Source organism: Chiloscyllium plagiosum, chromosome 1 (genome assembly GCF_004010195.1).
Source record: "Chiloscyllium plagiosum isolate BGI_BamShark_2017 chromosome 1, ASM401019v2, whole genome shotgun sequence".
Lineage (NCBI taxonomy): Eukaryota > Metazoa > Chordata > Chondrichthyes > Orectolobiformes > Hemiscylliidae > Chiloscyllium > Chiloscyllium plagiosum.
In genome coordinates, this window is record NC_057710.1 from 76968560 (window position 1) to 77040648 (window position 72089).

Sequence of the window (72089 nt, forward strand, 5' to 3'; positions counted from 1 at the left end):
TGATGACATTCCAATTTCTTGCCACCACAATGGTTCTCTGTACCATGATAGTGTTGTCAATTCAATCATAGGCCCCACTCTCATCCGCAAAGCTTACAAGAACGTTGCAACTGCTTGACAAAAGGGGCTGAGTTTCCTCAAATGTAACCCCAGGATCCCCACATCTGTATTCACATCCTTTCCCTGATCACAGACCAGTTTTGAATTATGTAATTTGAATGGTGTGACCACACTGTGAAGCATAGTGTTCAGGTAACCTTCCCCACTGATCTACAATTTCTGCAACTCAAACTCCTCTTAATTCAGTTCTGACATTCCTCAAACTGCAAATTTTTTTTTTAAAAGAATACATTCGCTCTGGATCAGACTGGTGGCCAGCCTCTTCCATATGTTGCAGCAACAGAAACATCACTGAGCCTGTCATCACTGTTGTTTTGAATCAATTTATAAATTAATTATTCTAAATTCCCTGTTCTTTTCCTTTTATTGTAAAATTGTGTTTTTTAAATCACCAGTATGAAGATTAAATTCAACCAGCTTTTTAAAAGAAAAACAATGGTGACGTAAACATGAGTACCGTATTTTTATTACAAAGACTAGAAATATTCACCTACCCTACTCATCAATTAGTTGCTTTCTCTACTGTGATGTGATGTCACTCCACTGCTGATCAGCCTGTTGATCCACACGCTTTCCTTATTTCTCTGAAGAGTTTACCTGAGTCTGCAGTAAACTTTAGTTAAACACCCCCTTTGCACCGAATTGCTACTTTGAACCGTATTTCTAACAGTACTCTCATTTGGCCTTCATGTCACTCTGCTGAAGTCTCCTCCACACTACATTTAAAACAATATTATGAAGCATCTTCACAATAATATAAGTTGTAAATATCTTGTAGAAAGTGAATGTCAAATGTGGTTTGATAGATTTGGTGGGAATACTTTATGTCATTGTCAGCCCGCAGCACTTTAAGGCTATTCTTGGGTTACTTTTCCTATTCAGTGCTGAGGCCTACATTAGCAGCTGTGCTTTGATTCCTTCTGTTGTTAGCAAATATTAACAAGGCATGAGTGGTCAGGGATTCACCAGCAATACTTCACCACATACATCATCTTGACATAAAAGTGTTAAAACATTATGTCAGATACCAGTGCAAGCAACCCACATGATGGCTGTACCAGGATTGTTAATTATGTAAATATGATTGGTGAATATAGCAGGTCAATGATGTCTCCACCAAAAGGATTTCCCTCAGAAGGTTCCTGAGGAAGAGAGCAGAATTTTATTGCATGAGAAGCAGTGAATGGATTATGAATAACATGCTTTAATATAGATGATGGTAAGAATATTGGTTAGATATTGAATCTCTTTACAAAACTACATCAGCAAAAATAAAGGAATGAATTGGATGTGTAATTATTGATGACTACATAAAATGCTTCAATTTATCTGAAGAGTTTTGAATTAAATTGATTACATTATGACAGAAGCAAAGCTATAATGGTAGAAATAATTATCATGCTAATCAACTTACAAAATTGATTGAGTTTTCTTCCCAGCTTCTGGGATGTGGGGGTGAACAGCAGTAACTCTTGCAACAGTCCTGAGATTTCTTTTTGACTAATTAGGGAGAGGTTCTTCAATTTCTAATTTCCATGTACATTCCTAAATCCTGTTAATTACATAAAATACAGATTTTGGACTAATTTAACCTTTATTCAGTCTACTACGGTTGGTTAGTTGTATTGTTGCCATAAACTTTCTCGTAAAGAAACCCAACAACTTATTGTAGCCTAGGCACACAATGTTTCCTGCTTAAGAATATACAGGAGCATATGATGGATACATTTGATATTTTTTGCTTCTTAGTGTTGTACTGTGGTAAAATGCTGATAGTTAAACCTGTACTATGGGTGCCTATTCTCACATTACATAAGATTTTGAATTTCAGCTCATCAATGTGACTTTGCTCATACCAATTGCCTTCACTCAGCAAAACCAACAAGGTCCAAGCAGTAAAATTAAGGTCAGTTTTTAAAAACCCATTTATTTTTTCTACATTCTTTCATGGAATGTGGGTATCACCGACAAGGCCAGCAACTGCTATTCATCCCTGATTGCCCTTGATCTGCCATTTAGGTAAGAGTCAACCATGTTTTTGGGTCTGGAATCACATGTAGGCCAGACCAGGTAAAGACATTAGCGAAATCAATGGATTTTTATAACAATCAATTATGGTTTTACAATCATCATTACTGATACTAGGAAGCTACTGACCAGTTAATATATCTCATTTCAAGAAAATACTAGAATCGATTATTAAAGAGGTTATAGCAAGGCACTTGGAAAATCTCAATGTAATCAGGCAGTGTCAATATAGTTTGTAAAAGGGATATCATATTTGACCAATTTATTAGAATCCATTGAGGAAGTAAGCAAATGAATAAAGGGGAACCTGTACATTTGGTCTGTTTGGATCTTCGGGCATTGAACAAGTTCCACAACAAAAGTTACTACACATGGTTATTGTTAGCTTATTATTCCTCTCTCCATGCAACCAGGAGGCAGTAAGCAAGCATAAATGGGTGAGCAACATGTGAAGGTGGGTGGGATTCGTGGGAGGGAGTGGTTATTTGGGTTCGTATGTTGGAGTTTAGAAGAATAAGAGCTGATCTATTGAAACATAGGATCCTGACGGCACTGACATTGTGGAGGCCGATAGGATGTTTTCCCTTATGGCAGAGACAAGAGCTAGGTGCCACAGTTTAGAAACAAGAAGTTGTCCTTTTAAGACAGATAAGAAGGATTTTATTTTCAAAGACACATGAGTCTGTGGAGTTGTTTTGCATAAACAACTGTGGAGGCAAGGCTAGATAGATTCTTGACTAAAAAGGTAGTAAAAGGATATCGGGTACACAGAATTGTGGCGTTAAGACCTGTTCTAGTGAAGTAACAATGTAGAAACGCTTCCTTAAGAAATATCTCAATCATTTACAGCAAAGTAAAAGCAGAAAGGATGCATTTCTCTTTACTGTTGTGCTGGAGCATGTTACCACCTATACAGTAATTAATGAGCATGAAGGACAATGCATACTTCAATTAATTACTGTATCACCCAGGAAATTAGGTATTCAAACAATGGAAGTTGGGATGTGTAGTTATAATGAAAAATGATCTGTTGCAACACAAGATATTCATAGTGTCTATATAGGCATTCTGGCACAGTTTACATTAAATATTTTAGTGAGCAAAATTAGGGTGCATGGTATTGGGGGCAAAGTACTGACTTGGATTGAAAATTGGTTGGCTGACAGGAAACAAAGAGTAGTGATAAACGGCTCCCTTTCGGAATGGTAGGCAGTGACCAGTGGGGTACCACAGGGATCAGTGCTGGGACTGCAGCTTCTATATCATTAATATATATTAATGATATAGAAGATGGTATTAATAATAACATTAGCAAATTTGCTGATGATAAAAGCTGGGTGACGGTGAAATGTGAGGAGGATGTTAGGAGATTACAGGGTGACCTGGACAGGTTAGGTGAGTGGACAGATGCAGTTTAATGTGGATAAATGTATGGTTATCCACTTTGGTGCCAACAACAGGAAGGCAGATTACTACCTAAATGGAGTCAAGTTAGATAAAGGGGCAGTACAAAGAGATCTGGGTGTTTTTGTACACCAGTCAATGAAGGCAAGCATGCAGGTACAGCAGGTAGTGAAGAAAGCTAATAGTATGCTGGCCTTCATAACAAGAGGGATTGAGTATAGAAGCAAAGACATTCTTCTGCAGCTGTACAGAGCCCTGGTGAGACTCCACCTGGAATATTGTGTGCCGTTCTGGTCTCCAAATTTGAGGAAAAACATTCTGGCTATTGAGGGAGTGCAGCGTAGGTTCACGAGGTCAATTCCTGGAATGGTGGGACTATGTTATGTTGAAAGATTGGAACGACTGGACTTGTATACCCTTGAGTTTAGAAGACTGAGAGGGGATCTGATTGGACACTCTGGAAGCAGGAAACATGTTTCCACTGATGGGCGAGTCCCGAACCAGAGGACACAGCTTAAAAATAAGGGGTAGGCCATAGAGGTGAGGAGAAACTTCTTCACCCAGAGAGTGGTGGGTGTGTGGAATGCTCTGCCCCAGAAGGCAGTGGAGGCCCAGTCTCTGATTCATTTAAGAAAGAGTTGGATAGAGCTCTCAAAGATAGTGGAATCAAGGGTTATGGAGATAAGGCAGGAACAGGATACTGATTGGGGATGATCAGCCATGATCATAATGAATGGTGGTGCAGGCTTGAAGGGCAGAATGGCCGACTCCTGCACTTATTGTCTAATGCAGGCTTCACATCTAAATGTAGGTTTGGTATACTTTAAAAATTTGGTATTGCTGCAATATTCTTAGTCAATTAAATACTAGACATGAAACAGGAGAGATATGTCTGTAATCTAAACTCCAATTGTGACTTACTACAGTTACAATGTTCAAATTAAAGACAGGGTTTCCCATTAAGTTTCAGTTCTTGACATTCTGCAGAATTTTAAGTTTTATAAGTAGCTGCCAATTCTTAGTTTGATATGTTTAGAGTTTTTATTTTGCATTGCAAGATAAAATATTATTGATTGTTATAAAACATAATTAAACAGCATTATCCCATAAATATTGCAACTGTAAAGATAAAAGGCAATAAATGATTGGACTAACAACTAAATTGTCACACATTGATCTTGTTAAAGATGGGGAGACAATCATTCAATTTTTATTAGCAAATATTTAAATCATGAAGACAGATTTGCATTATACATTTACTTTAAAAACTGGAGCAAATCTCACTCTAAGTTCACAGCCTTTTCAAAGGGCATTAAATAACTGCTTGAAAAAAAAAAGAGTATCATTAAAACATAGATGGTTAACAGGCAAGTGGAATTAGACTATGTGGCTTGTGAAGAAAAGCACCATTAAAATCTTAATGGAATAGATTATGTTTCTGATTTACAGCATTTTTTTTACACTTCTAATCTTTTATTTCACCTTATTAAAAACAATTTAAGATCCAATAATAGATAGTTAGTAAAATAAAGAGAGTATGGCTGATTAGGGACCAAAATGGGAATTGCACGTTGAGGTTAAGGGTATGGTCAAGGTACTAAATAAGTACTTTGCATCTGTCTTTACGAAAGATGTTGCTGCTGGAATTATGTTGAAAAAGGAGGTAGATAAGATACAGGATGGTGCTGCTGACTTGCTGCCCTTCAATTGACCAACAGCCCTGGGTGGTTAGACAGCCATCTTTAAAAGGCTAGCAGTCTCATCGAATGACTTGGCTTGACTCCCATGAAATGTGTTTGTGTCTCAAAAAGAGTAAGGCAGCTTTCTGGCCCGCCACTGGCACCCATAATATAGGCCCATATAAGTGTCTTTAACTTTACTTACACATCTTCAGAATAAAATACAGCATTGACAGTTACAAAGCTAACTGAATAATAGAAAACATTGGTGGTGTCTTTTTTTAATTCAGAGAATGGTATACAGTGGGATTCCCCAGGGATCAATATTAGGACCATTACAAGTCTTGATGTATATTAATGATCTGAACTTGGGTGTATAGGGCACAATCTCAAAATTTGCAGATACCAAATTTATGCAAGTATTATGGTATGTCAGGAAGAGGATAACAGGCTTCAGAAGGATACGGGCTAGAACTGTGTTCCCCAACACCCTGATGGACTTGCGGTAGATTAAACATTGCAGAAAAGTGATATTTTGGTAGAAATAAAGGGAAATGGCAATACAAATTAATGGCTGAAATTCTAATGAGAGTGCAACAGCAGAGGGATGTGAGGCATATTGTTCAATAAGGCAATATAGAATCCTCAGCTTTATAAACAGAAATAGAATACAAAAGCAAGAAAGTAATGGAGAACCTCTGTACAACGCTGGTTTGGCTTCAACTGGAGTATTGTGTACAAATGAATTGTCAGAGGAAGTGGTAGATGAAGAACGGTTACAACATTTAAAAGATATTTGGACAGGTACATGAATCGGAAAGGGCGAGGGGGATATGGGCCAAACGCAGGCATATGGGACTAGTTTGGTTTGGGAAACTTGGTTGGCATAGACGAGTTGGACTTAAGAGTCTGTTCCATACTGTACAACTCTATTGACTCTATGTAAAGGCATTGATGAGAGGGCAAAAATGATTTAAAGAAACATCAAAAATAGTAATAAGCCAACCAACATCTTGAGACTACTCCGTCATTCAATATGATCATGGCTGCTCATCCAACTCCGTACCCTTTTCCCATTTGGTACCCTTATACTTTGATCCCTTCAGCCCTAAGAACTATATCTAACTCCTTGAAGCCATTCAATATTTTGGCCTCAACCGCTTTCTATGGCAGAGTGTTCCACAAGTTTAATAGTCTCTCAGTGAAGAAATTTCTCCTCATCTCAGTCCTAAATAGCATAGTGTACTCTTAAATTGTGACCTATGGGTTCTGAACTCACTGGTCATTGGAAATATTCATCTTGTGTTTACCATATTTAGTCCTTTTGCACTAGTGAACAGCTGCAATTCTGTAGAAGGTGCAACAACAAAATGTAATTGCTTCTGCAGATGAGAAACTTCAATCACATGAGCAAGTTCTGCGAGGTAGGACTGTTCTCCTCAGAGGGTTAACAGGTTATAGAATAGGTGTGATCAAGATCATGAGGGGTCTGGGTAGAATAGATAGGGACAGCGTCTATTGGTGGAAGAAAAAGAATGAAAGGACACAGATTTAAAGTGGTTGGCATATTAATCAGAGGTGATGTGAGGATAGACTTTTTCGTGCAATGAGGAATGTCCCAAGTGCATGGTGAAAGCAGATTCAATCTTGGCTTTCAAAAGGAAATTGGAAAATTATTCATAGAGGAAATAATTTATAAAACTCTGAAGAAAAAGACAGGACAGTAGGTTTTGCTGAAATATTCTTGCAGAGGGCTGACACATACACGACCTGCCAAATTAGCCTCCTGTGTTGTAACCATTTTATGATTCATTCTATAACTTCCTTTTTTTGAGGAACAGGTAGAGGATGTGAAGGAATATGGTGACAAGAGAAGCAATGTATTCATGTTAGCATAGTCAATGGAAAATTACCAGCTGAAAACTATAAAAACCATTTTAGCTCATCTCAACAATATCCAGGATATTAGTTAATAGAATGCCCAAGATGCATTAAACATTTGTAGATATCTCCTAGATTCTGAATAAAGTGCAAATAAGTTGAGATAACTAATACATTAACACTCTTAATTTAAATTATTTTCAGTAATTGATTTTCATAATTTGTCATCATTGTCCAAATGCAATTCTGAGAGTCACACTTTCAATGAGCACAATGCTAATCTGTTGCTGTAATAATTCACATTTGTACAGTAACATTAATGCAAGCTTAAAAACCAAATGTTTATATTCCAATGACAACTGAAATTTTTTCTTCATATCTATTAACCTACATATATTATAGAAACTAGTTTAATTAATTCTGCAAACATATTATACACACTGTAAAATAAATTGTACAATCTTCCTCCAAACGGTAAACATTCTCAAATCTTCTTAATCGTCTGTTAACTATGAATTACAGTCCAATGTTCCTGTCTGTTTTGTGTAAGCCGTGGCATTCAAAATTGATAAATACTTGCTCCTGGCATCCAGCATCTTTGGGATTTCTGATGTATGTATTCCCTGTTTGAGCAAAAATTATGAAAACACAATACAAAAATTGGTAGATGTGCTTAGAACAATATTAAAATCAGTAGGCCATGCAACAGTGCTAATTTAAGCAGGACAATGGTTAGGGTACTAAAGCAAGAGAAAAATATATTGTCAGACTATCTCATACGATCATAATTCATCATTTCATGCTGAAATTTAATTTGATTTCATATATCTATAAAATGTGATTTTTAGGTTGTAAATCAATAATGTCATCCTGATACCAAATAAAATTGGAGAATTTAAATAATTTTGCATCTCTACAAGGACATTTTAAACTTGATGATTGTGTGGGTGCTAAATGTAATAATCAATAAAGAAAGCTTACCACTGCACATCATGAGTGATCTTCATTGCTGCCACTGAATGATCGGGTTCGGATCTGGTTCCTCAACTGTTCTATTAGCTCTGGATTCTCTTCCTGCATCTGCTGTGCAAACTGCTGTCCTCTAGACAAAACAGATAAGAAGTTAACCAAGGTAAGTCCTTTTAGAGTCAGAGTTGTACAGCATTGAAACAGACCTTCGCTCCAACTGTTCATGTCGACTAGATATCCAAAATAAATCTAGTCTCACTAACCAACATTTGGCCCATATCCCTCTAAACCCTTCTTATTCATATAGCCATCCAGATGCATACACAATTTTGAAACATTTCTGCTGATAGAATTGTAGGATGGTGCTATTAAGAAAATAAAATATGCAAAAGGAAGATGCATCGACCCCCTGGGGAATGAGGCTGGGAAAATAATGGGGAACAAGGAAATGGCAGAGGAGTTGAATGTGTACCTTGCATCAGTCTTCGTGGTTCAAGACATGATCAACAAATTCAAAATTACTGAATAATCTTAAGGGTAAAAGGGGGAGAGGAAATAAATACAATAATTCCTAGAGAAAAAAGTACTAAGGAAACTAATGGAGCTAAAGGCCATTAAGTATCCTTGATAGATTGCATCTAGGATATTTTTTTTAAAAAGTTGTGGCAAAACAAACTAATAGTAATCCTTCAAGAATTATGAGCAACTTCAATTTTGCTTAGGTTACTTCATGGCTCACTTAATTAAAAGATGCTTAGATGTCAACTCTCCACTTCTGTCTTGCATTTCTACTAAGGGTTATCATGAGGACTGGAGTCGGGTGGCCTTTCTTGAAATTTGAGCACAATATTCAAGAGTTTGATGCATTAAGCTACCTAAAAGGAACTAGTCATAGAAAAATATAATTTTGGCATGGAAGAGTAAGGTAATTTGAGGTCACAGGAAAGAGCTGGGCAAGGTGAAAAATAAAGGAGAAACAAGGCTGGTTTCATTGAAAAGCTGCAGCTGTTGCCTTAAGATAGGAAAAGAATTGCTTAAAACAAAATGTTGGAAGCATTTAACTGTGAAACTGTCATAGCTGCCTGTCTTCCGTTTCCAATGCAAAACTGACTTGTGCAGCTACATAAAACAGACTGCAAATTCACTTCTTTCATGGAATGCAGACATTCTAGCAAGGAAACGTATACTGTCCATACCCAAATTATCTTTAAGTTGTTGGTGAGCAGCTTTATTGAACTGCTGCAGTCTGTGTCGTGAATTTATTTCCAAAGTGCTATCAGAAAGGGAGTTCCAGAATTTTAATCCAGTATGAAAGAAGGAACAGTGATATATAATCAAGTCAAGATGTCAGATGATTTTGAGGGAATTGTGCAGGCAGTGGTGTTCCCACAGATCTGCTATCTTTGTCCTTCCAGATAGTAGGTGGCAAGGACTTGGAAGGTGCTGTCAAAGGTTATTGGTGAGTTGCTTCAATGCATCTTATCAATTGTACTTCAGCAACTTCTACTGGTGGTAGAGAGAGTAAATGTTTAAGGTGGTGAATGAGGTATTGATCAAACAAATTGCTTCACCTAAAATTCCTTAAATATTCTTGCAACAGCACTCAATCTGACAAGATTTGATGAAAGGTAGGCTAATATTTTTTGGAGTTTAGATTTCAAAATAGTGGCATTTGGATGTTGGTAATGTTTGTCAAGACTTTGTGAAACAGTGACCTAATCTAGCATTGTTGAGAAAGCATATAGATATGACCCCCGGAATGTCAATGGAAAATATTTATATTGTGATAGTTTATGACAGAGTAAAATACGAAAAGTTGTTATCTTGTTTTCAGTTCAGAATAATCAATGATTTTAGTTTAGAAAAACACAGACACAAAGTGTATAGGTCAGTTCACAGGAGACCAGATTGAGTTCAGAAATTTAATACTTCTGTCCTAGAAAGGAATCTTTCAGAGTAGTTGAACAAGTAAGTTACTCAGCAGAAGTTTAGTTTGTCCCGTTTGCAAAAGATGGTTTTGGTTAGAAATTTGCAGGTCATTAGAAATTGGGATAGTTTAAATCCTCAGTTTTATGGGTGTTCACAAAAGATTCCACTGTCACAGCAAAGAAACTAGGGAGATTCAATTAAAGGTGTGATTTAGAGGTAATTTCTCTGCATTTCATTTGATGGTGTTGGGAAATAGGTTGAAAGGTTTGTTTCGCTGTGTCTTTTAATATTTTTTAATCTGTTCTCTATCTGCATAGCTTAGTTATATTTTATTCCTTCTGTGTAATAAAATTTATTACTAAAGAACTCCACTCTTGTGTGTGACTATATTTCAGTGACATCCCAGCTGTGCAGCTTATGGGTGTGAAAAAGGGTTGAAGAGACATCCATAAACTACACAGTGTCTGATTTGTACTTTTAACTACAGTATTAACACAATCAGTCCAGCTGCCTTTCTGGTCAACACTAGCCTTAGTGATAGTGGACAATTCGGTTAATCAGATAAGGCCCCACAAACACTTCCATGTTCAATGACGGGGCCCAACATACAAAATAAACAAGATTGAAGCATTTTTAAGCCAGCTCTGCCTCCTGAAGCATCCAATCAACATACAAAATAAACAAGATTGAAGCATTTTTAAGCCAGCTCTGCCTCCTGAAGCATCCAATATCCCAGAAGCTAATCTTTTGTATCTTTAGCAGTGTTGCTTCTTTATTTGCTCTCACCAGGGGAGGCAATGGCCTAGTGGTATTATCGATGGACTGTTATTCCAGAGACCCAGGTAAAGTCCTAGGGACCTAGGTTCAAATCCTGCCATGGCAGATAGTGGAATTTGAATTCAATAATTATAAAAAAAAAGTTTGGAATTAAGAGCCTAACAATGCTATGAATCCATTGTCGAATGTTGGAAAAACTAATCTGGTTCACTAACGTCCTTTAGGGAAGGAAACTGCCCATTTTTACTTGGTCTGGTCTACATCTGACTCCAGACTCTCAGTGTTGTGGTTGACTCTTCACTGGCCTCTGGGAATTAGGGATGAGCAATAAATGCTACCTAATCAATTATGCCCTCATTTTGTGAATTAATTTAAAAATATCTAATTCTGACGATGTGCTGGCTGATGTGATCTCAGTTCTATTTTCTGTTGATTGTGTTTTCTCATTCACTGCTGAAGGTGATACATCCCAAGTCAGGAACCAGCTTTTTGACAACTTTTGTTGTTGTGTGGGAAGTTCCAAGAACCAGGAGACCAGACTACCACTGAGCAAGGGAAATGTCAGCACAAGAGAATGCCTCAAACTCCTGGCATTGGTGCTGCATCCTGTAAATCTCCAGGCTTTTCAATATTCTTCTCCCTCTTCACAGTCTTATTAAATATTATTTTCTATCTCAGTGGTCAGGTGATAAAAAAAATCCAAAGATCTAATTCTCTCCAATTTAAGAACTTCCTCCTCCCTTCCTCAGTAACCCTTCCATATTTATAAACTGCTCCTCAACAAGTGCTGCTCACCCTCCATGCTGCTGATGTTACTTTATCAACAACCAATGACAGAATTCCCCCCTCTCGTTTCCTGCTTGAGCCCCAATCTCCCAACGTCTACTACTTATACATTCCATTTCTCCATGTAACTCAAATTTCCAATCTCCTTTACTCTGAGCTTTGAACCCACCTTTCCCATTTCTTCCTGTTACTGTATTCAAAGTTTCCAATTTCAAACCTCCACCGCTAATGTCAAGATCATATCATTTCAGTCTCCATCCTGAGCATCAACAACCATGCCACCTGACTGTCTAGGCTCAAAATGATCATTCCCTATACAGCTAAGACTTTCTGTATCAGTGATCAGGGGATATCTTGAACCAGGGATGCATTGAGGTGGGAAATCCAATAAGATTATCACCATATAAATAATCTAAAATAATCTGATGATTCATTCCCCATTTTGCAAAATTATAATAAGTTCTAGTAGAGTTTGCAGCTGTCATGAAATGCAAAATAATTCAATCTTCAAGGTAATGTAGCAACTCTGCCAAAAATGTCGGACAATTTTTTTGTGTTCATTTCTGACTCGCACCTGCAAGTTTTCAGTTGCAAATTGTTTCTAATTTACGAGTGTCCCTGATTTCAAGGAGCAAATTGTATCTACTACAGTGCAAATTATTTGGGACTGTCACTAACTGTTCGTATTTTGGAGATGCCAATTTTGGGGGGATTTTATTCAGGTTCAATACGGATTTTTCTAGATATTTCTTTACTGTACTTGCAGGAAACATGGGTACATTCAAGTACTCATTTGTTGGTGGCCAAATAGCAGAATGCACCAATCAAAAATCTGAGCAGCATTTGTATCTGTGCATTTTAAAAGCACTTTAAGAGATTCAAAACTGTCATTAGGTGTTTGCTGGTTACATTGTGCAAACAGTCTTGAGGCTCTTAAGTTATAGTTCTTTAGTTTATATTTTTTCAGTTACTGGATTAAAAAAACTATTGTAACTCAACAGCAGAAATACTTTACCCCAGTTGTTAATTCTCACAAATACCTTACATGAAAACTCAATATTCTGTACCATAATTTATGAAAAATAGTAATCAAATTGTATATTGTCAAAGTTGCAAATACTCACGCTTGTATAAGGCTGCCCATATCTGTCAGACCCCCTACTCCTGCTGCAGGACCACTAATTGCATTAGACATCATTCCTGACATTCTGGTCATAATATAGAGATAAAATTGAAAAATATTCAATTTAAAAAGCATATTTTATGCAAATTTGTGAAAAATGCAAAATACGACAACTTACAGTTGTTGTAATTGGGGGTTCTGCATCAAGCTTGCAGCCTAGAAAAAAATTATACAGTCATAAAAAGCAGCAATCTTCAAGTATGAGCTGAGTGTTTAGAAGGCATAATAAATTTTGAGAAATCAGTCTTTTTCATAAACCAATTTCTGTCCTAAAATCTCCTTTGGAATAGCACAGTAAAGGAAAAAAAATGTTTCTTAAGAGGTTAGCTCACTAATTACATTCAAGACTGAGATAGACATTTTTCATCAGTAAGGGAATCCAGGGTTATGGAAAAAGACAAAAAAAGTGGATTTGAGGGTCATCAGATCAGCCATGGTCACACTGAATGACCAAGCAGACTTGGGGTGGCTTAATGGTTTACTTCTGCTTCTACAGCTTATGACCTTAAATACTTTATTCCATAGGTAACTCCGGGCTAGAAAGCTAGGCAATGAAGTTCATCTCAAAATTATACAAGATCAAAACTGCAATTTTCAAAACAATTTTTGTAGCCACAGTATTTATTACATAGCTAGTTTAGTTAAGTTGTTGGTCAATGGTAACCTCAGGATTTCGATAGTGGGGTTGGGGGGGGTGGGGGGGGGAGTGCGTTCAGTGATGGTAATGCTACTGAACGGAAAAAGCTGATGATACAATGCTCTCTCATTAGAGATGGTCATTGACTGGCACTTGTGAGATGTAAATGATACTTGTCACTTTTTAGCACAAGCCTGATTAACCAGGTCCTGCTGCACATGGATATGGTCTGCTTCAGTGACTAAGAATCGCAACTGTTACTCAATGTTATGCAATAAGCACTGAGCATTCCCACTTCTGACCTTATTACTGGGCAGTGTTAAGGTTGGGGGGGGGGGGGGGGGGGCGGTGGTGCGAAACATTGTGAAGGGTGTAATTGATAAAGTAGCTGAAGATGATTGGGCAGAGAGCACTGCCCAGAGGAACTCTTGCAGTGATGTCCTTGGGCTGAGAGAATTAAACTTCAGCAAGCAGAAGCATCATGCTTTGTGCAATGTGTCACACTTACAGACATTCCCATTGACTGCAGTTTTATGAGAGCTCCTTAATATCATACTCAGTCAAATGTTGCCTTGATGTCAAGGACTGTCAGTCTCACCCACCTCTGCAGTTCAGCTGTTTTGTTCATGTTTAAACCATTAGGTCAGAAGCTGATTGGCCATACAGAATCCAAATTAATACCAGCAAGCAGGTCATTCCTTTTTAAGTGCCTTTTGATCGTACTGTCGAAAACCACATCATTTTGTTAATGATTGAGAGGGTGGTTGTTGAGTGGAATTTGTCTGCTTTTTATGCACAGACATACTTGTACAATTTTCCACATCATTGGGTAAATGCCAGAATCCTATCCATAATTTGGCAGGATAGCAGAGCTTAGATCTGATCCGTTAGTTGTGTGATTACTTAGCCTTTTTTATTACATGCAGCTTCCACTGTTTGGCCTGTAAGTAGCCTTATATTGTTAGCTTGTATCCTCCAGAATTTAGAAAGTTAGGGGTTGATCTGTTCAAAGTAGTCAAGATAGTAACAGAAAAACACAGGCTACAAGAAGGTAAATCATTTCCACTGATTGGGAATTCTACAACTTGGTTGGGTGGGAGTGGGAGTGGGGGTGGGGGGGGTGGTGCATAGTCTGAAAATTAGGGCCACACTATGTTAGGAGGCACTTGGTAGATGTTGAGAACTTTCTTCCACAAATGGCAGTGGATGTTGGATCAGTTGTTAATTTTAAGCGAGATAAGTAATACCTTTGCTTAAAAAAAAAAGAGCGGCACTCCAAAAGCTAGCGCTTCCAAATAAACCTGTTGGACTATAACCTGGTGTTGTGTGATTTTTAACTTTGTACACCCCAGTCCAACACCGACACCTCCAAAATATGGAATTAAGCCACAGATCTATCATAATCTCATTGAATGATGGAACAGATTTGAGGAGTTCCTATCGACACCAAATTAATCTTTCCAGTGTACATTCTATGCTCTTGTCACCTTCAACCCTCAACATGGAATAGTACTGATTCATTAGCCACAGGATGACTTGTAAATTGTATCAGCAGGTGGTTTCCTTGCCCATGTTTGACCTGGCGCTAGAGGATTACATTAAACTTTCCCTCTGTATTTAAACCTTTTCTTGACTATCCTCTCCCTATGACTATAACCTCATGCAGTTCAACAACACTTATCATTCCTTCAACTCTCACCTCTTGAATATTCTCCACTCCTTTTACTTCACCACTGAAGAATTTACTTCCAATCATTTATCTCCCATAGGCCTCAATTCCTTTCCCAATTATTATATCTCCCAGCTTTCTTCATATTTAACACTTTTCTTAAAACCCATCTATTCAATTATCCTTTTGATAATCCATTCTAATATTCCCTCTGCCCCAAAATCTATTCTTATGTGTAAAGTGTCTTGGAGCATTTCCTAGATTAAAGGTGATATACAAATACAAGTGGTTGTTGTTCTCTCCCCAAGGGACTGGTGATAAAAAAAATCCAAATTGAAGAGGAAAAAGAAGGAAAGGAAAGTCAAGTCAACTCTCTCTTTTCATTTTTCCTTTAAAAAGCAAACAAATCTTCCAAGCTACCAAATATCATCATATGAATTAGATCCATAATTAATATTGTCCACTGTGGTATGGGTACGTTTTGCAGTAACCTTACTTTAATTATACTTACCATACTTACAAAACTTGGATTATTCAGTAAACTTGCTAAATCAAATCCCAAACCAGCGCCTGTCTGTAGATACAGAAATCACTTATAATCACATTCGTATTAACAATTATAAATTATACAAACAATAGGTAATCGAGTTCTAGACAATACCAAAAATAGAAATAAATTATGAACAAATAGTGCAATAACATGTTTGGCTTCTACAGTCATAGTTAAATTGATATTTAGCAACTACAATAGTTCATATTAAATGCTACTTTAAGTTGTCACCATTTCATTATTATATTGTTTGTTGACATGATCCTGACCTATTACATAATAGAAGCATTGTCATTGTGAAGTAGCTGAATACTTTTGTTGACTTGGAATAGCTAAAGATTTAGTCTTAAATTATTTCTTTCAATAATAAGGTTTAAAGATTTTATTTTAGGATTGCATCTTTAACTGAAAGTAAAGTGAAAGGGGTAACATGGTCGGTTTCTGACAGCAGGCTTAGTTGAGGTGGCTGTTAACGATTCAAGGATTGCTTGGATTTGCAGAAAAACATCTTTAAATTTAGTCATGCAACGTGAGCACTGATGGCTAGGCTGAAATTTAATGCTCAGTCTTAACTGCCCTTGAGAGGTTGGTAATGAGCTGCCTTCTTGAACTACTGCAAACCATGGTTTAAGGTGTTCACATTTGAGGACCAAATTCAGTACTATATAGCTACAGTTAAATTGCTAGCTATCAAAGTTGTAATAAAATATTGAGTGTGTAATGTTGTAATGAGTTATGTTTTTGTTGTGAATAGCTAGTTCATAATTCATATGTTTTAGAATATAATTTTCAGAAATTGAAGTGTTAAATGGAAACAATTGGTTGGGGAACTAGTTTGGTTCATGTATATGCAAATAAAAGGTTTGGGTTGATTCATAGCTTCTATTTATCTTACACATGATCAAGAGTTCACAGTCATAGAGTAATAGAGATGTACAGCACAGGAACAGACCCTTCGGTCCAACTTGTCCATGCTGACCAGATATCCCAACCCAATTTCGTCCCACCTGCCAACACCCGGCCCATATCCCTCCAAACCCTTCCTATTCATATACCCATCCAGATGCCTTTTAAATGTTGCAATTGTACGAGCCTCCACCACTTCCTCTGGCAGCTCATTCCATACACATACCACGCTGTGTGTGGAAAAAGTTGCCCCTTAGGTCTCTTTTATATCTTTCCCCTCTCACCCTAAATTTATATCCTCTAGTTCTGGACTCCCCCACCCCAGGGAAAAGACTTTGCCTATTTATCCTAGCCATGCCCCTCATGATTTTATAAACCTTTATAAAGGTCACCCCTCAGCCTCTGACGCTCCAGGAAAAACAGTCCGAGCATATTCAGCCTCTCCCTATAGCTCAAATCCTCCAACCCTGGCAAGTCTTTTCTAAACCCTTTCAAGTTTCACAACATCCTTCTAATAGGAAGGAGACCAGAATTGCATGCAATATTCCAACAGTGGCCTAACCAATGTCCTGTACAGCCGCAACATGACCTCCTAACTCTCGTACTCAACACTCTGACCAATAAAGGAAAGCATACCAAATATCTTCTTCATTATCCTATCTACCTGCAACTCCATTTTCAAGGAGCTATGAACCTGCATTCCAAAGTCTCTTTGTTCAGCAACACTCCCTAGGACCTTACCATTAAGTGTATAAGTCCTGCTAAAATTTGCTTTCCCAAAATGCAGCACCTCACATTTATCTAAATTAAACTCCATCTGCCACTTCTCAGCCTATTGGCCCATCTGGTCAAGATCCCGTTGTCCTCTGAGGTAAACTTCTTCACTGTCCACTACACCTCCAATTTTGGTGTCATCTGCATACTTACTATCTATACCTCTTATGCTCACATTCAAATCATTTATATAAAATGATGAAAAGTAGAGGACCCAGGACTGGTTCTTGTGGCACTCCACTGGTAACGGGCCTTCAGCCTGAAAAACAACCCTGCACCAGTTTCAGCCAGTTCTGGATCCAAATGACTAGTTCTACCTGTAATCCATTAGATCCAACTTTGCTAACCTTCTCCCATGGGGAATCTTGACGAACGCCTTACTGAAGTCCATATAGATCATAGCTACTGCTCTGCCCTCATCAATCCTCTTTGTTACTTCTTCAAAAGAATTCAATCAAGTTTGTGAGACACGATTTCCCACGCACAAAGTCATGTTGACTATCCCGAATCAGTCCTTGCCTTTCCAAATACATGTACATACAGTCCCTCAGGATTCCTTTCAGCAACTTACCCACCACCAATGTCAGGTTCACTGGTCTATAGTTCCCTGGCTTGTCGTTACCACCTTTCTTAAACAGTGGCACCATGTTAGCCAACCTCCAGTCTTCTGGCACCTCACCTGCGACTATCGCTGATACAAATATCTCAGTAAGAGGCCCAGCAATCACTTCCCTAGCTTCCCACAGAGTTCTCGGGTACACCTGATCAGGTCCTGGGGATTTATCCACTTTTATGCATTTCAAGACATCCAGCAATTCCTCCTCTATCCTTTCCCATCACTATTTTAAAACTAAGAAAATTATGGTTGCTGGCCCGAAAGTGCTCCCCCACTGACACCTCAGTCACCTGCCCTGCCTTATTTCCCAAGAGTAGGTCAGGTTTTGCACCTTCTCTAGTAAGTACATTCACATACTGAATCAGGAAAGTTTCTTGTACACACTTAACAAATTTTTCACCATCTAAACCCTTAACACTATGGCAGTCCCAGTCTATGTTTGGAAAGTTAAAATCCCCTACCATAACCACTCTATTATTCTTACAGATAACTAAGATGTCATAGAGTCATAGAGATGTACAACATGGAAACAGACCCTTAGGTCCAACCCATCCATGCCGACCAGATATCCCAACCCAATCTAGTCCCACCTGCCAGCACACAGCCCATATCCCTCCAAACCCTTCCTATTCATATACCCATCCAAATGCCTCTTAAATGTTGCAATTGTACCAGCCACCACCACATCCTCAGGCAGCTCATTCCATACACGTACAACCCTCTGCGTGAAAAAGTTGCCCCTCGGGTCTCTTTAATATCTTTCTCTTCTCATCCTAAACCTATGCCCTCTAGTTCTGGACACCAGGGAAAAGACTGTGTCTATTTATTCTATCCATGCCCCTCATAATTTTGTAAACCTTTATAAGGTCACCCCTCAGACTCCGACGCTCCAGGGAAAACAGCCCCAGCATATTCAGTCTCTCCCTGTAGCTCAGATCCTCCAACCCTGGCAACATCCTTGTAAATCTTTTCTGAAGCCTTTCAAGTTTCACAACATCTTTCCAATAGGAAGGAGACCAGAATTGCATGCAATATTCCAACAGTGGCCTAACCAATGTCCTGCACAGCCGCAACATGACCGCCCAACTCCTGTACTCAATACTCTGACCAATAAAGGAAAGCATACCAAACGCCTTCTTCACTATCCTGTCGACCTGCACTCCAAGGTCTCTTTGTTCAGCAACAGTCCCTAGGACCTTACCATTAAGTGTATAAGTCCTGCTAAGATTTGCTTTCCCAAAATGCAACACTTTGCATCTGAATTAAACTCCATCTGCCACTTCTCAGCCCATTGGCCCATCTGGTCCAGATCCTGTTGTAATCAGAGGTAACTCTTTTCGCTGTCCATTACACCTCCAATTTTGGTGTAATCTGCAAACTTACTAATTGTACCTCTTATGCTCGCATCCAAATCATTTACATAAATGACAAAAAGTAGAGGGCCCAGCAGTGATCCTTGTGGCACTCCACTGGTCACAGGCCTCCAGTCTGAAAAGCAACCCTCCACCACCACCCTCTGTCTTCTACCTTTGAGCCCATTCTCTATCCAAATGGCTAGTTCTTCCTGTATTCCGTGAGGTCTAACCTTGCTAATCAGTCTCTCATGAGGAACCTTGTCGAACGTCTTACTGAAGTCCATATAGATCACATCTACTGCTCGTGTCCTCATCAATCTTCTTTGTTACTTTTTAAAAAAACTCAATCAAGTTTGTGAGACATGATTTCCCACGCACAAAGCCATGTTGACGATCCCAAATCAGTCCTTGCCTTTCCAAATACATGTATATCCTATCCCTCAGGATTCCCTCCAACAACTTGCCCACCACCGAGGTCAGGCTCACCAGTCTATAGTTCCCTGGCTTGTCTTTACCGCCCTTCTTAAACAGTGGTACCATGTTTACCAACCTCCAGTCTTCTGGCACCTCATCTGTGACTATCGATGATACAAATATCTCCAGAGTTCTCAGGTACACCTGATCAGGTCCTGGGGATTTATCCACTTTTAACTGTTTCAAGACATGTCCTTACAAATTTGTTTCTCAATTTCCCTCTGACTATTAGGGGGACTATGATACAATCCCAATAAGGTGATCATCCCTTTCTTATTTCTCAGTTCCATCCAAATAACTTTCTTGGATGTATTTCTGGGAATGTCTTCCCTCAGCACAGCTGTAATGCTATCCCTTATCAAAAACACCACTCCCCTTTCTCCCTGGCCTCTCTTTCTGTCCATCTTGTAGCATTTGTATCCTGGAACATTAAGCTGCTAGTCCGGTCCATCCCTGAGCCGTGGTTCTGTATTGCTATGATATCCCAGTCCCACGTTCCTAACCATGCCAGAGTTCATCTGCCTTCCCTGTTCGGCCTCTTAAATTAAAATACATCAATTTCAATGCATCAGTCTTACCTTGTTCGCTGCTTTGTTCCCTGCCTGACCTGTTTGACTTGCCTTTGTTCTCAACTGTACCAATCTCAAATTGATCTCTTTCCTCACTATCTCCCTTGGTTTCCCCCCCTCACCCACCTTACTAGTTTAAATTCTTCCAAGTAGCTCTAGCAAATCTCCCTGCCAGTATATTAGTCCATTTCCAATTTAGATGCAATCCGTCCTTCTGGTACAGGTCACTTCTACCCCAGAAGAGATTCTAATGATCCAAAAATGTGAATCCTTCACCCACAACACCAGCTCCTCAGCCATGCATTCATCTGCTCTATCCTCCTATTCCTGCCCTCACTTGCTCGTAGCACCGGGAGCAATCCAGATATTACTACTCTTGAGGACCTCCTTTTTAAATTCCTGCCTAACTTTCTATGATCTCCTTTCAGAATCTCAACCTTTTCCCTTCCTATCTCGTTGGTTCTAATGTGTATAATGACCTCCTGTTGGCCTCTCTCCCCCTTGAAAACATTCTGCACCTTCTCTGGGACATCCTTAATCCTGGCACCAGGGAAGCAACACAACATTCTGATTTTTTGCTGCTAGCCACAGAAATGTCTGTCTGTACCTCGGACTAAAGTGTCCCCTAACACAATTGATCTCTTGGAGCCTGGCATACCCCTCATTACATTAGAGCCAGTCTCAATACTAGAAACTTGGCTAAATGTACTACATTCCCCTGAGAATCCATCACCCCCTATATTTTACAAAACAGTATACTTGTTTGAAATGGGATAGCCACAGAAAACTCCTGCACTAACTGCCTGCCTCTCTTACCTTTCCTGGAGTTAACCCATGTATGTGATTGTATCTGCGACATTTCCCCCTTCCTATAACTGCCATCCATTTCATCCCCTTGCTCTTGTAAATTCCTTATTGCCCCTCACTGTCTCTCCAAGCGATCCATTCAATCTGATAAGCTTCCCAACCAATGGCATTTATTGTAGATATAATCCTCAGTAACACGTAAACTCTCCCAAAACTCCCACATCTGACAAGAAGAGCATATCACTCTACTAAAGGCCATTTTTGCTTCTTTCAATCTACAGACCCAGAAAATAGCACTGTCTTATTGCTCGACATAACACTGTTCCAGGTTAAATTAATACTTATGGCTTATATTTTAAGTTTCATCAAGAGACATATCTCAATCAAACATTTAATCAAGAAAGATCTCACTCTACTCACTATTGCAGAATTACTGTAAGGCCACACTTAAAATATCCACTTATCTGTTTCTGTGCTGTGACCTCTCCCAAACAGGTTCCTCCAAGATCAGTTGTGAATGTCACTGTTTGTTAATTTTCCCAGACACACTCCGAAAGTCCAGCGATACATGAATTCAAACAGAAAGGGCAGTAACTGTGCAGGTTCACTGTTGTGTCATTGAGCAATGTGGGTTTCTCTCTCTCTCTCTCTCTCTCTCCTGCACTGACCTCACCATGGGTTTCCTTTCTCTGTTCTTCTCCCTTTTAAAAGTGCTGTTGTTCTGAGGTTTTTTTTCTGCAAAGTTCCAAAACAATGCAGCAGCATATAAAACAGTAATTGCTGCGCCTGAAATTCAAGGAAATCATCTCCAACACCCAAAATACCTCAAAAAAAAAGAGTAGCTGTTACACCCAGAAATTTATCCTGCCCTCCATCTTGGATTATCCAGAATCCTGTTGAAGTGTTAAATACATAAACAATGGATGACCTATTTTGTGAAAGAGCCAGAAGGTAGCATTGCTACCTCACAGCGCCAGAGACCCGGGTTCGAATCCAGCCTCGGTTGACTGTCTGTGTGGAGTTTGCACATTCTCCCTGTGTCTGCGTGGGTTTCCTCAGGGTGCTCCGGTTTCCTCCCACAGTCAAAGATGCGCAGGTTGGGTGAATTGGCCATGCTAAATTGTCCATAGTGTTCAGGGACGTGTAGATAGATGCATTAGTCAGGGGTAAATGTCGGAGAATGGGTCTGGGTGGGTTACTCTTTGGAGGGTCGGTGTGACTTGCTGGGCCTAAGGGCCTGTTTCCACACTGTAGGGAATCTAAAAAAAAGTAAAATGTTCTTAAAAAAAATGGATGAAAATTATGTAAGAATCTAATGAAAAGTTAAAATTCTGAAGATATTACTTCCATCCTTCACCACACACAATGTGGGTGATTATTTGAACTTAGTTTGTAATTCATGAGTGGGAAGAAATTGAAAGATTTGCCTAGCTTGAAAATAAAGGAAGAAATCTACAGTAGTCTTCATAGTGACAACCAGCAGTTAACTTAGAGAATGCTCTGAAGCCTAAGTTTGAACTGAGAAGTACATGGCTGCTGTGAAGAGAGTTTGGAAGATTTGGAAAATGTGCCCATAAAATTTCATACATTGGAGAATAAATGGAACACTGGGGAAAAATTAAGAGTAAATTCCAGAGAATTGTGGCATACCTTTGGATTGTTCCCAGAAGACGCGAATGAACGTTCAAGGCTTTTGTAACATGAGGGAATTCTAGGTGGGGTATATATTTTTCAGTGAATGCTGGTTGCTCGCATTTCTCTCAGAAGTGACCGTTTAATTCCAAGATTGAAGAGAGTGTGAGCTTCAAACCTTTCTACCTGGATACAAGGCCAGTGTGACTCACAATGTCACAGATTTGGCTTTGAGAGGCAGGGGTTCATAAGATTTCCATGAAAGTCACAGAATTATTCTTCCAGGATCCAGAAGATAAAGCAATTAATGACAACATATCTCTATGATTCACAATGCAGCGAGGGGGAGTGAGCTACTGCTTGGACTGAAAAGACTAAACATGATTATTTGAAACAAAACTGGAAGATTCACCTGCTTTGCTCTAGAATGACAATTGTCAGGAAAAACCTTAATTGTGAAAGTTAAAACTCACACAACACCAGGTTATAGTCCAACAGGTTGTGTGATTTTTAACTTTGCCCCCTCCAGTCCAACCACATTTTAATTGTGAAAAACAGATTTATGGCTAAAGGTTACCAGGTTAGAAAAGGAAAGTGATAGAAACCCTTCTTGAGACTGGAACACTGATTTAGGAGTAGAAATGCACCATTTGTCCCTTCGAGCCTGCTCCACCAGGTCTGGGAAAACCAAATAGCTTATCTTGGTTGTTCAACAAGGAGGGAAAGCTGCTTTCTGCAATTTAATGTAGAAACTGTCGACAAAGTTGATGTACAGGCGAAAGTACTTTAGCATTTTGTTACGGTAAAATTCTTAATGTGATGATCTTATGTTATCTTTTCAGCTATTAACAGGATGAAGTTCTTTTAACAAATTCTAAGAGCCATCTAAAAAGCCCAAGTGCTCACTTTCAGAAAATAAATAATAGATATCTTAAGACTTCCACATTTTTATTTATACCATATATGCATCAAATACACTGTGTTAATGGGGTAATATCCCAAAGAACTTTCCATTTAAATTACCAGTTAACCATCCATTAGTAATGAGCTGGAAATTCAGAGTTTTCAAAGAGTTATTTATATTCAAACCAGCAGGCAAATATCATGAGAAAACATGCACATTTTGACGATCTGGAAAACCTTGAGGTGCAAATGTTACCTTTAAAGTAGGCAAGCTGGAAAGCATCACAAGGACTGCAAATTCAGTAAAACAACACTTACTGGACTTGATGCTTCTCCTATTTTCTGTTCTGCCACTCTCAGGTTTGATTTGAAAGTTCCATTTTCAGGGTCCAATTCTACAGCCTTTTTGTAATAGGTGATTGCTTCTGAATGCTTATTCAAAGAAGTCAATGCTAAACTGAAAAAAAAAATCACTTTCAGATCTTCAGGAAAAGAAAAAGGATACTTTTCTCCAATGAATTTGAAAGGTGTGATTACATACCCCATCCTTCCATAAGCTTTGCTATAGTCTGGGTCAATGGCTATTGCCCTCTTGCAATCCTCTATTGCTGCAGTGTAATTATTAAGTTTGCTCTGAGCAGCCGCCCTAAACAAATTCAGTTGAATTTTAGTATATGAACTCTGATTAAAAGAAAAAATTATATCAAATTTCAGAGTTAGATAGAAAAGGAAACCATTTCCTGCCAAAATGATATTGTTTAAAGATTTAGGTTTTAGTATTTATCAAACATTAACTTATCGATAAATAACATTTCTGTAACAGTTTGTAACCCACAGAAGCATAGTCACATAAATAAGTAAATTTTGGCAAAATTGAAGTAAGCTGCTTCAGAATTATCCTCTCTTCAAATATTTGTTGATCAATGATTTCAAAGATAGATTTCTCATTAAATAAAAAGTAAGCAATCAACCAATCATATAGCATTGTTACAAATGCATACTGAGATATTTGCTGAACATTCTTTCACTGGATTTATCATTTTTTTTGAAGATCACCAAATTTCTCAATTTAATATCTAGATAAACTAAAATTCAAAATTATTAGATGGTTTTACCATATAAATAATACATATTATGTGACATGATTTTACAGTAATATATTTAATAACCTTATTTGTTCCAATCACTTGCATTTTATATCAATAAAATATGATATTTATATAATAAAGGAAAACGAACAGTACATTAACTGTCATTATACTTAAATATTCTCTGCAACTCAATGGTAATTACTCAAAATGTTGATGTACAAATAGAATTCTTCAATAAAGTAACCACTGTTTCAATAATGTAAAAAAATTATATGGAGTGAATGTAAGGATTTTACTCAATCTCAGAGAGAGATGGAGGAAATATTCTGTATCGAGTGTGATAAAATACTAATTTTGTTGAAAAAGTGCATTATTACAATTTTGACACACAAAAAAATGATAAATCTTCACCTAGATCTGTTGACACATTCTCGGTTTTAATCTTTGTGTATTTAATCAGACTGAAACAGATAAATCAATACAAAATAGACAGCAGAAAGAATTATTACCGGTTACAAAAGTAAACTGCACTATTTGGATCCAATTCAATTGCTTGAGTATAAGAGTCTACAGCAGCCCTGTAATTCTCCTCTTTTATATAGTTGTTGCCTGAATATTTGAACAAATTACAAATTAGAGTTAATCATTCATATTTGTGAGAAAATATATTGTCACTCCTTGTTTTGTATTTTATTTACTTTTAATTATGTAGTACAGGGTTTCTCAAACTGTGGGAATAAAATTTTCGGAAGACAGCACACAAACCCATATGGAGATTATGGAGTGCAGACAGGAGGAACCGAGAGAAGGAATTCAGAAATGCTGAACATTGGAAACATGCTAATTGGCCTGACAATCCAGTATCCACAGCAGCCAATCTGAAAACAAAAGTGGAGTGTTCTGTGGCCCTTAGATTTGCTCGCGAGTTACAGTTCTTTCAGTGCTGGAGCTAGATTTCCTCTGTCATCGAAAGCAGAGAATATTTCATCCAGCATTGTTTTGGGAACTTTTAAAATCCAAAAACAAAAGATTTAGCAAACAGGCAGATCGATAGATGTGGATAGGTGGAGCTCGGTAGATCAGCCTGTGCCTAGCATTTCATGCGGCAAGGTCTCTGAAACAGGATTGCATTGATTCTGGAGAGGGAGTGTCTCTGGAAGAGAAGCAGCAATTGGGTGAATGAGCTGAGGAGTGGCATAGAATTCAACTTGGATAAATGCAAGGTATTACATTTTGGTAAAACAAACAAAGCCAGGTCTTCTACAAGTAATGGCAGAGCCCTGCGTGGCATTTAGAACAGAGACCCCTTGGGCTCAGCTACATAATTCTTTAAAATTTACATCACAGGGTAGACAGCGTGGTTAAGAAGACATTTAGCATGCTTGAATAGGAGATACCAGTGTTGGACTGGGACATACAAAGTTAAAAATCACACAACACCAGGTTATAGTCCAACAGGTTTATTTGGAAGCACTAGCTTTCAGAGCACTGCTCCTTCATCAGGTGGTTGTGCTTGATTTTTAACTTTAGCATGTTTGCCTTCATTGCTCAGATTTTTGAGTCTGGGAGTTTGGCTGTCAAGTTGAGGTTATACAAGCTGTTTGTGAGGCCTCTTCTGGAGTACTGTGTACAATTCCGGTCACCCTGCTATAGCAAAGATATTATTAAATTGGAGAGGGATCAGAAAAATTTACTAGGATTTTGTCAGGAATGGAGGGTTTAAGTTATAAAAATAGACTGGGACTTTTTTTCCCACTGGAGCATAAGAGATTGAGGGGTGACTTTATAAAGGTTTATATAATAATGAGAGGCATAGATAAGGTGAATAACAAGAGTCTTTGCCCTAGAATGTTCAAAACCAGAGAGCATATTTTCAAGGTGAGAAAAGAAAGATTTAAAAAGGTCATTTTAACACAGCCAGTGGCTCATATGTGGAATGAACTGCAAATGGTGATTCCGGGTACGATTACAGCATTTAAAAGACATTTGGATAAATATATGAAAAGGAAAGGTTTGGATGAAGATGGGCCAAATGCAGGCAATGAGACTAGTTTGGTTTGGAAAATGGTTGGCAATAACTAGTTGGACCGAAGGGTCTGTTTCCATGCTATATGACTCTATGAGTGGAGACACAATGGGGAATGAATGAATCATTTATTATCACAAGTATTTCACAGTGAAAAATACAATAACTTACAATGAAAAGCTTCCACTGTCGCCAGAACCATTTTGAATAACTTAAGAATAATAAAAATAGCTTAAAGACAGTCCATAACACTTCTACTACCGCTTCACTGCTGCCAGCCAATGAAGTTGCTGCTCCTCAGGTGCCATCTTTCACCACTGGGCCTACCTCACTGATGTCAGCTCTGCTCCATTGATGCCGGGTCCCATGCTTGCCCCTCCACTAGTTGTCTCCCCAAAGCCACTGCCAGAGTCAGGCTCTGGGCTCATCAGCTGCCTTGGCTCCATCTGCCAGAGTCCCATTCCTGGTTCATCAGCCACTGGGGAGGGGAGGGGGGGGGGGGGGCATTGAGAGGCCGAGTCCAGGAGACAGAAGAACTGGCACACTGTCACTCAGATGGAGGGGGCTGAGTAAGCGCCAAAAATACCTGCCCTACAGTGGACCCTTAGAGGAGTATGTTTCAATCTCAAGCATGATCAGCAAGAGTTTGCAAATACTTGGAATTAAGCTAATTGCTGGATTTTAAGAATAAAAATCTTAATTTTTTGCATTCTTAAAATCTAAACCTGTTGGTGAGAGAAGGCTGGACATTTTAAGGTTTTTACTTACAGCTGGTTCTTGCAGGCCTTATAATATAAAAGATAAACATTAAGTTCTCCTAGCACAGTGTGCAAGCTGCAAGAGTGTGGGTGAGCCTGATGTCAGTGGTGGCTAAATTGTTGGAGGGGATTCTGAGAGACAAGATTTACATGCATTTTCAGAGTCAAGGACTGATTAGGGATAGTCAGCAAGACTTTGTGTGTGGAAAATCATACCTCACATTCTTGATTGAGTTTGGCCTTCAACAAGGTTCCACATGATAGACTGGAGAGTAAGATTAGACCACATGGTATCCAGGGAGAGCTGGCCAATTAGATACAAAATTGGCTTGACAGTAGGAAACAGACAGTGATGTTACAGGGTTGTTTTTTGGACTGAAAGCCTATGACCAGAGGATTTCCACAAGAATCAGTGTCCACTGTTGTTCTTCATTCATATAAATGATTTGGATGAAAAGGTAGGAGGCACGGTTAGTAAGTTTGAGGATAGCACCAAAATTGGTGGCTTGGTGGACAGTGAAGAAGGTCATCGAAGAATATAACGGGATCTTGATCAGCTGGACCAATGGGCTGAGGAGTGGCAGATGGAATTTAATTCAGATAAATGTGAGTTGTTGCATTTTGGCAAGACAAAACAGTGCAGGATGTACACAGTTAATGGTGAGCCCTGGGGAGTGGTATAGGCATTATGTTATTAAATTGGAAAGGATGCAGAAACGATTTACAAGATTGTTACCAGGACTGGAGGGTTTGAGTTATAAGGAGAGGCTAGACAGGCTGAGACTACTTTCCCTGAAGCATTGGAGGCTGAGGGGTGACCTTATACAAGTCTACAAAATCTGGAGAGGCATGGATAAGCTGAATAGCCAAGGATTTTTTTTTCCCCCCAAGGGTAGGGTATTCTAAAACTAGAAGCCATAGGTTTAAGCTGAGGGGAGAAGCTTTAAAAGGGACCAGAAGGGCAATTGTTTTCACACACATGGCAGTACGTACGTAGAATGAGTTGCCAGAGGAAGTGGCGGAGGCTGGTACAATTGTGACATTTAAAAGGTATCTGGATGGGTACATGAATAGAAAGGGTTTAGAGGGATTTGAGCTAAACACAGGCAAATGGGACGAGATCAGTTAAGGATAGCTGGCCAGCATGGACGAGTTAGACTGAAGAGTCTGTTTCCATGCTGTATAACTCTATACTTTATAAAATATAATTACTTTACAAAGCAAAACAAAATGAATGGAGTGGAAAATTCAGACTTAGAAACTCATTTCCCTGTAATATCACCCAAGTAATGTAGAACATGGCATATTAAGGCAACCATTGAAGCTTTCAAAATCCTGGAAAAACTGTGGTTGATTTGCAGGCAACAAGAAAGTATGAATTGCCAGTGTTGCTATAGCCTGTCACCAATTGAAATGAGTAATTCAAAATAAAATCAACGTGGCACGTTTTATTGACTAAATTAATACTACATGGATACCTTTATCCACAATTCAATTTTTTTTAAGCACTGTAAAGTTTATTATCTTCAACATTTGACACAAAGAGCTCAACAAATTCATTGCAAGTTATTTTGGCTACTGCGTCATCACAACAATGGATCAATTTGATAATCCGAATGATCCCTCCACAATAAGTAATTTTCCTCTCCATCCATTCAACTGTATATTCTACATTTTTGAACAATCTGATGACAATTTGTGCATAAGTATCCCACAAATTGATAATGAAATCATAGACAATACCAAATGATGCAGCACACTCATTTCCACTCCTTGAGGACTTTTTGTTTTCCCCAACTATCCATCTATTCGATTTAGTGTAAATGTGATCCATGAACAGCCTGCTACACTACTAATGTTTGAACCTTCAGATGTTAGACTCCCCCTGACATAACTAATGTTTTTTCCCTCCACACTTGATTGGTTAAATAGAAAAAGAACAAGGCCCATGCTCATTAGCTATTTTTGTTTTGAGTAGGCCTCCTCTATGCCTGCCCAACATATCACTGATGAACAACTTCACTTCATCTTCATCCATTTCATCATAGTCATGAACATACACAAGGACTCCTGCAGGGAATTTGATTTTTGTCAGGGTTTTATATTTGAAAATCACCACCCACTTTCTTTGCATCAATCATGCACGGTAGTGCCATTATGAATTTTGTCTTCTCGTGTTCTGTGGTTTTCTCTAAGATTTTTTTTTAACCTTATAAATGCTATAGTTTAGATGTTGGGCATACCAAAATTCATGTCTGTTTCATTCAGGTTGCTGATGTGTGACAATGAGTATTCATGCATTTGCAGCAGTCTGATGAAGAATCGCTAAAAACTGGTAATTTTGGCATCAAGTTGTTATGGTAGTCTCAGTGTGATCTTATCTTTCTGCCCAATATTAAACATTTTCATTCCGTAATGTGGTCTCATTAGCTAGCTGTTGTTCTGAAATATTTGTTGAGCTCAGTGTTTGACTTGCCCAACTTAAGCACTTCCATCACTTCTGGTGACACGGTAATCATTCACCAGATTTGAGGACCCATTCCATTACATGCTTCTCAAGACACACCAGCCATTAGTTCCTGTTCCTGAGATTGTAGCTACCTCTTCACTAAAACAATACAAAGAACAGATTCAATGCACTGCGACTAAAACAGGGAAATGTCACAAAATGCTGCCATACTTGGAATTTCTGGTACTTCTTGTTTAATTTTAGGTCTTTAGCATTCAGAGTATTTTGTTTTCATATTTAACTTCACTGTTATTTGGAATTCTTCCAAATCTGAAATACATTTTTTCAGCAAATAGACTTAGATTAGCCATTGATTATGCTCAGTCTGAAAACAAGCAAGCATTATCCAAGCATGACTTACTGTCATAAGAATCCAGAAATAAGATTTTCAGGTGTTTTTCTAATGTCCTCCAGAACCAGCTGAGGTATTAATATTTTGAGTCTACATTGTGTGCCAATCTGCATAATGAGTTAAGAAACCTGTAAACAAATAGAATGTTCCATGCCGCCTTGACTTGAGGTGCAGAGGAATGGTGACTATTTAATCAAGTCTAAATAACAAGTATATTTTAAGAAGATATAATTTAATACTTCAAAATGATTACTGCTCCATAAATACATTAATTCGCAGCAATACTAGCATCTGCTAACCAGACAGAATTGCTCAGGGATAACAAAAATATCATGATCATTTTGAGCACTATAATTAAGCATTTTAAAATGATGACACAATAACTGCACCCACACACAATAAATGCAATCACACACAAAGAGTTACCTTCATTTTTCAACTGTTCAGCTCTAATTACATCTTGTGCAGATGGAGTAAAGTCTGATGGAGTGTTCCATATTAATTTCTTCTAGAATAAAAAGAATATTGCACAAATTTTGTCAGTGTATTTGTTTAGTTCAATGGCATTCTAATGAGAGGATAATGATTCTAAAATGTAAATTACTTTCAAAACAAAATATGAGGATCTCAAACCATGCCACATACTGAGCGTGATCTTCCTCCTAATACTAGGATACAGTTAGGGTGAGTTTTTCATGTAATGAATCCCTATACCGTCATTCTCTAGAAGATGCTGACTCTTAGTTGAGTTTGATTCGAGGCTAACATAAGAAATCCAACAATATCGTACCCGAACGAGCATCCTTCCTGCAAGACTGGACACTGAGTATTGAAAGGCTGTTGTCATTGAAGGTTGAAAAGTTCGTTGAAAGGATTCTAGGCAGTTCTGAAATATCATGCAGCAGAACCAAAAAGAGGGACCTTTTTCACCCCTGAAGCTGCTCCACCTATTGAATTCACCTATAAAGACAATTGTCAACTACTCAACTACAGAAGCTATTGCAGCAAAATTCTGATGTCATGTTCTCAAACTCATTTTAAAAAAAAAGAGAAACTTCAAGCAAGTAAAAGGCCTATAGCGATATTAGACACTGACCATACTTTCATCTTTTGTAAGAAATATTATCTTTATGTTACATCTTTGTATCGTTATTTTAGCTAATAAGCTTGATACCTTTTATTTAGAGATCTTTCAGTGATCTACTTTTTTTAAAATACAAGAATGAAGTTCTTTTGCTGGTTATTTTAAAATTGGAACACTTGAAAACTAAAAGGAATCTATAAATGAGCCAAACAAATTAACAGTTTACTGAATATACTGCGTTGAAGAGTGTAGTGCTGGAAAAGCACAGCCGGCCAGGCATTATCTAGGAGTAAGAGAATCGACGTTTCGAGCATAAGCCCTTCATCAGGAATGTACTGAATATACTGAGGACATGTATAATCTGGTCATGACACTATTTCAGCATGAAAGGCACAACTAGCAAGCTGAATATGTTCTGGCTGAAAATCCATAGCAGTAGCTAAGGGCTATGAAAGACAGAGTTCAATATGTGATATAAGTCAGCACACAAAGATTATTAAATTCATGCTTTTTCAGTCTGTATAGTTTAGTGTCACAGAAGGTGTTACTTTTATCAACTAGGAATTTTAAATTTGCAATTCAATGGTTCAGGTTTGGAAGGAAAGGTTTCTGAACTTGATCATATTACTTAATGTTTCATCCACATTCAATATAATATGATGTTTTCTGGATTTTACTGAATAATCAAGCACTTTACATCACTATTCTACTGAAAAAGATTTGCTGATGAGACATTTGCTCAATTCATGAGCCAACAGAAAAAAAAACTGTGATCCTTAGGTTTTAAAACTTTTAAAATAACTGACAAAATCATGAAAGCCATGATGGTAGGGAAAGCAAATTTCTGAAAATATAACAGTTTAATCTGCATGCAATGAAAAACAAGTTCAGGTTTTAGATAAGCATCAAATAATCAGATCTTCAGAGTGCATTTTTTCTGCAACATCAAAAACTTAATATTGAAATTTTTAAACAATTTTTTTTCATATTTATGCATCATAGAATCGACATGGAAGAGTTACTGAGCTAACATCAAAGTCTGGTAAATGGCTGAAATGATTCAGAGTCCTAAAGGAGATGAATTAACAGTTAAAACACCACCATTCAAAAGCATGCTTGGATTATAACACGATCAAAATTACTCACTGTCTTTGTACTGCTAGGTGATGTCTTTTTGTTTGGTTGAGAAAAAAAAGGTTAATTAAAGGGATTTCTCATCAAACATTATGAAATACAATGTCGTTAACAACTTCTAGAAGTATACATTTTTCAGTCCTTTGAATACTGAGTACTTTTTACTGAATGTGAGAGATTTTAAATTGGTAGCAACAGCATTTATTTATATAGTGCCTTTAAGGTAACAAAGCTTCCCCAGATGTTTCACAGAGGCACTATAAACCAATTATAATGACAAGACATCAGGATATATTATGGCGGATGATCAAAGGCTTGAACAAGAGTTAGGATTTAAGGATTGTTTGAAAGAGAAAAGAAAGTGAGGTAGCGAGATGCAGAAATTGAAGAAAAAAATGTTGAACTTAGGGCTGATCGAAGTAAATACTCAGCTATCAATCATGGAATAATTAAAACAATAAAGAGGCTGCAAATTGAGGAGAGCAGAAATCTTGTAGTGTTGGAGGACTACAGGAATTCAGAAGTAGGGAGGAATCAGGCAATGGATGGACCCAGAAACAATGTTGGAAATCTTAAAAATACTTAACTGGGAGCAAGAGCAAGTCAGTAAGTTACAGGAAGATTATACTAAAAGAAGGTGAAGCATACAACAGAACACGAGGTTCAAATTTACATGAAGTAGAACGTGGGAGGCCTGCTACATGTGTTGTAGACAAGCCAACTCTGTGAGTAACAAAGGCATGGATGAGGGTTTCTGTAATACAAAGTAGTGTCAAGTAATACTATGGACATAGAAATAGTTGATCTCTGGAATGGCACAGACATGTGGTTGAAAGTTCATTGAGACATTAACGGTACACAGAGTCTCATTCAGTTTAAACACTTCCAAGGAGTGGGACAGAATCAGTAATTAGAGGACAGAAGACAACGAATGGCTTCAGTACTCTGAATATTTATTTAGAAGGCATTTCTGCTCATCTAGCACTAGCTGCCAGACAAACAACTGATAATTTAAAGACAGTGGAGCTGTTAATGAAATAAAAACTTGGCATTGTCAGTGTGTCTGTGGATAATGATATTGTTTTCCAATAATATCTCCAAGGGTCAGAACTGAATGGTGACACACGATGGACATCTAGGGAGTTAAATATATGCAAGAGACAGTAGAAACTGGGAATTCTGCAATTGGTCTGGTGATTCTCCACAGTTGGCCTACCAACTACAACACTGCTAAGGAGTGAGAATGAAATACTTTCCCCTTGCCTATATGAGGGCAGTTAACAATAACTAAGAAGCTTGACACCATGCAGAACAAAGCAGCCTAGTTGATTGAACAGCACCACATCCACAACTGCAACAATGCAAATCATCTACAAGGTTGTACTGCTGCAATTTGCCAAAGTTCCTTCAATAGTACTTTTCAGACTTACAACCTCTGTCATCTAGAAGACCAAGGGCAGCAGGCACAAAGTACACCTTCACACTTGCAAATAGTTCTCTAACATACAGACCGTTCTCAGTTGGAAATATCAACATTCCTTAACTATTCCTGGAACTCGCTCACAACAATCTTGTGGGTGTACCTACATGATAAGGACTGCAGTTATTTGAGAAAGTGGCTCATCAACTTTTCAAAGACAAGTAGAGATAGATAATAAATGCTGACATTGCCTGGGAAAACCAATATAAATGTTGTAGTTAATTACCCACATCCTTTGAATAAATAAGAACTTTCTTTTGTTCAAATAGAGAATAAGGATGATTCTAAGCTAATTGTAATAATGTGATTAATATCTTTAGTATCAATGAAAATGTTTCACTACATTACAGTACTGTCAAAGTGAATTTAAGAAATTCATTGGCAAATTAAATAAATAATTATTTCCCGACCACTATGAAACTGGTTTGCAATTACTCAAACCTTTATGTAAGAACCTCAACTGAACAAATTAGATTAAATTAACAAACATTAAATAGATTCAGTTTTTAAATAATGAAGGAAAGACAGGTATTTCCTACTATAAGACAATAATAACATTTGAAAAGTGTCCATTAACTATTTTGTGGATATTGCTCTTTCTTCTATGGAAGGAACTGATTGAAAGCTATAATTTAAACTTGGTCCTCTACTAACTCAGTATGCCTTTGTCATACATCACCGTTAAACAGGATCAGAAATCACAGAACTCAGAAATAGGCTCAAGTATAATCTTAAAAATACTATGAACAATTTCATCGAAGTAATTTTTAAGTTCATATAAAACACTACTTTAGTCACATGTTTCAACCACATATATACAGAACATTACATATGTCAAAGCATTCAATAGTACATACAATCATGGTTTAAACCTCCCAGTCCAAGTACATATAGTCTCTTGCACAACAACACTTTTGATCTATGCTTGCCAAACAAAATTAAATAACAAATTCTTAGATTTCTTCACTTTTTTCCCCACCTTTACCTGAATGTTTAAGAAAAAATAGCTCAAAACTTAAATATATAGGTGACACAACTTTTTGACTTGGCTCTAGATCTCTGCTTCATAATAAACTTCTATGTTATCTTGTCATGGTCCTCCAGTTGTCTCATTACATAATTCTTCTGACAATCTGAGGTTAGAAACTCAGTTTTAGAATTGCACTCACATTTCCATTGTATATCAATGTGTTTCCTACATACTATTTTCATTAGTTTCCATTTAAGTATTTAGACCAACCTTAGTAATTGCTGCAGAAAATATCTCCATTAGAGGCGGTGAGACGGCTAGATCGATATCCTGGGAACTTATTTTGAAGACATTTTCCAAACACTGCATAGCAACTGAAAGAAAAATACGTCTCGTTACTTTTGGTCTATGAGTGGTAGTAATGTCCCTGTAGAATAGCATTTTTCAGACAATGAGTTTCCAAAATATAATCTATATTACAAACAACAGATATCACTAAAGCATTCAATTGTTTACGGTATTACAGTTTTGTGATTCAGCACACCAAGTCCTCACTTCATGCTGTAGCTTCATTCACAAAATGTGCAACTTTAAGTGAATCAGATTTTCTAATTAACCATAACTTTTATATCTGTTTTAAGCTTTGTAGAACTCAACATCTCAGAAAAAAAACATTGAAACATTATATCCTGTAAACTGAAATGCTTCCAATTATTAAAATTACATTATTATATTTTTAAATAAAGTAAATCCTTAAAATTTGATAACTTTCTTCTTGCCTTCTACTCTTGTCTGTGTGTTTGGGAGAGTCAGGACACTCTGAACCCTTTCTCTCAGTGAAACCACCATTCCCTGCCTCTCCTATTTCTTGTTTACCTCTTCGCTAAGCAATGTTTCTAGAGATGAGCAGCAAGAGGCCAGAAGAGCCTTCCAGGAAGAAAGCCGCAAGCTAGACAGGGAAGGTTAGGGAGTGGACACTGTGAACCTGAATGTTAGCAGCAAGAGGGAAGGTAATGGAGTGGCAGGGATCATGAGTTCGATGGTCAACACCGCAAGGAACAGGGAATGCGTGTAGTGTGCAAAGTAGAGGTTTTGACTATAAGAGGAAGGGTCAGAGTTCTGGAAACGTTGAGAACTGAGGGTCAACCTAAACAGTGAGTATTAAGGAGTGGAGGAGGCTGCTTCCAATGGTGATATTCAGGTAACATGGCTTTAGGTCAGACATGGTGCAATTGACTTTATAATAAAAATTACAATTCCAAATGCAACTCAGGGTCCTAAATAACTGATGTTAAAGTTAAACAAAACTTAAAATGGGGCTCGTTAAACAGGGAATCACTGTAAAGGCTACAGAGTAACTATAATTCATAAGCTTATAATTATTCAAATCATAACGGTCTATTTTCTTCTGCCACGCATTCAATTTCCTGATGAGAGCAAAGAACATTTTTTTTTAAATTTCCAAGGGACAAAGGCTTTGCTGTCCAGGAGAGCATTTATTATCCATCCCTAACTGTTCTTAAAGTGGTGGTGAATTGCCTTCTTCAACTGCTGCGCTCCAAGTGATGTACATACGCCCACAATGCTCTTGTAATGATATTTAGTTAGAAATACAGTTTTGACTAAGAAATAAGAATAACTAATTTAGTAGGAAACACAGATATGAAGTGTGAAATAATGTATTTTGGGAGTACTAACAAGGCAAATAAATAACAAATGGTAGATCCCTAGGTAGTACTGAGCTTCAGTGGGGCATTGGTGCACATGTATATAGATCCTTGCAGGCAACAAGTGGATTGGTTTGTTAAGGACACATATGGGATATTTATCTCCATTAACTGAGGCATTAAATAAAGAACTGAGGGGGCGTGATAGAGTATGCATAAGGCAGGAGATGAAAAAAAAAAGAGTATAAAACATCACACTTAAATTGACCAGATTAAAATTTACAACTCAATGCAATCTTCACCAAATAATTGAGAAACAATGTACAATGATACAGCATCGTATGAAATTGAGAAGAACCTATACAGAGGGTTGAGACCCGCATTTGTAAAGGGATCCAAATTATATTGGAAAAAAATCCTTTCACTGAAATTTCAGAAGTATGAGAAATATCATAATTCTCACCAAACATTTTCTTCCACTCAGAGAAGATATCTTGCTTTAAGGTGGCTTAAACATTTATGGATATTTTGTCCTTATTCTATTGTTAAATAATTTAATGATAGCTATTTTCAGATCCTCCTATATGTTCTCAGATATTCTTGAACAGTTCCGAGCAACATCAAACTGGATCCCATTAGATTTGGCATTACATTTTTTTGTGGTTTTCAACAGTCACATATTTATCCACAAGTGTACTGCTTATTAATTTCTATTAAGAAACTTAGAAAATTAATAATTCACTTAAGTTTACCTGTTACAATTGAAACAAACCTTAATATCTTAAGTGGGAAATATATTTTTTGAAGAGAGAAATCCAGACCCTTAAAATACCTGTAGGGTTAAATATATCCAAGACAAGACCAAGATTATGGCAATGTGAATTTTGTAAATGAGTCAGTGGCACATGTGTACTTATGGGTGAGAATCAAAGCAGAAATTCAAAGTAGCACTTAAATTATAAATTTACAGAAACTTGATAAAAGTTGGGAAGAGGGAGTTCAGGTTTCTTGAAATAGAAGAAACAGAAGTGGCAGCTGGGATTATTGGAAGGAGGAGAGGTGTAAGAGTTCATTCATCTTTACAATTTTTAAATCTTTTGGTTAATACAGATTTGTCTGCTTGTGCCTACACCTTCAAGAATTCTGTGTTAACTGAAGGCCAGCTGTAGGTTTCCTGCCTCTTGCTCTCTCAGCAGAGACTCAATTCCTTATTATGCCACAGGTATGAATGGATGTAGACTGCTATGGCCTTGGTACGGCACAAGCTTTTTGCACAGCAAAGCACCCTGAAAAGTGTACCAATAACATGTTACTCTTTTGGGACACAGACAAGGAGAATTTGTTTTTGTCTGAGAGTTGTGCAACTTTGGAACTCTCTACTGGAGGACACCCTAACTTCCAACACTGACATAAAACATTATCCCAAAGTACTAGCAGACTAGCCCTACTAGTATGTAGAAATGATGTACAAAACATGAACAAATTCCAAGTAACTTAAGTATTCATGGCTGAGATCTGCAAACTAAAAACAAATGTTTATTTTTTAATTGACTTCTATAATTTGGAATATTTCCAAAGCGTTGGTACATACTTCAATTCAGACAAAACAAAGTTGAGAATTCCCACTGATCAGAAAAACCATCTCACCAGCTGCTTTGCAGCTATAAACACCATGAACCCCTTGATACTCCAAAGCACTCTCACAGTTGTACCACTCTCCCTAGTTTTTTCCTTTTCATCTTCCCAAGATTAAAAGTCTAGTATTATCTGATATGAGTGCTACAAAATGTTTTAACTTCCTGATTTAATTCAGTAAAATTCTAACACATGTTCCAGTTTTCTTAGAGTCTCTTTCCCCAGCATTCCAAGAATTCTCGGCCTATGCTCTAAAGTATTGAAACTCATTCAAAATAATACTAGCCACAGTCCCATTCCAGTACTCTCCACACTCTGTTCACAACGTTTCATATTTCCAGGAAAATCCCCAATGACAGATTCAATTACCCGTAATGCTGGCTTATCATAATGCTCTTGACTCGGAGTAATTCCTTGAAGCACCGAGAGCAGAAACTGTGTACAAAACCTGAACATATTCCAAGTAACTCAAGTTGCCATTGCTGAGATCTGCAATAAGACAGACTAAAAGAAAATGCCTATTTGTTCAATTGACTCCTACAATTTAGAATATTTCCAAAGGGTTAGGGTTAGCATATATCTCAAATCAGACAAAATGCCAAGTTTGGAATTCCTGCCAACCACAAGTATCATCTTACCAGCTGTTGTGCAACCATATGGCATCAAGCAAAATGGTCCGAACAAAGTTAGGAAATCTCTGTAGGATGGTTAAAAGTGGCTGAACTTTGAGCTAATCCCTTTGGAGAAAGCGGAATCCTTCATAGAAACCTGTTACAACTATATAGAATCATACAGTACAAATGAGGCCCTTTGGCCCATCGAGTCTGCACCAACAAAACGATTCTAAATCTGCATAGTCCATTTTCCAGCACTTAACCCATAGCTTTCAACGTTCTGACATTTTAAGAACTCATCCAAGTACTTTTTACTTTAAATACCTGCTATTCACCTTAAAATTATGCTATTAATACTTCAGCTGAGTAGAACATCTGCTTCCTGCTCATGACCCTGACAGCTCCTCTCTCAGCTTCCTCTGATGAGAAAGAAAACCTGAGCTTATCCAGCTTCTCTTCATAGCTAAAATACCCCATCCTGGGAAATATCCTCGTAAAATCCTCTGCATCCCCTCTGCATCTTTCCTACAGTGCACTGACCAGAATTGTATACAATACACCAACTGTTACCTAACCAAAGTTTTGTACAGCTCCAGCGTAATCTCCCTGCTTTTGTAATCTATGCCACAACAGAGAAAGGCAAATATTCCATATGCCTTCTCAGCCACCCTATTAACCTGTCCTGATGCCTTTAGCAACCTGTGAACGAGCATCCAAAGATTGCCTGTTTTTCATTTGAGCTTCCCAGTGTCCTGCCACTCTATGGATACTCGCTTAGAGTTACTTCTACCAGGTAAAAACAATGACTGCAGATGCTGGAAACCAGAATCCTGATTAGAGTGGTGCTGGAAAAGCACAGCAGTTTTACTGCTTCGTGGTTACTTCTATGGTAGCACAGTAATGATCTATAGCGTTTTATAAAATCATGAAAGGAATGGATAAGGTGAATAGGCTTTTGTCTATGGTAGGGGAGTTCAAAATAGAGGGCATATTTTTAAGGTGAGAAGAGAAAGATTTAAAAGGTGCCGGACTGCCAACATCTTCACACAGAAGCTGGTTTGTCATGTGGAATGAACTGCTCGACGAAGTGGTAGATGCAGGTACAATTACAACATTTAAAAGACATTTGGATAGGTACATGAATAGGAAAGGTTGAGAAGAATATGGGTCAAATGCAGGCAAGTGGGACTAGTTTATTTTGAGAAACTTGAGCAACATGGACAAGACCAAAGGGCTGTTTCAGTGCTGTATAACTTCCTGACTCTATTCACCAATCTAAGTGAATAAATTCCTCATCTCAGTCCTAAAAGACTTGCCTTTCATTCTGATACTGTGAACCCTTGTTCTTGATGTCACAGCCAGACTTCCTAATCCTTGATCGTACAAAATGTTTTTAATTTGAGAGTATTATTGTCTGGTCAGCATTTATTATCCAACTGTAATTGCCTTTGTGAAGGTGATAGTTTGCTGCTTCTTAAACTCCTGGTGTCTTTGCTGACTTAGGAACACCTACGGTACTGTTGGAAAGTTCCAGAATTTTGGTTAAGCAACAATGAAGGAACAGTATTTCAAGTTAGGATGGAATGCATCTTGGATGGGAACTTGCAGATGTTAATGTTCTTATGCATCTGTTGCATGTGTAAAGGTCACAGGTTTGGAAGGTGCTGTTGAAGAACCTTGATGAGTGCTGCAGTGTATCTTGTAGATGGCACATACTGCTACCACTGTGCTGAAGGAAGTGAATGTTAAAGGTGGTTAATGGGGGTGAAAATCAAGCAAGCTGCTTTGTATTGGATGGTGTTGAGTTTGAGTATAGTTGGAGCAGCACTTAAATAAGCAAGTGCAGATTGTTCCATCACATTTCATCTTGATTTCTGCATTGTAGATTGGAGCCAGGTATAATTATTCATTGTAGAATTACTAGGCTCTGAACTGTTCTTATAGCCACAATATTTACATGGCCAGTCCAGTTCAGTTTCTGGTCAATGGTACCACCAGGATGTGGACAGTGGAAGATTGAGCAAAAAATAATGCTTTTGAACATCAAAGGAAGATGGTTAGATTTCCTCTTGTAAGAGATGGTCATTGCCTGGTATTTGTGTGGCATGAACTGTACTTGTCACTCATTAGATCAGATCTACACATTGTACAGGCCTTGCTGCATATGGACACAGGCTATTGTGGTACTGGAGGAGTCACAAATGGTACTGAATACCGTGCAATCTCAGTAAATATCCTTAATGGTGGTAATTGATGAAGCAGTTGAAGATGGTTGGTCTAGGGTTCTACGCAGAGGAACTCTTGTAGTGATATTCTGGGATTGAAGTGATTAAACCTCAAAACTGACAACCATCTTTCTTTGTGTTAGGCCTGACTACAACCAGTGGAGAGTTTGCTCCCTAATTGCTTATGACTGACGTTGTGAAAAGAATTCTTGATGCCTTACTTTGAAGTGGAAATGTGATGGTGAAGTGTTAGTAATCCAGAACCCAGACCAATGTTCTGGGGACAAAAACAGAAATTGCTGGAAAAGCTCAGCAGATCAATCCAAAAGATGTGCAGGTCAGGTGAATTGGCCAGGCTAAATTGCCCGTAGTGTTAGGTAAGGGGTAAATGTAGGGGCTTCGGCGGGGCGGTGTGGACTTGTTGGGCCGAAGTGCCTGTTTCCACACTGTAAGTAATCTAATCTAATCTAATCTGGCAGCATCTGTGAAGAGAAATCAGAGTTAATGTTTTGGGTTCACTGACCCTTCCTCAGAATTCCCCAGAAATGGTTTGGGGACTTAAGCTCAAATCCGACCATGGAAGATGGTGAAGTTTGAATTCAATTGTTGTAGAAACCCATCTATTTCACATTCCTTTCGGGAAGAAAATCTGCTATTCCTACCTGGTCTGGCCTATAGATGACTCCGACTTACAGCACTATGGCTGACTTGGCTGATTGTTAACAACCTTCTGAACAATTAGGGATAAACAATATATGCTGGCTTAACCAGTTATGCCCATATCCCATAATAAAGAAAAATAAAGTTGATGCCAAGGGCAGTCACCCTCACCTCACCTCTAGAATTCAACTGCTTTGTTCATATTTGGACTTCAGCTGTAATGAGGTCAGGAGCTGATTGGCCCTGGCAAAACTCAAACTGGGCTTTCTTTATTCCAATATTTGCTGACATCACTAATGCTGTCCCTTTACCAAAACCAGAGGAATACACCAATCATGAAAGACCACCCTTAACACCAGCAGTCACTATTTCTTCCTCCCAAATAACTGCCAGTAGTGTACTAATTAAACCAAAAGAGAAATAATAAATGAGTGAATAAAGCGTCCACTCCTGCATAAATGACTCAATTTTCCTACTGATAACTAATAAAACTAATTGGCTTATCATTGCATCTGTCCATTTTGTATCGTTTTTTTGAAGAAAAACTGCATGGCAGGTTTACAATCAACTGATATGTTTTGCAACATTTAAAGATTCAACAATTGTCAGTCCCTCACATTTCTCATGGTGCTCTAAGATAATATAAATGCTCACTGTCACAGCACCTTTCTTCTACAATGAATTTCAGCCCATAAATTAACCAGCTTATAATCTTTTCCTCCTCTTAATCACACCTCCTTATATCTCTCTCTCATCAATCTGCGCCAAGGCCAGATCACAAATCCCAGGCACAATGCAGAGTTGTCTTCTCAAAAAAAAGTCCCCCTCTCACCCCTCCCTCTCTTTCTCACTCACCTTGCAACCTCCACCTCACCATCCAGCAACTTTTCAGGCCTTGCTTTCCCCATTCCTTTGCAATCACCATCTTCCTCTCCCAGTCCATGGCTAGCACGAGGGGGCATAGCTTTAAAATTGAGAGGTGATAGATATAGGACAGATATCAGAGGTATTTTCTTTACTCAGAGTAGGAGGGGCATGGAACACACTGCCTGCAACAGTAGTAGACTCGCCAACTTTAAAGGTATTTAAATGATCATTGGATAGACATATGGATGAAAATGGAATAGTGTAGGTTAGATGGGCTTCATATTGGTTCCACAGGTTGATGCAACATCAAGGGCCAAAGGGCCTGTACTGCGCTGTAATGTTGTATGTTGTTCGTTCTACAGTCACCTGAGTGTCTTTCCCAGTAGCCTTCTTGCAGCCTGTCAACGCCCAGGCCTTGTAACCTCCCCTCAACTCCCTTGCAGCATCGCTTCCTTCCAACTGTTTTACCATCAAGACTCTTGTTGCAATTTTCTATGCCTCCCCCACTGTTGCTGCCCACTTGTCCCACCAGAATCTTTTGGTAGCTTCCATGCTTCCCCCCCCCAACTCCCCTCCCTAAAACCTTGGCGGACACCACCCTATCCCAGCAAATGAGACACCAGTAGCAAAAGTTGGCTTTTTCCTGTTCCAGTCGAAAGCTCTCAAGTTCAAGGTTTGTGGCCTTCAGTAAAAGTCAGCTTCAATTGCCCAGTGACTTATTCATTGTTGGCACTTCCCTTACTAGCTGGTTGAGTGGTGGTGCTACCCGAGCACAGACTTCAGTGATTAATATTGTATACACCTTCCTTTCTGGGGTCTTGCCCTTTCAACACAAAATCTGTAGCATGTATAGTTTATAACCATCTAAGTTGAGAACATTGCGTTGGTTACAAAATACACCTACCTTCTAAGCTTTCCCGTTCATCAGAAGTCCAAGCCTGAGACTTTGTCTGCTCACGCAGAAAGTCAATAATTGCATAGGCAAGATGCTTCAGTTCGGACATTGTTACCACCTTAAAAACATTAAAAATAACATTAAGTGAAATACTAATATCCTTTTGGATCAGCAATCATGTAACTACTGCCGAATGTCACAGAAACACGTCCGATTCACTAATGTCCTTTAAGGAAAGAAATCTGCCGTACTTAAATAAAACAAAGAACTGTGGATGGTGGAAATCTGAAACAAATGAAAATGCTGGAGAAACTCAGCATCTGTGAACAGAAAATTTTTGGAGTCTAGCGACCCTTCGTCAGAGCTAAAATTTTGGCCGAGAAATGGTAGGGTCTTGGAAAAGTGAGGAGGGAGTTGGTAAACAGGCAACACCTTCTGCAACTGCAAGAGAAGGAGCCATGGTATGAGAAATAGTCCTGGGAGTGGAGAAGTGGACGAGGGTATCCCAGAGGAAACAACCCCTGAATGAACACTGACAAGAGAGAGGAGGACTGTGTGTACCTAGTGGTGGCATCCTGCTGGAGATGGAGGAAATGGTGGGTTATCATCCTTGGGGTGGAAAAGGAGGACAAGGGGTAGGGGTTCCTTTAATTATTGTGGTAGGGAAGGAAAGGAATGAGGTCAGAAACAGGAAATGGGTCAGACACGGCTGACGGCCCTGTCAACCACGATAGCAGGAACCCTCCATTGAAGAAAAAGGTGGATATGTTTGATGCCCTGTCTGAGGAAGGTAGCATCATCAGATCAGATGCAACAGACAAGTAGAAATTGGAAGAATGGAAAGGAATCCTGACAGGAGGTAGGGTGTGAGGATGCGCAGTCCAGGTAATTGTAGAAGTTGATGGGTTTGTAATCTATGTTGGTGGCCAGTCTGTGTAATCTGCTGTATTTACCTAGTCTGGCTGACATGATCCGAGACCCACAGACCATTCTGCTTGACTCTTAACCATCTTCTGGGAATTTTGAGATGGTCGATAAATAGTAGCCAATGATGGCTACCTCATTGATGAAGGGGTTATGCCTAAAACGTCAATTCTCCTGTTCCTCGGATGCTGCCTGACCAGCTGTGTTTTTCCAGCACCACACTCTTTGACTAGTGATGACTGTATCCCACGAACAAACAAAAATGACCAAAACAGCATCTTGTTCATTGCTGGGATTTTATTTGGCAACATCATGCTGTATTTCAGCTGTGAATACATTGATCTTTGCTCATACATGTATCTCTTCTCTCCAATAAAATTTCAGCAAAAATTCTGTTGTGTTGAATCTGCCCCACTGATAATAGACAGGAAGTTTTCATATGCAAAATTCACAACATAAATAAATTGGCAAGATTGAGAAATAACTCAGCTTAATTGCAAGCAGAGTCCTCCCTCTAACACAACGGCAGAAAATGCAATTAAAGCTACATGCTATACCACCATGCATTTATCTAAATCCCACTTCCTTCCCCCTGCGCACTGTTAATCTCTCAGTATTTGCACTATACAATGCATTCCCAAACCAAATAATGTATTTAGAAATATTTTTAATACATTTGTGGTCTTCTGATAAAATTGGAGAAAGCAATGTTAACGAGAGCTTCCAAATAAAAAAATGAAATGTAGAACAAAAGGAATAGCATGGGTGTAGAGACAAAAACAATAAAATAAAACTGTTTTTGCACTTATTAAACTATTTCATTTTCGGAGTATTAAACATTTTGTGAATTATCTGCAAGATTCTAAAGAAAGCTTCATTAACTTGCCAAACGAATATTCTTCAAAAAATCAAAATATCTTCAATTGTAATTTGGCTTTATATCAGATACTTGTTGTAATTGAATTTCTCTTTTTATCCCTCCTATAAACAGAAACATAATCACAATTGGCAGGAACAATCATGGTTTGGTTAGAAACTGCAATAAAGCAGATGGGAGGCAGGTAAGGGCTTAGTACAGGTCTTCCTGGTGCTACATAGCCAAAATGCTGCAAGTTTTTCTGAGACTACAGCTGGGAAAAACATGCCCAACATAGAGCCAACATAAACATAACAGCACACTCCAGTTAGCATTTTTTGGCACTGGTTGTTTCATTTGTAGGTAGATAAAACATGCATCCAGTTGAGGAAGGTGAACACCAGCTCACAGGGCATTACCAAAAATGTAAGGTCCAGATATTCCCACAAACCTCACCATCTGGTGCACTCTTCTTACCACTGTCATCATATTCCAAAGTTTAACAGTTCTCCGGTGCGAATAAATCATATTGAGTACAAGGACGTATCATGCATGTAACAGAAACTGTGCATTCACCATACCAGCTACGGGTGCAAGAAATGGAAAATGTGATTTACGTAAACTTAATTATTTTAAATGGTGTAGATTGAGATTGTGATTGAGATTATTAGTTGCACTGCAACATATGGTACATGAACTCAAGTAACTCCAAATTGCTAAATTTTGGAAAAAAAAATTATTAGCTTTTAGTTTTACTGATTTCAAGAACAAAAATTGATCTGAGCAGACTTGTTTTGAAGTTTTAGACTTAGAGAAGATGGGATAATCAATTAGTTTGATCAAGATAAAGATCATCCCTTTACAGACAGCAAAAACGCACATAAGAACCAGGAATCAGAGTAGGCAAATTCAATCCCTTGAGCCTACTCCGCCATGTCACATGATCAAGCTGATCTCATCTCAGCCGAAACTCTACTTTCGAGCCCACTCCCTGTAACCCTTTAACCCATTACTAATTAAAATTACTGTCTATCTCCTCCTCAAATTTATTTAGTGAGTCAGTGTTCACTGTATGCTGGGGTTGTGAATTTCACAGACTCATGACACTTCAAGGATAAGAATTCTACCTCATCTGTTTTAAATCTGCCACCTCTTAGCCAAAAACTATAATCTTTCAGTGTAGATTCCTCACAAGAGGAAACACCATTGCTCTAGTGACGAGAAAACCTGACCATGCTGAAGAGGAAAGGAAAGGTAAGCTACATGACTGATGTTGGTCACTAGCGGGTAAAGAGGCTCTACATCAAAAAGATGCTGCTATTGCAGGTTTGAGACAGTGGGACTTCAAAGAAGCCCTTTGAGCCCTTGATAATTCACCATAGCTGAGAGTGAGGGTGAAGGAAGTTCACAAGCAGAAATTGCTTGGTGCACCTGGAACTTACAATGACTGGGATTTCTGTGTCAGGTTAATGAAGTTAGCAAACTGCAAAATTACTGAAATTGTTCCTGTGAGTAGATGCAATGTTGAGAACACAATGTAATTCAGTCTCAGGAGTATGAATTACAAAATCATGAGCAGTCATTGACACAGTGCATGATGGATCAACTTTCAAGTGAGTTTCAAAGTTAGATCTTTGAAAATAATGAATTAGAATTCCTTGTAAAGGAGAAAAAAAATGAGAGATCTGGTAACCCCACAGTAGCACTACTGTCAGGTTGGGTTGCGTACAAATCCATGGGATATGTCATGACTCATCACATATTTGATGTGTTATGTGGGATGTTCTGCCACAGTTTATTATTAATCCATTTTGACTAATATTAATTCTGAATGATAGAAGATTTTTAATTTACCTATGTATATTTTACAGAGAGTATTTTGATTTTCTAACTCTGTACAAAAATATATTTTTTAAATAAACTGTGGAAACTTGTGATTTTATTCTCTTAGTAAGCACCTGGGATCTGAAGCTTTGTCTATTTTAAACAAGACATAATAATTGGTCTATGACCAGATTGTCACAGTTTGGTGGTCTCATCCAGGACCATAACAGTACTGACCAAAGGATCTATTCAAAGTTGTCAACAGTGAAGATTCCTCATCTAGCTTCACATTCCAGGAGCTATTTCTAGCATCAAATGTGTTGAAAACCTTTAACCCCTGCTAATGCTGTTGCAATCTCTCCCAGTGTTGTGATGTAGTAGTGATTTCTCTTTATTGCTTAAGATAGTGAAGACCCATGAAAACTCACATATTTGGCTTCCTCTTATCATGAAGGAACTTACCCAACCTATAAACTCTATGACTTTCTGACCTCATTTTTTGCCCCCACATCTTAACATTTTTTCACATTTTCTTTTTTCAATTTATTATCACATGTACAGAGATACAGTGAAAAGTATTGCTTTGTGTGCTACATGGGCAGAATGTACCAAAGTGCATCAGGATAGCAGAACAGAATGCAGAATATTGTTACTGCTGCAGAGAACGAGAGAGAGAGAACACAATGGACATTTGAGAGATCCATTCAAAAGTCTGATAGCAGCAGGGAAGAAGCTGTTCTTAAACTGTATCCAAACATTCATATTTTCTGCCCAACAGAAGAGGGTGGAAAAGAATATGACCGGGGTATTTGATCATGTTGATTGCTTCCTGAGGGAGTGGAAAGTATAACTGCTTTGTGTGACGGACAGGGCTGTGTTCACAATTCTCTGTGGTTTCTTGCAGTCTCAGGAACAGCAGTTGCCATACAACGTGATATTCCAGATAGGATGCTTCCTATGGTGCATCTATAAAAATTGCTAAGTGTCTTTGTGGACACGCCAAATTTCCTTAGCCTCCTGAGGAAGTAGAGACATTGATGCACCTTCTGAACCATGGTGTCAAATGGAGTAGTCCAGGATAGATTATTGGTGAGCATCATTCCCAGGATGCTCTCAACAATCGCCATCTCAGCACCATGTCCTCCACTCTGCTTCCTGAAGTCAGTGACCAGCTCTATGGTTTTGCTGATGTTGATGGAGAGATTGTTGTCTTTACACCATGCTGCTAAGCACTCAATCTCTTTTTTTTCTGTCTTGTCGCTGTTTGAGATTTGACCTATAAAAGTTGGTGTAGTCAGCAAACCTGTAAATGGCATTGGGGTGGAATTTGGTCACACAGTCTTCAGTGTATAAGGAATATAGTAAGGGGCTGAGTATCCATGTTGAGAATTATGGTGGAGGAGGTATTGTCACCTATTCTTATTGACTGTAATCAGTCAGGAAGTCGAGGATCCAATTACAGAGGAAGGAGCCAAGATCTAGGTCTTGGAGAGGTTTGTTTGGAATTATGGTGTTGAAGGCGGAGCTATATTCAATAAGTAGGAGCTTGACATAGGTATCCTTGTTATCCAGATGTTCCAGGGATGGGTGCAGGGCCATCTGCTGTGGAACCTGTTGCATTGGTAGGTGAATTGCAAAGGATCAGGTAATTTGGTAGGTTGGAGTTGATGTGAGCCATGACTTGCCTCTCGAAGCATTTCATAATTATGGAGTTCAGAATCACTGGGTGGCAATCATTGAGGCATGCTGCATGACTTTTCTTTGGGACCAGAAGATGGCGGTCTTCTTGAAGTAGGTAAGCACTTCAGATCATAGTGAGGAGAGACTAAACATGTCTGCGAATACTCACACCAGTTGGTCCGCACAGGATCTGACTCCATCCAGGCCAATCACTTTCCTTGGGTTCACTCTCAAAATGGCCAATCTAATGTGTGCGGTGGTGACCATGGGTACAGGTGCATCAAAGGCTGTACAGATAGGTGACATCGTTTCACTGACCTTCTGTTCAAAGTGAGCGTAGAATACATTGAGCTCATTGGGTAGTGATGTATTGCTGCCCACGATTCTCTTCCACTTTGCTCTGCAGTTCGTTTACTTTTACTTTGGTTAGTACTTTATGTGGGAGTTGGATCACTGGTTTATTTGCTGGACCAACTGTGATGTGACACTCAAAAATCTTCAAAGTCATCAAACATCTCATCAAATCACTGCATGCATTTGCACCAATTAAACCTTGTTTCTGATCAGGGAAGGGAGCAATTTGAAATGGCTGTACTAATTTTAACCTTCAGTGATGCCTCTTTCAGATCATGGTTTCTTGAGATCAACTGCAACAATTCACAGCTGCTGAACCCTGGATAACAGATCTATCTGTTTCCTGGCATCGAATATATGGTTAACTTTTTTTTCCTTTGGCGGCCTCTAATTTTGGTTGTAATAGCTTCAAATCTCAGTTCTCCCATGTGCCGTTAGCATGATGCTGCTCAGGGTAGAGCACCTTTTCTTCGTTAATTGATTGGTCTATGCTCAATTACCAAGCTTCAAAGTCAAGCATGATTTAAGGTGAGATAAATGTATATCTCATTTATTTGAGTATGGACTTTTAAATTAGTAGCATTTGGGATTTCATCTTTATGAAAGAGTTCAATGAATTACCAGAGAGAGAGGGGGTCCCCGAGATGACGTTGAGGATTTGTTTGCTTTGTGCAAGATTTGAGTGGACAAAGTAAACACTGAGGAGTGTTAACTTGCTTTCAGTTAGAAGGGTCAGAATTTTTATTTTGTTTTGAGGAAAAATCTGCAGCTTGGAAAGCTTTTGTTTTCAGCTTGCTAAGGTCCTTGTGAAAGTTAAGTGTCTGATACAGCTCACCTGAAGACCGGAGATAGTTTAGAACCAATAATAGGTCACCTAAGGATTTTAATTGAAAGTTTCAGACTAGAAGTATTTGGTTTCAACTCAGAACAAATTATTATAAGTTGAGAAAGCCTAAGCTCAGTTACATGACTCACCAGGGATGAGGTTATCAAACTCTCAAGGCTAAGTATTGGATGAAACAGTTAAGCCTATAGATGTAATAGAGAAGGGAATTCTTTCTGGCATTTGAGTATTTTGGATGGTGCTGAGGTAAATAGGATTGTTTTTTTAACAGTGTCTTTGGAAGCTTTAAAATGCATTATTTGTAAATAGCTCAGTTTATTCAATTTTGCCTTTTCTATAATGAATATTTTAAAAGAACAAACGTCAAACTTGTAGCATTTCACGCTTGTGCTTCAGTGAAATACCACTTCATTAAATAATAAAAACAAAACTTGAGCAAGATTTCGAACTTGGTTTTGACTTGCCCAGAAGTAACATCGGCTGGTATCATAACAATAGATTGGATTTTAGTTTGTTTCTCATTTTCTCACTGATCTGAATTGTGATTGAATTGTTTTTCTCTAGAATCTGTCCCATCAAATAATTTCATGTTGTTGTATGGTTCCCATGTCGAATGTATTCTCAAATTGTTCCTCTTCTTCCAGGGTATGAATGTTTTGGATTCTTTTTCATCTTATTGATCTATTTGTGCAGTTATGGATAACTGCATTATCATTTTCTTCATTGCTCTGCAAAGGTGTTCCTAGGGATTGCAACTTTTACAAGCTCTATAGTTTCATCTGTACTCAGGGCACTTCCTTCTGTCTGTGTAGTCATCAGGCCATTCACAGCTCTTGCACATCTTCCTCTCTGCCTCGTGTTCATTTTTTTGTTGCAGTTTCACTGTAACAAATTGACTCAACTGAAAGTATCCATTTCTGTAAACAGCTCTGTCTAAACTTAGTTTTATATGCTCTGTCAGTGTCTGCAGCCTGTGATATTGAGAGCTTGCCCTTCAAATCAAATTTTCTTGTCCTTCAGGTTGTGCAAAACCCCAAACAAATTGATCGATCAGCTTTTCAACAGTTTCTTTGGATGCATTTTACAAACTTCTCATGAAATTGTGAAATTCACCAGATTCCTGCCTCAGACCTTGAAATTCTTATCAGGGGATCTGAAGATTTGACTTCAGTTGGATTTTTCAAAAATTGCATCTGGGTTTTTACTGTTGTCATTATTCATCTCCCAACTATTAAATTTTAACCCTTTCTCAACTACCCACAAAAGGATGTACTAATATCTTTTCCTCTTCACTACTGCCGTTTAGAAAGGAACTGAATGTCAATCTGAACATTTGTTTCAATTCTCAAATGCTTCCAGAACATCAACTTCCCAATTCATTATTGTGGTCATTGCTGCTATTTCTTTTTCACCTGATTTACTTTCTCTAGCACTTTTAAACTCAAAACTGGTAGGTTTATAAGTTGTTGCTCACCTCAGAATAAATGTAAAATCCTGGATAGCCATTCTCATAAGGATTAATTCCTATCTTTATTAGATTAGATTACTTACAGTGTGGAAACAGGCCCTTTGGCCCAACAAGTCCACACCGCCCCGCCGAAGCGCAACCCACCCATACATCTACCCCTTACCTAACACTACGGGCAATTCAGCATGGCCAATTCACCTGACCTGCACCTCTTTGGACTGTGGGAGGAAACTGGAGCACCCGGAGGAAACCCACGCAGACACGGGGAGAATGTGCAAACTCCACACAGTCAGTCGCCTGAGGCGGGAATTGAACCCGGGTCTCTGGCGCTGTGAGGCAGCAGTGCTAACCACTGTGCCGCCCACACCACTGTGTCACCCACACCGCACTCAAATGTCTTTTTGAATAATATAAAAACATAACACCAGACTATCAAAAGTAATAGGCAAAGAAATTGCTGATGTATTTGACTTTCCAAAGCTCAGATTCAGGATTTTATTTTGGATTTCTGTTTGGAAGACAAGGGTATGGCTGACAAAGCTAAAATTTAATGCCATCATTAATTAGCCTTGAATACATAGTGAAAACCCTCCTTGAACCACTGAAGGATACGTGGGATACGTGCACCCACAATGTTGTTACGGAGGGAATTCCAGGATTTTGAGCAAGTGACACTGAAGAAATGGCAATATGATTCCAACTCAAGATGCTACGTGAATTAGAAGTGATTTTGCAGGTAGTGCTGTCCATATGATTTGTCCCATCCTTCTTGGCAATACTGACCAGAAATGTTTGCTGATCATTGCATGGAGCTAGTTTTCATTCATATCCCTCAGGAGGTGATGCAGGCAGGGCTTGCACATAGCAGGACCTGGACAACATTCAAGTTTGGTGTGATAAAGTACAAGTTCTATTTGCACCACACAAATGTTATGCAATGGCCACATTCAACAGCAGAAAATCTTACTTCCTTCCCTGAAATTTTTTTAGAAATGATTTCACATGATATGGAAGTTGATGGCTAGTTCAGCATTTGTTGTTCATCCCTAATTGCCCCAGAGGTTAATTAAGAGTCAACCATATCACTGTGGATCTGGCCCCATGTATAGGACAGACCAGGAAAAGTCAACAGAATTTCTTCCCACATTAATGCGTTAGTGAACCAGATGGGTTTTTCCAACTATCATAAATAGTTTCACGGTCATCATGAGACTCTTAGTTTCAGATTTCTTTTTAAACATTGAATTCAAATTCACCATTGGCCATGGTGGGATTTGAATTCTGATCCTCAGAATATTACTGAGTCTCTGGATTACCAGTTTAGCGATAACACCACAGCTCTTCATTCAACGTCATTACAAGTACTTCATTTCACTGTCAATATCCAGAATTTTCATATGCTTTAATATAGGAGGAGCTTTGAAAATTGCTTTCTAACAGTCTTCAGTGAGGATAATGTCAGAATGGCAAAATGTCCAGGAAAATTTGGAGCAGCTTGATTAAAAGCATTAATTATTTCATTTTCTCCTTGAGCTATTCACATTCTTTATAATGTTGAGGCCCGAGGAAAGTCAAGAGTAATATATGTTCCTTTCTCTTTTAATATGGTTACTTGGATATTTATCACTGCATTTTTCAGTTGCAACCATATATTCCTGTGCCTAAAATGGGTCAATAGTCCGATAGTTCCTTGAGCGTTTGATTTCACAACCAAGTCATAAACTATACTGACTTGGAACTATGGCACTGTTGCTTCACTGTCACTAGGTCAAATCTTTTCCTAATAGATCTGTAAGTTTTCCTACTCTCCCAAAGACTGCAACAATTCAAGAAGACAGCTCACTATTTTCTCAAGGACAACTGGGAATGGACAATAAAAGATGGCCTAGCCAGCAAAACCCACACTATGAATGAATAAAAATGCTCAGCAACTTGTTGATGGGACTTCTTGTTGGCATACTGAAACTAGTATTCAACAAGTGTCTATTCTGTATTTCAATAAGATGATAATAATAACATTGTATTCAGATTATAAATTCTATGAATGCATTAAGCAAAGATCTTTGTTAAAAGAAAAACATTTATATTCTGAAACTAAAGCTCCTAAAATTTGCATTTTTTCATCTAGCATCCATTCCTCCCTCTTGCTTCAAAGTAACCAAGTAGAAAACACCTTGTCTTAACCCAGAGACTATACTCCTTTTTTTTAAATTAGCTATCTCTGCAACAAATACATCAAAACAACCAACCCCACTGTCCTTGCTCACATTGGGCTATTACTCAGCATGTAATAATCTATCGTACTGATTGTTCCCCTACATGATATCATGCAGTCTATAACAAACCTATTAGTGTTTTCATATTACAAATACTAGAATAAACAGCCTCCAAATCTTAAAGTGGCACTTCTTACCAATGTTAGGCTGTGATCGTGTGCAATACCAAGGCAAAATCCAGATTTTTTTCACATCTAAACACTTGGGTAATAGCAAGTATATTTGTATACAGAAAGAATGGTATTATAATTGTTATCCAGAATATTAAGAAAGCAGGTTTGGTATCAAACCAATTGGTCAATTAAATAGTCTTCTATTTGACTATTCGAAATTGCAGTTTGGCTGCAACTTGAACATACCATTTCTAGTCAATATTTGGAGGTAATTCATACCAAGCTGATGCCAATAACCTCCATGTGATGTCAAGAAATGGCTGAAAACACTGGATACTGCAAAGGCTATGCGCTTTGACAACTTTTCAGCAATTGTCCTGAAAACTCATGCTGTAGAACTAGGTGTACCAATAGCCAAATTGTTTCAATACAGGCATAACACTGGCATCCACCCAATAATGTGGAAAATTGCACAGGCAGATCCTGTACACAAAAGGCAGGTCAAATCCAAATCAGCAAATTACCATCCTCTCGGTCTACTCTAGAAAATCAATGTGATTGAAGGAGTTGTTGATGGTACTGTCAAGAGGCACACACAAATAAATAATTTACTCTCTGATACTGAGTTTGTGTTCTGCCAGGGCCAATGGTACTGACTTCACTACAGCCCTGGTCTAAAAAAGTGTATGAAACAGCTGAAATCCAGAGGTAAGGTAAGATTGACAGCTCTTGACATCAAACATGCATTGAACAAAGTATGGTGTCAAGGAACCCGAACAAAATTTGAACTAACGGGAATCGGAGAAAAACTCCACACTTGTGGGAGTCAAATTTAGCACAAAGGATGTGACTGTTGGAGGTCAAATCTCAATTCCAGGACATTACTGCATGAGCTCCTCAGGGTAATGTCCAAGGCCCAACTATTTCCAGCTGATTCATCAATGACCTTCCTTCCAATCATAAAAGGTCAGTGGGATGTTTGCTCATCTTTACACAATGTTCAGTACCATTCACAACTTCTCAGATAATGAAACGTCTGTGTGATTATGTACCTGAACAACATCCAGTGTTGGGTTGATAAGAGGTAAGTAATATGCATGCCACAAAAACAGCAGGCAATGATCATCTCCAACTAGACAGAATCTAACCACTGCTCTTATGTTCAATGGTAGTACATCCCTGAACCACCTCTTTGCCTCCTGCACCTACCATCACCAACTGGGAGGTTACCATTGACGAGAAACTGAGGCGAGAAATTCATAGTCAAACAGCACAGAAACAGACTCTTCGGTCCAACCTGTCCATGCTGACCAGAATCCCAAACTAAACTAGTCCCACCTACTTGCACTTAGCCTACATCACTCCAAACATTTCTTATTCATGTACTTAAACATTGTAATTGTACCTGCATCCACCACTTCCTCTAGAAGTTCATTCTATACATGATTTTAAAATGTTAAAAATTGCTCATGTCTCTTTAAAATCTCTCATCTTAAAAATGCATCCCTTGTCCCCTCCACCCCACCTTCATATATCCCATTCATAATACCCATCCCCAAGGTATCCCTCCCTCTCACCGCCCTTATCCCCAGTATCCTTACCCCACCAGCCCTGACATCCCTCTTCACTCCCACCACCTACCTCTACCTCTCTATTGACACCCTACAATTTTTAATCCCACAGCCCAGTCGCTCTTCCCTGATCCCCTCCTTGTATCCCTCTCCTCTATCTATCTATCTAACCAACCAACCACACACCCGCTGCCCCTCCTCATCCCAATCCGTCTCTGGGCACGGTACCCACCGCCCACCAGTCCTTTCCCTGCATCTGCCGTTACCCTCCTCCTCCTCCTCTTTGAGGCCGCAGCATTTACCACGACCCTGCTCCCCAGTACCTGCCACTGCCGTTAACCGTTCCTCCTCGCGATCTCTCCGAGCTCGAGCTGACCAACACGAAGTTCCACAGCTGGTTGGGAGCGCAGGCGCACTGCCGCAGCCAGGCGGAGCTGAAATTGTGCCGAAGCTTCCATCTCCCCACAGCCGCACAGAGTGACAGCTGTGGGGGCAGGGTGACACCTTGATTGTCGGTTTCTGTCTTTGAAGTAGATATTGTTTTATCGCTTTGTGCGAAAACTAAGCTGTACGTGGAATAACGTTCCTGCAGGCAACTTAACCTGCTGTCGGTGGCCAATTGGAAGGATTTATTGGGGGGGGAGGTGTTTGACCAGAAACAGTAACTGCAGATTTACTGTATGAAATTTACGGTATCAATATGAGGACAAGAATGGATTTTGTGCCTGATGAGCATTCATAGCAGAGCATTTACTATGGATTCAGAGCATTTTGCTGTAATAACAAGTTATGATGCATATACATACCAACTGAAACACAGGAGTTAAGATAGACGTACAGTATATGGGCGAACCAGAGGCACTAAACAAACGTATTCTTCAGCTCCAGAAGTGCTTCCAATTTAGCTGGGTGGTTTAGGGGGAGGTGATCATGATCAGGGAGACTGGAAGCATTGCTAATGTCTTTGTGGTTCCAGGAGGAGACTTTATCATTTACTGACCCCTCCAAGATCCTTCCTAAACCTTAACCTTTCTTGATTTTGAGTCGTTGCTTTAACCTATGCCTTGTGCTTGTCAGAAATTTGAAATAATCACAGTTTTAAACATAGTATATGGGAATATGAATAGGAAGGGTGTGGAGGGATATGTGTTGGGTGCTGGCAGGTGGGATAGATTGGGTTGGGATATCTGGTCGGCATAGACGGGTTGGACCGAAGGGTCTGTTTCCATGCTGTACATCACTATGACTCTATGACTCTAAATACATTTCTCACTACATGTGCTGTGATCTAATATACCATGCACAGATTGTAGTGTAGAACTTAGAGTTATAGAGTCCCAGAGATATACAGCACAGAGACAAACTCATGGTTCCAATTCATCCGTGCCAACTAGATATCCTAAATTAATCTAGTCCCATTTGCCAGCATTTGGCCTGTATCTCTCTAAACCCTTCCTATTCATATACCCATCCAGATGTCTTTTAAATATTGCTATTGTACCAACCTCCACCACTTCCTCTGGCTGCTCAGTCCATACATGCACCATCTTCTGTGTGAAAAAGGTGCCTGTTAGGTTCCTTTTAAATCTTGCCCTACTCACCTTAAACCTATGCCCTCTAGTTTTGGATTCCCCCAACCCAAGGAAAAGACCTTGTCTATTTACCTTGTCCATCATAATTTTATAAAGCTCTATAAGGTCACACCTTAGCTTAAGATGCTCCAGGGAAAATAGCCCCAGTTTATTCAGCCTCTCCCTATGATGTCTATGTTCTATATTAATCAGGAAGGCTAATGGAATCTGGCCTTTATATCTAGAGGACTGGAGTACAGGGATGCAGAAATTATGCTGCAGCAAGACAAAACCCTTGTTAGACCCTATTTGAAGTACTGTGAACACATCTGGGCACCACATCTTCAAAAGGATATATTGGCCTTAGAGGGAGTACAATATAGGTTACAAAAATGAATCTGGGACTTCAAGAGTTAAGTTATGAGGGGAAATAACACAAAATAGGCTGTTTTCTCTAGAATTTAGAAGATTAAGGGGTGATCTGGTAAAAGTCTCCAAGATCTTAACAGGAAAAGACAGAGAGATAAGGATAAACTATTTCCACTGGATGGAGACTCTAGAACTATGATGCATTGTCTAAAATTTAAGGCTAGACTCTTAAGAAGAGATGTTAAGAAGCCTTCTACACTCAAAGTGTGGTAGTGATTTGGAACTCTCTTCCACTACAGGCAGTTGATGCCAGATCGGTTATTAATTTTACATCTGAGATAGAGACATTGTTGTTTTGCAAAAGTATTAAGGGATAAAGCAGGTATATGGAATTAGGTCACAGATCAGCCATGATCTCATTGGATGGTGGAATAGGCTGGAGGGATTCTATGTCTTACTCCTGTTTCTATGAGTAATGTGGCACTTTGGATACTATCTGTACATTTAATTTCTAAAGGTATAGTATTGCAACATAAAATAGAATGGAACCACTGGTTAGGTTGTCTGTTACCAAAACATGCAGATCACATGGTCTATTCAATAAAATTCAAACATTGCAAAAATATTTCACGTACATTACAGAACCATGCTTTTACAAATAAGGCTGTTCCTGATACAGAATCGAAAAGTGTAGTGCTGGAAAATAACAGCAGGTCAGGCATCATGTGAGAAGCAGGAGAATTAACTTTTGGGCAAACACCCTTCATCAAGAACGTGTGGGAGTGGGAAGGGGACTGAGAGATAAATAGGAGAGGGGTGGGGCTGTGGGAAGATAGCTGGGAAGGTGATAGGTAGATGCAAGTGATGGGGGTGGGGGGTGGTGATGCTGATAGATCTCTAACGTCTGCAGTCCTCACTTTCTCCTTGTCTCTAATACAGGAAGCCATCTACATTGATATTGGGAAGTACCAAACAAAGTGGCAATAAGAATTTGGGTGCAGAAACAAGGAGGTAAATTCAGCTGTCTGATTTCAGAACACTAAAGATCAGTTCATACAATTAAAACCAGTCTCAAAAAGTGATAATAAAGATCAATGAATTCATATTTTATCACCTGGAAGTTACCATAGTTTAGTACGGTAAAAGAATTGAAATTATCGATTGATTGCTTTTCAATGCCATTATCATCATCTGACTGGAATTGTAAAAGCAATCCATCTACTTGAGTGCCAGAAGTATAATTTAAATTAAATGGAATTAAACTATAGCTGATGTTCACTTAATTTTGTAAAAGCTTAAAGCCTATGAATCACATTTTTATTGTGGATAGTGCATTAGCAGCATGCTGGAGACCCTCAAAATTTAAAATGGGCAGTAGGTTTACAAATGGGAATTAATTGATGTATGACAAAATTTTGCTAGCATGGTATATAACAAATAAAAGTGCATCACAGGAACAGGCCTATTGGGCCTGAGTTGACGCATGATGCCTTTTCTAAACTAAAAACGTTTGCTTCTATGCAGTTCACATCCCTCTGTTCCCTGCCTATTCATTTATCTATCAAGATGTCTCTTAAATCTTGCCTTTGTATCTGTTTCTCCCACCTCCTTTTGCATTCCAGGCACTTACCACCTTCTTTGTAAGAAATGCCTCTCACATCTCCTTTAAACTTTCTCACTTTTACCATAAACCTATGTTCTCCAGAAATTGATGTTTCTAACCTGGGAAAATGACTCTGATTATCCCTTCCATCCAAGCCTCTCATAATTTTGTAAATCTCTATCAGGTCTCCCCTCAGCCTCCAATGTTCAACCAAGTTTTCCAATCTCTCCCCATAGCTCATATCTTCCAAACCAGGCAAAATCCTGATAAATCGTTTCTGTACCCTCTTCAAAGCCTCTACCTGCTTCTGATAGTGTGGCATTTTGAATAATATTAAAAATGTGGCCTCACTAAAATTTTATACAGCTGCAACATGATTTGCCAATTTTTATACACTGTGCCCTGACCAATGAAGGTAAGCCTGCCATACGCTTTATTGACCACCTCATTCACTTGTGTTGCCACTCTCAGGAACTGTAGACTGGTATGCCTAGATCCCTCTGTATGTTAATGCTTCTAAGGGTTCTGCCATTTACTGTATGCTTCCCAACTGTATTACACCTTCCAAAACGCATCGCCTCACATTTGTCTGGATTAAATTCCATCTGTCATTTCTCTGCCCAAAACTCCAGCCTATCTTCTCCTCCTGTATCCTCTGGCAATCCTCCTCACTATCCATAGCGTTATCTGCAAACTTACAAATCAGGCCACTTGCATTCCCCTTCAAATCATTTCTAGTAATTACAAACATCACCAGTCCCAGGTCAGATCCTTGCAGAGCACTACTGGTCACAAATCACCAGTCAGAACAACACACTTCCACTGCCATCCTCTGTTTTCTATGACCAAGCATTTTACCAGATTACCATGGATCCCACGTGACTTCACCTTCTGTATCAGCATCCATAAGGGACCTTGTCAAAGATCTTGTCAAAGTCCATGTCAACAAAATCCACTGCTCTGTCCTCATCAATCAACTTTGTCACTTCCTCAAAAAAACCTCAATCAAGTTCGTCAGACTCTTAAAAACCCTGCAGCCTGTTCTAACAAGCCCATATTTTCCCAAATATGAATAAATCCTGTCCCTAAGAATCTTCTTCAATAATTTCCCTACCATTAATGTAAGGCTCCTCAGCCTGTAAATTCACAGATTATTCCTGTTGCCCTTCTTAAACAAAAGAACACTATTGGCTATTCTCCAGTCCTCTGGCACCTCTCCTGTGACTAAAGAGGATATGAAGATTTCTTACAAGATCCCAGCAATTTCGTCCCTCACCTCCCTCAGTATTCTGGAACATTTGCATAGACAATTATTAGCTGATGCAAGGTTTGTGATTTGATTTTGTTTTGTGATTTTTTTAATGTTCTTTCTAAATATGCCTAGTATTTTGTCCAAAAATCTTTCAAATCATCAGATGCTTATCAGACTATCCATAGCACTGACCTTATCAACTATTGTCAGTTTAAATCCATGACTGATCATCGTTTACATGTACAAATTTTGTATATAAGAATTTTCATACAAGGCAGTATGTTTACTGGTTTATTGATGAGTCATTTACCAGGAAGGGCCATCTCACGAAAAGCTCCTGGTCCATATTATGTCTGGCACTGAGAGTTTGCTAAAATCCAAATGTTTCAAATACTGCAAACTCCTACAGACTGTACTTTCCAAAGGGTCCTGAAAAAGATGACCTTTCTGAACTCTGGCTCACCAACTCACAATCAAAATGAACCATTACTTTCCCCTTCGGTGTGAGGATTAGGAGAATATGTTGTCTAGCCAACTAGGGCTCCTGCCGTGCTCAATCACTTGAAGTCATTCTTGCATTATATCCAACTCCGCTCTGGAATGTACTAACAAACCACATCACCTCAAATACAGTTAACAGCTTTACTGGCTAACCCATTTCCCTTTGGGAAATTTCATCAAAATTCCAAGCCACTCTTTGCTTTAGCAGCTCTGTGATTTTTGCTGCCAAGTTAGAAAAGTCTCTTGAAACTCTGGAGCTCTGGTAATTAACCCATGATATACTTTATATTACATCAAAAACACTCTATGTCCAAAATTTAATTTAATATGTGTTAAGTGGGATGACATCAGCCATGATCGACGCTACAGCCTACCAAAGACTTATGCGGTCACTAAGCAGGGACCATTACAGGCAATACCTGATGAATGCACCTGGGATCCTCTTCCAGAAAAAAAAGTTATTGTATGGGGCAAGGTCATCCACTTCCTTGCAAAAACTAAAGAGATAAGAAAGACAACAGATGATGAAAGGCAGATATGTAATGGAGCCTAAGTGTGTTTATATACCAGCCACTGAAAGTAAGCATCCAGGTGCAGCAGGACTTCATAGTGAGAAGATTTGAGTACAGGAACACAATATCTTGCTGCAACTGTACAGGACCTTGGTGCAACAACACCTGGAGTATTGTGTAATTTTGGTCTCCTTATTTGAGGGAGGATATTCTGGCTGTAGAGGGAATGCAATAATGGCTTACCAGAATGATTCTTGGGACGGCAGGATTGACATATCAAAAGAAACTGGATCATTTAGACTATATTGACTGCAGTTTAGAAAAATGAGGATCTCTTGAAACCCACAAAATTCTAACATGACTGGACAGGATAAACACAGGGAGGGTGTTGCTGAATAATGTGGAGTCCAGAACTAGAAGTCACAGTTTAAAGATAAAATCACACAACACCAGGTTATAGTCCAAAAGGTTTAATTGGAAGCACACTAGCTTTCGGAGCGACACTCCTTTATCAGGTGATAGTGGATGGCTCGATCGTAACACAGAATTTATAGTAAAAATTTATAGTGTGATGTAACTGAAATTATACATTGAAAAATTGATTGTCTGTTAAGCCTTTCATCTGTTAGAATACAGTGATAGTTTCACTTCTTTCATGTGTAAATCACAAAACCTTTTTTTTAAAGTTGCATTCTCCGAGATGAAGGAGCGTCGCTCCGAAAGCTAGTGTGTTTCCAATTAAACCTGTTGGACTATAACCTGGTGTTGTGTGATTTTTAACTTTGTACACCCCAGTCCAACACCGGCATCTCCAAATCATGACAGTTTAAGGATACAGGGTAGGCACGTTTAGGATTGTGATGAGCAGAAATGTCTTCACCTTGAGAGCGGTGAATCTTTGGAATTCTCTGCTACAGAAAGCAGTTGAGACCAAAACATCAAATGTTTTCAAAAAGGAGATAGATTTGGCTCTTAGGGCTAAAGCAAGCAAAATATAAAGAGAGAAAGTGGGAATATAATACTTAGTTGGATGATTAGATGCAATCATATTGAATAGCAGAGTAGATTCAAAGGGCCGAATGACCAATTCCTGCTTCTACTTTCTGTGTCTCTATGTTTCTAAATGACCAATGCACAGTAATCTGGGCCATCCAAAATAGATTTGTTATGGACAGGAAGGAATATGTGCAATTTCCCCTTTCCTCATCTCTCAGTTAACAACAATAAGGTGTATTTTTAGAGAAAAAGCGAATATCACTTTTGAGTGCTATTACTTTGAAAGAACAGACAGGCTTTCTTATACTTTAAATCAAATGAAAGGATAAATACCTATTTTTCATAACATCGACTCCATTTCAGTCATGTGACAACATTATTAATGTATTCTATTGTCCTTACACAATATCATGTTAACATTCCAACTATGATTATCTTCCTGAATGACTGCAGTTGACATTCCATTTACGTGAAGCTGACAGGTCTTGTTGTGATTCTTGTTTTAAGTTTCTTCCATTGCAATGGTGAAAGGTACTTAAATAGAATGAGCGAAGGTCATTTGCATTTTAAATAGTTTTCCAGCGACGAGTTCAGACATGTCTGTCTCTGTCCACACCAAAACCACAAAGAAAGCCATCTAACTCCCCATTTTTTGAAGGTATAGTATCCATCTTCTATATTGCTTTTTAACAATAGTTCATCTCCCAATAATGTTTATGAGCTCCTCAAAAGTGAAGTCTCATCCTGCCTGGACCCACCTTCCATTGAGGGCTAATTTGTGATAAGAACAGAGGCTAAACTTCTCTTGGCCTCCAATTTGACACCAGGTCTTCTGTTGACTGATAATTAGAATCTCAACAATTAGATGCCCTTGCCCTTGCACATGTACTTGGTTTTTTTGATCAATGTATAGCTTTTTGTAAATTTTAGAAAAATACATCATGAAACCATTCAAGTTGTCACTACTAAAAGGGAAATGCAAATTATTTTCATTTGCATCTGTCTATTACATTTATACTTACTGTTAATACTTGCAACATGCATTTCATATAGCCTGAGAGGTTTGGTATGGGATTCCACAACTTGAGTTACAAGGTGGGAGGGTTATAGGTAGTGACCTTTCACCATTTTGACTTTGCAGCAGTTGATCCAAACCTTAGTGCATTCCTCAGCATGTAGTCCTGGACCTTGGAATGGGCCAATCTGTATTACTTAGTCGTCAGCAAGTTTTTGCATTGGAAGGCCAACAAGATTTAGGTAAACCAAAGAGTATCTGTCCTTAAGTTAATGGTACTCCATCAGCAATTGACATCTGTCTTTTGTTTTATCCCTGAAAACAGCCTGCAGAGCATAGATTCAAATGTTATGAAACTGCTCAGGATGAAACTTGATTTAACCACTGCATCTTTTTTTTGACAAAGGGTCAGTTAGACTTGAAATGTCAGCTCTTTTCTCTCCTTATAGATGCTAGCAGACCTGCTGAAATTTTCCAGCATTTTCTCTTTTGATTTTTTTTTTCAGACCGCCCTTGCACAGGCATTCCTGAAGAAGATGAATGATGGTCTTGTCTCCATCATTGTTACTTTAAGAGCAAGGTTAGATGGAGTGAGACACTGGGCCTGCAAGGAGGATCCGTTTGGGAAGACCCTTCTTGCGCCATCAAATCGTTATCTTGGTGCTTATTTGAAAGTTCTGACAGTGCGACATTCTACTCTGATAATCTACTCCCAGAGCCATCTAATATTATCTCCTCTTCCCGAAGGATTTTGGGGAGGTTAAGTGCAGACCACTGATTGACGGACTTGTAGTCAAAGGTGGTTTTGTGCATTAACCTTTCCTTGAGGGACAGGTGGTACAGCATGTTCCAACTGAATGGTGCAGTTAATGGCAATTATGGCCAAACTGATCCTTCCAAACACCAGGGACAGGTAGAACCTTAGCACACTGTGACACTTGGTATTTGCACACTGAAAGTCTATGACCAACTTGATAGCCAAAGTTGGTCTTCAGGTTAAAGATGACATTAAGTATGTTTCCCCCCTTTTAATGGTTGACGTATGTTGTGTCCCAGTGAAGAATTCAACATTCAGTTAAGGTGAAAGATGGCTTGGCAGATCACCATGTCTCAGAGTGTAGTGTGGGTCAGACCTATGCTATGTGAAGCAACACTGAAAGGGAAGATGAAAATTCAACCACTTATCAAGCATTACTATGGCTCTCCTACTAAAATTATGGACAGAGACTCATGGAACCTCTAAGGAATTTCAACTGCATTATATCTTAAATGATATGTCCATTTGAGACCAGTAAAGAAAATAGCTGTAAACATTACAGCCAAACCACAGATCAATCAAAGGACGACCACTATTTCTAATTTCTTTAAGTTACTTATCGGTGGAGGGAAAGACTGCAAATAGCAGTTGCATGGTCCTATCCGTAGTGTTTGCTGAGATGAATCTTTTTGCTGATCAGAACACTGTTTCTTGATGTTTTTTCCACAGTTACTTTCATTTGTTTGCAAGAGGCACAGGATGACTGGTTCACACTTAGAAAGGTCTTTAATTTATTAATTTACAATTGTAGATTACAGCTTCCTGAAGAAGGGCTTATGCCCGAAACGTCGATTCTCCTTTTCCCTGGATGCTGCCTGACCAGGCACAGGATGACTGGTTCACACTTAGAAAGGTCTTTAATTTATTAATTTACAATTGTAGATTACAGCAACTGGAAGGGGAAAATAAACAGGCTATCTTCAGACTTGAAGTTCATTTTACTACAAAGAGGCAGCTCTTGTCTTTGCAAAAATCCAGTTGTTTTTCTCATACATTCACATCTCCAAACTGGACAACCGCCTGGGAGCAAATCACATAGTTGTTGGCAGACAGAAGGTAATTTTCATCAATAACTGGTCACTAGTCCACAGACCAGTCAGCTACTTGTTGCCAGCCAAAGATCCATTCATTCAAATCCTTGGCTTCAGCTTATCTGCAAACTAGTATTCCACTACTGTTTGTACAAACAACACTATAAACTGTACTTATGATGAGTGTGACATTACTTACTTTTAAATAATGTAGCAATATTTTAAAAACATTTAAAAAGTGTTATTTTCCTATTTCAGTTCACAATCAAGCTACAAAAAGTGACGATTCTTTTGCAGGAAGTGCGGAATTGATGGTCAGGATAGTAGGAAGAGGCTGAATAGGCTGGGACAGTTTTCCCTGGAGCGTCTCGATGTGTTTGTTGACCCTCCCTCACTAGTATCCTCACATACGGATGAGGAAGGACACCACTTTGACTGGGACAACACATCCATCCTAGGACAAGCCAAACAAAGACACGCATGAGAATTCCGAGAAGCATGGCATTCCAACCGGAACTCTATCAACAAACACATCGAATTAGACCCCATCTACCACCCCCTGAGAAAAGGAACAGTAAGTGACTTCACCACAGGGAGTAAAATCACCACATGAAATGACATCACCAATCCACAGAAACCCAAACCTATAAATAGAAAGCAGGAATTTTCAGCATTGCTTCACCTGAGGCCCACTGAAGATGTTACCTAGTGAGGTAACAAAACATCTGGAAATGAACCTTGCAGCTCAGCGAGCAAATCTACATCCAAAACCTCAACCTGAGCTACAAATCTTCTCAAAACTCACTATGCGATTCTAGTTAGAACCAAGAAAGTAGGAGTCTGTATGGTTGAATATAGTTTATGGAAAAACAGTAGCTTGTGTTTTGAAGGGCGGCCAATAAATAATGTCCACTGGTCTAGAAATATAGGATGGAGTCAGCCAGAAAGTTTCTGCAAAAAGAAAATGTCTGAGTGAGGAGGAGAAGCACTGGAGCTACTGGAAGAAAGTAAGGGCAATGAGTTTATAAACTTACATTGGGCATGGTTCATATTTCCTCACCTATGCCAAAATATTTATTGCTCAAATGTATTTGGCTTCTTATCATTCTTTTCTGCATTTATTGGTCCTGGTTGGCTAAGCAAAATGTACATCTGTGTATATAATGAAAAAAATCTGTCCAATTGTCAGAAACAAAATGAAGCAGAATCAGAACTTAATTACTTCAGAAATCCTGCTACAGTGCCACCTATCGTCACCTGCATCATCTAAACAATAATGTTTAATAAGTAGATTTTCACACGGAAAGCTTGATGAATGCATGCCGATGAATCTTGAAACCAAATGTCACAGCTTTTTGATATATAAATTGAGAAGAAACAGATAAGAAAACATTGTTGACTTCATTGTAAAGAATGAACACCGGAATAAAGAATAAAGCTAGCCTTTAAGTTTGTATTCAAAGCAATAAGTAAATAAAAAAAGAAATATTTGAATTCATATCTATCTTAAAGTAATACTAACTATGCTTTAAGTAAATGGACTACCGACTTCATACGTACAAACTTAGTACTGATTTGTATTCCTGCCATTTTAGACTGTGATTGTTCAAATTGATAAAGAACAAATTATTTGCTAAAACTGCTTTTAAGCTGTAACAGGAAGGCAATGAGGGCTTGAGATACTGAATTCACAAGAATTTTACTTTGTGTTATTCTGAGCCTATCCAACTAATTAATTCAGATATACATTCAAAATGCACTTATTATGCATCTCACATAAATTAAATATTTAGCAAAAGTTACTGCTGATAGGATTCTTATTGAAGAGTACCTTGGTTGTCAATATTAGTCATTACAAACATTAAAAGTGTGTATGCAAATGCATTTCAGGAGAAACCATTCTTGCTGAACTTTGTCCCTAATGAAATGTCTAGAGTGCATGGCATGTCAGATTCCAGAGGCAGGGTGACCATTTTTTGTTTCTTGGGGACCATTTTTTTTATGATGGTGGATATAAATGACTAAGTTCGTCATTATCTCCAATATATCAACTCAGCCACAATCTATGCAGGAAGAGGGTCTTGAGGATCAGGCGCTAAACCTTGAGGCTAGAGTCAAGGCTAACTAGTTAGCAATGATCTTCACCTTCCTTTATGCTTCAGTGATTTGGATAACCTACAGCAGACAGCTCAAAATACTAGAGAAGAACTACTAGAGATATCTTTGCAATGTCCTATAAACTGGGTAGCAAGATTATCTAACAGCAGAGCCCTTTCTCAAGCCAGCTTGTCGAGCATCAAGCCATAAAACCAGGCCATATACCTGACTCTGAACTCCCAATTCATCCATTTGGAACTTGGATGCAACAAGACTCTCCCATGAAGCTAACAGTACTTTTTTTTTCATTTCATTCATTCACAGGATATGGACATCATTAACAATGTGAGCAGGTGATGCCCATCCCTAATTGCCCTTGTGACAATGATCTTGAAGTGCTGTAATTCATGTTTGGGAATAAGTTTCAGAATATTGTGTCAGAATCAGTGACTGTGAAGAAATGGCGTTATGGTTCCAAGCCAGGAAGGGGTGTGGCTTGGAGGGAAACTTGGGACTAGTGGTGTTCCTGTGCAGTTGCTGTCTCCCTGCTGTAGAGATTGCATTTTTGTGAGGACTCTTACTGGGTTGCTGCAATGTTACTTGTATATAGTGTACAATGGTGTCACTTCACATCAGTGATAGAGGAAATGAATGCTTAGGTTGGTGGTTAGGGTTCTGATCAAGCAGATTGTTTTGTCTGAGCTGGTAGTCATGGTTCATGATTGTTGTTGGAGATGCACTCATTGAGTCAATTAGAAAGAATTCCATCATTATCCAAATTTGTGTCTTATCGAGCTTTGCGAAATCAGAAGATGATTCACTCCCAGACATCCCAGCCACTGACCTGTTCTTATAGCCACAGTATTCACATAGAGTCATAGAATCATAGAGATGTACAGCACAGAAACAGATCCTTTGGTCCAACTCATCCATGCTGACCAGATATCGTAAATTAATTTAGTCCCATTTGCCAGCATTTGGCCCATATTACTCTAAACCCTTCCAATCACATACCGATCCAGATGTCTTTTAAAAGCTGTAAATGTACCAGGCACCACCACTTTCTCTGCCAGCTCATTCCATACACACACCACCCTTTGCTTGAAAAGAGTGCCCCTTAGGTCCCTTTCTAATCTTTCCATTTCATCCTAAACCTGTGCCCTCTAGGTCTGGACTCTCCCAACCCAGGAAGAAGACCTTGTCTATTTACCCTATTTATGCCCCTCATAATTTTATAAACCTGTACAAGGTCACCCTTTAACTTCCGATGCTCCAGGGAAACCTGCCCCAGCCTTTTCAGCCTCTCCCAATCGCTGAAACCCTCCAACCCTGGCAGCATTCTTGTAAATCTTTTCTGAACCTTTTCAATTTTCACAACATCCTTCTGATAAGAGGGAGACCAGAATTGCACACAATATTCCAAAAGTGAACTAACCAATGTCCTGTACAGCTGCAACATAACCTGTTAACTCCTGTACTCTATGTCTAGTCCAAGTCAGTTTATAGTCAATGATAACCTCCAGCATTTTGATAGCTGTAATTGAGCAATGATAATGCCATTGGATTTCAAGGGTTGGTAAACAGATTCTCCCCTTTTGGATGCGATCACTGTCCGGCACTTGTGTGCCATGAATGTTACTTGCAACTTATTAACCCAAGTCCAAACATTGTTCATTGCCTGCTGCATTTGGACATGGACTACTTCAGTATCTAAACAGTCATGGATATTATTGAATATTATGCAGCCATCAATAGACATCCTCCCATCCACTGCCCTTTTGCTGGAGGAAAGATTATCAATAAAGCAACTGATGATGTATGGGAAAAGTACACAAGCCGAGATGCTCCTGCTGAGATGTCCTGGAAAACCACATAATCAACTTTGCTGATGTGAAGATACTTGGGATTGTAGCTGGAAATGCAAAATTGTAAAGAGACCTGAAGAGATTAAGTGAACAATCAAAACTAGCAAATAGATTTTAGTCTTAAAAAGGTGGAACCGGGTACTTTCTGAACTGCTATAAATAATTAAAGTTGTACTATTCTTGGGGTTTCAAGTGCATAAATCAGTAGTTGTAATAAACATGTTCAGAAAACAATTAATAATGCTCATGATTGGTGGCCATTATATCTCAAACATATGACAGGAGAAGTCATGCTTTAAATCGTCAAAACAGTGGCTAGACCTAGAGTATTATAAGTAAATTTTGGCATCACACCTTTGGTAATATATATTGGTTTTGGAGGAAATGAATTGTTGCCTGGCCAGGTAGTATGTCGTCTCCGACAGCTAAATTGCCAGATTAGAATACAAAAGTGAGTATTCCTTGGAATTTAGAACATTTGTTTGAAATTTTCCAGGTATTAAGGAGAATCGATAGGCTGGATAGTGGGAGACTACTTTCACTGATAAGTGAGTTTAGGACCATGAGACACAATCCAATAATTAGAGCCAGACCTTTCAGCAGTGAAATTAGGGAAGACTTCTACACAAAGTATGGTTGAAGTTTGAAATTCTTCCATCAATAGCAATTAATGCAAAATCAATTCTTAACTTTAAATCTGAGGTTGATAGACATTCGTAAATCAAAGGTATATGGGCCAAGGAAGGTATATGGCACGAGGATTAAATCGCCTTTTGTCGTTCCTATGTTGCGATTTGTCAGCAAACAGGGGACATTTTAACTTTGTGATTCTCCTAAGAATGACTTGTACCTCAGTTTTCGATGGTGATTGATGTGACTTGTGTAAATTTTTCAACGTAACGGAAAATAACATTTCTATTTATTCCTACGTTCAGAAGCACAGAATTCCTTAATTTTCTAGCGTGTGCATTTCATATGGACGCTCAGATTTTTTTTGGAGTTCATTAGGAGTGAATCCTGTTCTGACACTGATGCTGAAATCGCTTTTATGGCTTACTATTTGATGCAACTGCAGAGTACAAGAAACTGACACCACTTTGTTCAGATGTAGTACGAAGAGTCAGTCCGAATTTTGCGCAGGAAATTCGGAAATGTATTAATTATGTCCAGTTATATGACACTGCTACACAAACTGCACAAGTTTCGCCAATGGGTATCACATACAAGGCTTGTGCTCCTCCTGCAGTTCGGGAAGGAAATTGTCTCCCAACAGCATTTATCGATACAGGAGGTCATCAACCTTGCTCTTTCTCGGTATCATGTTTTCTCACCAGAAGGAGCACCAATGAAAAATACTCAAAGGCTTAGGTAACCAGAAACCGCTAAGATCCTTCATGTAATGGCGGGTTGTGTTAAGAAATCATAGTCAAACAGCAAAGAAACAGTTCAGATGTCCTTCTCAGAATCATAAATCCCAGTCTGCTGTTTGATGAAACGAGATGAACAAGCAGTGATCTAATTGAAAATTACAAAATTGTGAAGGGGCTTGACAGAGTAGATATTGAGAGGTTGTTTGCCCTGACAGTGGAATCAAAATGGTGGGGCAGAATCACATGTTAAAGAGTAAATTATTTAGAACTGAGCTGAGGAGTAATGTCTTCACTGAGAGCATTGCCAAACTTCAGAATTGTCTACCTAGAGGGAGTAGTGAATGCTTCATTGTAAAGTATATTGAAGAATATGAGTGATAGAGTTTTAATTTTGGGGCAAGGGGAGCAGGCAGGAAAATTGAAAAGAAGATAACAATGATCATATTGATTGCAAAGCAGGCTCGAGAGCGTGAATGACTTACTCCTGCTTCTATTTCATTCACTCTGATGACATCAGTCACTATACTTCAAAGTATTGCAGTGTTTTGGAATATTTCTGATCTGCAGTAATATGGAATGTAAATGGTTGTCTTTCTTTTTTTTCTATGTAATTGTAGTGCAACTTTAGAATTCCCTCACTATTATTGGCATGATATATTTTGTGAACCATTCTGATCATCTGAAAATTCACCTGATCATCTGAAAATTCATTCTCCCTCTTTCTATGTTGCACCTTTCACATTGCTAATCATAATTCAAACTATGACATATTATGAGGGGAGGTGAGAAGGCAAGATCTGAAAATTACCCCAGTCAGTACAGGGATTGAATTGTACCTTTTATTTGTTTTTGGAATCTGAGTCTCACTGGCACGGTCATCATTTACTTACTGGATTAGTGGTGCTGGAAGAGCACAGCAATTCAGGCAGCATCTGAGGACAGGCAAAATCCGAGGACAGGCAAAATCGACGTTTCGGGCAAAAGCCCTTCATCAGGAATAAAGGCAGAGAGCCTGAAGCATGGAGAGATAAGCTAGAGGAGGGTGGGGGTGGGGAGAGAGTAGCATAGAGTACAATAGGTAGGTGGGGAAGGAGATGAAGGTGATAGGTCAGGGAGGAGAGGGTGGAGTGGATAGGTGGAAAACGAGCTGGGCAGGTCGGACAAGTCCGGACAGGTCAGGGGATCGAGTTGCTGGAGGTTAGAAGCTAGGATGAGGTGGGGGAAGGGGAAATGAGGAAACTGTTAAAATCCACATTAATGCCCTGGGGTTGAAGTGTTCCGAGGCAGAAGATGAGGCGTTCTTCCTCCAGGCATCTGGTGGTGAGGGAGCGGCGGTGAAGGAGGCCCAGGACCTCCATGTCCTCGGCAGAGTGGGAGGGGGAGTTGAAATGTGACAGGAATGGTTGTTGCAGGTTCCAGGATTTAGATGTTTCAGTAAGAAGAGAAAACATGGCAAAAGAGGGGGAGGTGTGGCATTATTAGTCGAGGACAGTATTACAGTGGCAGAAAGGATATTTGAGGACTCGTCTATTGAGGTAGTATGGGCTGAAGTTAGAAACAGGAAA

General features: G+C 38.8%; 1 protein-coding gene across 2 annotated transcripts; it reads right to left on the bottom strand.

The window, feature by feature from the left end:
• Positions 1-6677: 6677 nt before the first annotated feature.
• Positions 6678-56129, bottom strand: sgtb (small glutamine rich tetratricopeptide repeat co-chaperone beta). Of its 2 annotated transcripts, none has more exons than XM_043689720.1 (12): positions 55849-56129; positions 43625-43733; positions 35323-35426; positions 30811-30889; positions 25249-25348; positions 24190-24294; positions 23967-24105; positions 15574-15636; positions 12875-12912; positions 12698-12781; positions 8094-8214; positions 6678-7735 (listed from the first exon to the last, which is right to left on the bottom strand). In XM_043689720.1, exons 2-11 carry the CDS (start codon positions 43722-43724, stop codon positions 8103-8105), a joined length of 924 nt encoding a protein of 307 aa, XP_043545655.1. In that variant the 5' UTR covers positions 43725-43733; positions 55849-56129; the 3' UTR covers positions 6678-7735; positions 8094-8102. The 2 variants fall into 2 exon arrangements, with proteins under 2 accessions (XP_043545655.1, XP_043545646.1); XM_043689711.1 differs by having other exon boundaries at positions 30811-30892; positions 55849-56122.
• Positions 56130-72089: the final 15960 nt, after the last annotated feature.

Bases quoted from the DNA above. Each gene is read 5' to 3' on its own strand.
- sgtb (XM_043689711.1), bottom strand. From the start codon at position 43,724: ATGTCCGAACTGAAGCATCTTGCCTATGCAATTATTGACTTTCTGCGT. The intron at 24,106-24,189 runs GTATGTAATCAC...TTTTTTTTTCAG, and splicing joins AAAGCTTATGGAAGGATGGG to TTTAGCATTGACTTCTTTGA. The intron at 12,782-12,874 runs GTAAGTTGTCGT...TATTATGACCAG, and splicing joins AACCCCCAATTACAACAACT to AATGTCAGGAATGATGTCTA.